Source organism: Ruditapes philippinarum, unplaced genomic scaffold, assembly GCF_026571515.1.
Source record: "Ruditapes philippinarum isolate M1 unplaced genomic scaffold, ASM2657151v2 ctg1858_1_1_1_1, whole genome shotgun sequence".
Lineage (NCBI taxonomy): Eukaryota > Metazoa > Mollusca > Bivalvia > Venerida > Veneridae > Ruditapes > Ruditapes philippinarum.
In genome coordinates, this window is record NW_026862098.1 from 35327 (window position 1) to 107415 (window position 72089).

Here is a 72089-nt window from a genome sequence, read left to right on the forward strand (position 1 = left end):
CTAAATATCTTAGCTTTAACTCTTTTGGTTCTTTAAAAGAAGATTTTTTAAGTTTTTACTATATGCATATAGGGAAAATCAATGACCCCCTGGGGCGGGGCCAATTTTGACCCCAGGGCTTTTATTTAAACAAACTTGGTAGACACCTATTAGAACATGTTTGATGCTAAATATCTTAGCCATAGCTCTTTGAGTTCTTTGAAAGTAGATTTTTTAAGTTTTTACTATATGCATATAGGGAAAATCAATGACCCCCCGGGGCGGGGCCAATTTTGACCCCAGGGCTTTTATTTGAACAAACTTGGTAGACACCCATTAGAACATGTTTCATGCTAAATATCTTAACCTAGCTCTTTTGGTTCTTTAAAAGAAGATTTTTTAAGTTTTTACTATATGCATATAGGGAAAATCAATGACCCCCTGGGGTGGGGCCAATTTTGACCCCAGTGCTTTTTATTTGAACAAACTTGGTAGACACCTATTAGAACATGTTTCATGCTAAATATCTTAGCTCATAGCTCTTTTGGTTCTTTAAAAGAAGATTTTTTAAGTTTTTACTATATGCATATAGGGAAATCAATGACCCCCCTGGGGCGGGGCCAATTTTGACCCCAGGGTTTTTATTTGAACAAACTTGGTAGACACTCATTAGAAGATGTTTCATGCTAAATATCTTAGCTTTAACTCTTTTGGTTCTTTAAAAGAAGATTTTTTTAAGTTTTTACTATATGCATATAGGGAAAATCAATGACCCCCTGGGGCGGGGCCAATTTTGACCCCAGGGCTTTTATTTGAACAAACTTGGTAGACACCTATTAGAACATGTTTGATGCTAAATATCTTAGCCATAGCTCTTTGAGTTCTTTAAAAGAAGATTTTTTAAGTTTTTACTATATGCATATAGGGAAAATCAATGACCCCCTGGGCGGGGCCAATTTTGACCCCAGGGCTTTTATTTGAACAAACTTGGTAGACACTCACTAGAACATGTTTCATGCCAAATATCTAAGCTCTAGCTCTTATGGTTTTTTAAAAGAAGATTTTTTAAGTTTTTACTATATGTATATAGGGAAAATCAATGACCCCCCGGGGCGGGGCCAATTTTGACCCAAGGGCTTTTATTTGAACAAACTTGGTAGACACTCACTAGAAGATGTTTCATGCCAAATATCTAAGCTCTAGCTCTTATGGTTTTTTAAAAGAAGATTTTTTAAGTTTTTACTATATGTATATAGGGAAAATCAATGACCCCCCGGGGCGGGGCCAATTTTGACCCAAGGGCTTTTATTTGAACAAACTTGGTAGACACTTATTAGAACATGTTTCATGCTAAATATCTTAGCTTTAACTCTTTTGGTTCTTTAAAAGAAGATTTTTTAAGTTTTTACTATATGCATATAGGGAAAATCAATGACCCCCCTGGGGCGGGGCCAATTTTGACCCCAGGGCTTTTATTTGAACAAACTTGGTAGACACCCATTAGAACATGTTTCATGCTAAATATCTTAGCTCTAGCTCTTTTGGTTCTTTAAAAGAAGATTTTTTAAGTTTTTACTATATGTATATAGGGAAAATCAATGACCCCCCGGGGCGGGGCCAATTTTGACCCCAGGGCTTTTATTTGAACAAACTTGGTAGACACTCACTAGAAGATGTTTCATGCCAAATATCTAAGCTCTAGCTCTTATGGTTTTTTAAAAGAAGATATTTAAAGTTTTTTCTTTCGGTTGCCATGGCAACCAGAGTTCTGCATGGAATTAAATTCTTTGAACAATTTTTAAAGGTGACCACCAAAGGAACATTCCTGTGAAGTTTGGATGAAATTGGCTTAGTGGTTTATGAGGAGATGTCATTTAAAGTAAAAGTTTACGGACGGACGGACGGACGGACGGACGGACGACGGACGGACGCCGGACGAGAAGTGATCACAAAAGCTCACCCTGTCACTTTGTGACAGGTGAGCTAAAAAGTCATTTTTTATTGATGCCCCTTTACTGTTAATCTAAAGAACTGATATGTGAGCGTTAATGTTGACTATTTCATAATATGATCAATATAGGAAATATGAACAGATCAATGCTATGGACTAGATGTCAAATTTGTGGAGAAACCCTTTCTCTTCATTATCTACTACAATTTTTCATCATTCATACAATTGCTTAACCAAAACCTAGCTGGTTTTTGTTAACGGGACTTGTCCTGCTTTTGGATTTGGACTGGTTAATTGTTATTTACAGAGAAATGAGCCTAAAAAACTTCAAAATCAGACAGCAAAGAATTAAGTAGGACTACATGTATGTGCAGGTTGTCCAGTTTCAACACAGTAGCCATTCACCTTTTGGTATTACCACTGGCACTCAATGGGTAAAATAAACCTACCAAAAATATGCACAGTTTTGCAACGTTTTACAATAAAACATATATATCCCTGCTGGAACACATTTTGTCAGACTAGCACCATTCCTTATGCAAACATGCATGCTTGCTACTTTTGCGAGTCTCATTTTGTCAGCTTTGACTATGAATTGCCATAAATTTAAATAAAATGTATCATGAACATAAAACAATATTGTTCAAAACTTTTTTTTGGTTCTTGAAATCAGGATCTAATTTCCCTTATATTTGATTTCAATTAACACCATTGGCTAAATGTTGTTTCTGAATGCCAAACAGTACTGCAACAAAACTATTAACATGTCTTCTTAACGAAGTCCCCCTCCAAGTACGGTCACCACTCCAGACTGTAATGGATTTCCACATGACTAGATGTCTGCTATTCAAGGAATACCGAAACACATCCGTACACCATCATCTCTCCGGCGACGCCCACCTCCCCCACCAAATCCCCCGCCTCCTCCACGACCAAAACGCCCTCTGCCTCCTCCCTCAGCCTCCCTCTTTTCTTTGTGAGAAGCAAATCTTGCAGCCATTTCTTCAAGCTCTTCTGGTACTTCCTAAAATACAACAATCAAAACCATATGAACAAACTCAGTACATTCTTTTTTGGCTATATCAAAATACAATATTTTTGGGTTTCATTTAAATTCAATGCTTTCAGTTTTTCAGATTACCAATTAACTGTTAAGATCACTTGGAAACTATCAAGCTTTACTGAACAAGCAAGAATTCATATGCCCCTCCATTCATTAATGCATTACTTTAGGCACGAGCATACACAATGGTAGAACTTCAATTTTCTGTAAGCTAAGGATGGTTTCCTCATATGTAATTAACATCTGATATATTATTATACCAAAATCTGGGAGACATCATTGGTAGCAACAGATTTATTAATCATTGACCTAAACAATTTAATTTCCTTGACATGGCACTCTTTGATTGGACGAAAATCAGTGCCACATATTTGATACAGGATTGATAAGTTGCAGGCCGTCAAGTACAACCCAATCATATTCAGTCAGGTTGTTTTTTTAACAGGTAAAAAAGTGGCCCTACCTTCAAATTGGGGGGGGGGGGGGGGGGAAATCACATGTTATATTTGCACAAGGGAGAGAAAACGCTGGTGTGAATTGAATTTTAGGTGGAAACTGCATAATTTTAAAAGAAAATTTCCATTGGGAAAGGCAGCCCTTCTACAGCTTCAGCTATGGAAAAAAGCCATGTCAGCAGATATTTTTGTACGCTTCTAAATGTTCTCTATAAACAGTAATTATATTAATTTCACCTTTCATTTAAAACAGCATATGCCTACAGCAAACAAGTTATACCCAGACTTAAGTTATTCCAAACAATGTGTTGACAAAAAAAACAACTTCTTAAAAACATTATTATGAAAGGCTGTATTACTGTATAGCGCATTATATCTGCGGTGTCAAATGTTGGCGTTTTTTAAAGTGTTTTGAATTGGCGGGGTCATAAATTGGCGCAAACGCTTTTAGACCGCCAAATTAAAACACTTGTTGGCATAAATATGGGGTCATGAATTGGCGATTACAAATAAAGAATAAAAAAATAAATAAAAATAACACCGGTCACGCAGTAGTTGACTGTCCTCGTTTATTTTACGGCATACGGTATACCTATGCTTGGTCACCTTTATCTTTACATCGTGCTAATTCTGAACGATTTTAATAAAAACATGAACTATTTTTGTTATTATTTGTATCGTGATTAGAGAGATGTTTCTCAAATGAATAGGAATAACATTAGCACGAGCAATTTGTTGAGCTGATATCACAAATATTTTGCTATTTATAGGTATATATAGGCGCCGCTAAACCATGTATCATTTATTTAGCTGTATTTTTTCAACTTGTAAGTTAGGCCACAAGCAAGAAGTTAAATATAACATAAAATCATAGTTAATACTAGTAATGGATAAATGGTTGAAACGGGGTAAATTGAACATCAAACAACCGCCGAGCGTTTTACTGCCAGATCCGACGCAAATCGAAGATACGGACAAAGCTTGTTCATTGAGTGCCGCAAATGATGCTGTTGCAGATTTGACGAGCGAATGTGAGCTACGTACCACACCAAGTCGAAAACGTAATAGATCTGGCCAATATAACTCGTATTCGCCTGAAGTTAGGTTACGAATTGCAAAAACATGCCTAGAAATTGGACCTGCAAAAACCGCAAGGCAGTTTACAAACGAACTCGGATTTTGTGTAAATGAGAGTACAGTTCGAAATATGAAAACTAGCCACAAAGCCCGACATCATTGCCGAGTCTTTCTCTAAGGCAGGACTATAAATTTCGTTAAGTAATTAAATGTACAAAGTGTAACATGATTCCATATCTGATTTTTATATGACATTTAGATTTGTTTCTCGTCGTGTGATCATCTTCATAATAAATACAGTATATAGATAGAGTTTCGTACCAAGACTTAAAAATAAACAAATTCTTTTCAGCTTACTTGTAATGTTTATTTTTATTACAAATAATCAAGGGAGATTACTTGGACAAACCAAAGCTATTTTATCATGAGTTGTCTACCTTTCAAAGAATAATGGCGATGATCTAAAATGGCGGTGCTTTAAATTTGCGGTGTTTTGAATTGGCGCTACTGACCCTGAACCGCCAATATAGCCAAATATAAACCCCCACCAAAATAAGTACTTATACAGTATTCACCTGGTTAGCTTCCACAAGAATTTTTATGAGATCTCCAACTTTACCCCAGTCACTCCTAGTCACAAGAGTTACTGATGTACCAGTCTTCCTAAAATAAGGAAAAAAAGACATTTATCACTCTAATATTCAAAGTGGTTTTTTAAAGGCACACAATGCCTGAGGAACAAATAAATTTTTACTTCTTTAAAACTGATAAACACAAGTTTTTATGCATTTAAATAATGGTTTTAGAGCATGTTCGATGCTTATCACCTGAAAATAGTGCAGAATGTGAAATTGTGTGTAGCAAAATTTTAACAGAGTAGTATTTTGACTTCCATAAATAGATTAAATCACTATAAGTGCACTTATTGCCAAAAAGCAATCAGTACCTTTTTGGAAACTACAATATGATTTTAATAATAAATGAGCCGCGCCAGGACAAAACCAACATAATGCGTTTGTGACCAGCATGGATCCAGACCAGCCGATCAGGATCCATGCTGTTCACTTGCAAACCCTATTACAAGTAGGGAAACTGATAGCAAACAGCATGGATCCTGATCAGACTGCGCAGATGTGCAGGCTGGTCGGGATCCTTGCTGGTCACAAACCCATTATGTTGGTTTTGTCGTGACGCAGCTCAAATTATTATAAAATAAAATTAAAGTTTTTTTGAGGCATACTGGGTCTTTAAGGTAACTTGAAATGTATTATTCCAGGCATAACATTTTCTTTTGCAACAGCTTACATCAATTAGACTGGAACAATTTAGCATGGTAAAAGGAATGACTTTAAATCAAAGTAATTGGACAGACAAAAATGTACAGGATTTGTAGTAGAATTCCTACCCTGCTCTCCCAGTTCGCCCAACTCTATGTACATACTCTTCGATGTTCCTTGGCATATCAAAGTTGAACACATATCTGTAATATTGAGATCAAACATTACTTAATAAATTTCAGACATGTGACCACATAAAGGTCAAAATAATCATGCAATCATGCAAAAAAATAATTCAGTTACTTTAAAGTTTTTATTAAGTTTATTATTACACTTTAACTAAATATGTGCAAATGTTTATGCTTGCATTATGTATGTACGAAGTTTCTGACGATGAAATGCATTTCTGCTAAATCAAATATAATTCACTGATTGTCTCATGTTTCAGCAACCTTCTACAAAACATGTAATAAATAAATAAAGACATTAAAATTGTTTTGAAGTTAAAAAATATTTAATCAATATTCATGTCTTCTATCAACTATTAAAATATTTTTTTCGTACGTGATATCTTTAACATCAAGACCACGTGAGGCTACATCTGTGGCTACAAGTATCCGGACATCTCCAGATTTGAAATCTTCTAAAGCTTGTTCACGATCACATTGTTCCCTGAAAAATAACCAACATAATGTGTGTGATTTTTTTTTTCAACAATCATGAATTTAAAACTAGAACTATCACTAAATGTGATTAATACCCCAACAAGACTGCTTCGGAAATGAGAATGTTACTAGTAACAGAATACCTTGTAAAAGAATTGAAATATAGAGTTATGGTTGTGGGCAATTAAAGATAGTTGTGGTTCTTATATGTTGCATTTCCTTTCAATGTGGTTGGCCATTGATGAAGTTTAATTGAATTACTCTGTAATAAGTCCAGAAAGACAAAGAAAAGGAACAAAGGGCAATAACTCTATAAATACTGAAGATAGAGTTATAGTTCTTGTGCACTGCACTTCCTCTTATTGTGCTTGACCATTGTATGAAGTTGTTTTGAATTCCAACCAGTACGTTTTAAGTTATGCTCCTGACAAGGAAAAGTATCAAAGGGCAGTAACTCTGTATTTTGTCAAAATGGTGTTATGGCTCTTGTGCACTGCACTTCCTTTTAATGTCCTTGACAACTGTATGAAGTTGTATTGAATTCCAAACAGTAGTTTCCAAGTTATGCTCTGGACAAGGAAAAGTAACAAAGGGCAATAACTCTGTAATTAGTCAAGATGGAGTTATGGTTCTTGTGCACTGCACTTTCTCTCAATGTGCTTGACCATTGTATGAAGTTATATTGAATTCCAACCATTAGTCTTCAAGTTATGGTCCGGACAAAAAAGGCAATGGAAAAGTAACAAAGGGCAATAACTCTGTAATTACTTTAGATAGAGTTATGGTTCTTGTGCAATGCACTTCCCCTTATTGTGTTTGACAATTGTATGAAATTGTTTTGAATTCCAACCAGTAGTTTTCAAGTTATTCCTCGGACAAGGAAAAGTAACAAAGGGCAATAACTCTGTAATTAGTCAAGATACAGTTATGGTTCTTATGCACTGCACTTCCTCTCAATGTGCTTGACCATTGTATGTAGTTATATTAAATTCCAACCATTAGTCTTCAAGTTATGGTCCGGACAAAAAAATCAATGGAAAAGTAACAAAGGGCAATAACTCTGTAATTACTTTAGATAGAGTTATGGTTCTTGTGCACTGCACTTCCCCTTATTGTGTTTGACAATTGTATGAAGTTGTTTTGAATTCCAACCAGTAGTTTTCAAGTTATGCCCCGGACAAGGAAAAGTAACAAAGGGCAATAACTCTGTAATTAGCCAAGACCATTGTATGTAGTTATATTGAATTCCAACCATAAGTCTTCAAGTTATGCTCCGGACAAGGAAAATGCAACGGACGTCTGGACAGACCGACCGCCCGACCGACCAACTGACCAGGCACATATCAACCACAACCTTAATATCATCAGCATTTTACCACAACCTTAATATCATCAGCATTTTACCACAAGCTTTATATCATCAGCATTTTACCACAATCTTTATATCATCAGCATTACCAAAACCTTAATATCATCACATATTAACCAAAAAACTTTATTCATCAGTATTTTACCACATTCTTTATATCATCAGCATTTTACCACAACCTTAATATCATCACATATTAACCACAAACATTAATCATCAGCATTTTACCACAATCTTTATATCATCAGCATTTTACCACAACCTTAATATCATCACATATTAACCACAAGCTTTATATCATCAGCATTTTACCACAATCTTTATATCATCAGCATTTTACCACAACCTTAATATCATCACATATCAACCACAAACTTTAATAATCAGCATTTTACCACAATCTTTATATCATCAGCATTTTACCACAACCTTAATATCATCACATATCAACCACAAACTTTAATAATCAGTATTTTACCACAATCTTTATATCATCAGCATTTTACCACAACCTTAATATCATCACATATTAACCACAAACTTTTATCATCAGTATTTTACCACAATCTTTATATCATCAGTATTTTACTACAACCTATATATCATTGCTTTGGTAAGAATCTTAAATTTGTACCTCAATTATAAAAGAAGATTGTGTACAAGATATGTTGATGCTTTCTTTCAATCAAGGATTCAACAAAAATATCTTTGTTTCACCTTTTTCCACCCATGCCAGTTTATTTAAGGCAAGTAGGTAGGTAAGATTATTTTATCCAAACTATATGTTTTTTATTGATCATTGTTATTTATAAAAACTGAATTATATGGATTGAGAATGCTTAGCATCTGTATAAAGGTTGCGGTTTTTTGTGTGAAGGTAGTGACTGTTAAACAAACAATATTTCATTTATTTAAGGCCTAGATTTAAACAAATGAAAATTAATATTTTATAATTTTTAATTTCTACTATTTATAAGGTTGTACTACAACCTTAATATCATCAGCATTTTACCACAACCTTAATATCATCAGCATTTTACCACAAACTTTTATCATCAGTATTTTACCACAATCTTTTATCATCACATATTAACCACAAACTTTTATCATCAGTATTTTACCACAACCTTAATATCATCAGCATTTTACCACAACCTTTATATCATCAGCATTTTACCACAAGCTTTATATCACAAGCATTTTACCACAATCTTTATATCATCAGCATTTTACCACAATCTTTATATCATCAGCATTTTACCACAACCTTAATATCATCACATATTAACCACAAACTTTTATCATCAGTATTTTACCACAATCTTTATATCATCAGTATTTTACTACAACCTATATATCATTGCTTTGGTAAGAATCTTAAATTTGTACCTCAATTATAAAAGAAGATTGTGTATAAGATATGTTGATGCTTTCTTGCTAACAAGGATTCAACAAAAATATCTTTGTTTCACCTTTTTCCACCCATGCCAGTTTATGTAAGGCAGGTAGGTAGGTTAGATTATTTTATCCAAACTATTTTTTTTTATTGATCATTGTTATTTATAACTAGAACTCCGCGAGTCGGATGTGTCGCCTTGTGAACAATGTAGTTTAGAAGAAATGGCCAGGACAAAAATGAAATATGAAAAATAACAAAGGGCAATAACTCAAAAAATAATAAGTGCAGAGCAGCCGTTTCTGTGCACTGCACTTCTTATCAATAAGATCTATAATTCTATGATGTTTCAAGTCCATTGCTTTCATATTTGAGGAGAAATGACCAGGACAAAAATAAAGTAAGAAAATCAACAAAGGGCAATTACTCAAAAAATAAGAAATGCAGAGTTCTTATGCACTGCACTTTATCTTAATGAGATCTATCATCCTATGAAGTTTCAAGTCCATAACCTTTGTACTTTCGGAGAAATGGCCTGGACAAAAATTAAGTATGAAAATTAACAAAGGGCCATAACTCAAAAATTAAGAAATGCAGAGTACCGATTCTTGTGCACTGCACTTCTTCTTAATGAAATCTATCATCCTATGAAGTTTCAAGTCCATAGCTTTTATACTTAAGGAGAAATGGCCCGGACAAAATTAAAGTATGAAAATAAACAAAGGGCAATAACTCAAAAAATAAGAAATGCAGAGTACCGGTCCTTGTGCACTGCACTTCTTCTTAATGAGACCTATCATCCTATGAAGTTTCAAGTCCATGGCTTTTATACATTAGGAGAAATGGCCCGGACAAAAATAAAGTATGAAAATTAACAAAGGGCAATAACTCAAAAATTAGGAAGTGCACAGTACTGGTTCTTCTGCACAGCACTTCTTCTTAATGACATCTCTCATCCTATGAAGTTTCAAGTCCATAGCTTTTTTAGTTGAGGAGAAATGGCCCGGACAAAATTAAAGTATGAGAATTAACAAAGGGCAATAACTCAAAAAATAAGAACTGCAGAGTACCGGTCCTTGTGCACTGCACTTCGGGTTATTGAAAGAAGCATGCATACCAAGTTTGAAGTCAATCAGACTTATAGTGACTGAGTTATGCTCCGGAAAAGCTTTAGGGGACGCCGACAACGCCGCCGACAACAACACAGACGCCGCCGACAAAAGTAACCCCTATATGTCACCTTTTCAAGGCGTACACAAAAACTGAATTATATGGATTGAGAATGCTTAGCATCTGTATAAAAGTTTGCGTTTTTTTTTGGGTGAAGGTAGTGACTGGCAAACAAACAATATTTTATTTATCTAAGGCCTAGATTTAAACAAATGAAAATTAATATTCTTAAATTTTTAATTTCTACTATTTATAAGGTTAAATAAATAAGAGTTACCAGGACATATAAAGAGTTACTAAGGACATATAACTATAGTAAGTAAGAATATATAAAACAAACCTGTCGCCATGGATACACTGGCATGAAATGTCACGTAAAGTAAAATCGCTAGATAGGTCATCAGCCCTGAAATGATAAGGCAGGAAATAAATTTCTGCTACATACTATAAAAAAAAAAAAAAAAAAAAAAAAAAAAAATCTCCTGTCAAAAATGCAATATGCAATATGTTGGCCAGACATCTCAACCGGTTTCACGTAGAATGAATAGTCATAAATTTGATATTACAAATTTCAAAGATCCAGCGTTTTCAACTCTTGTTGCGACGCATTTTAATTCAATTGATCATTCATTTAATGACTTTTCATTTTTACCGTTTGAGATTGTCAGCGACACAATGGAGCGTCTATGTTGAGAAACCTACTGGATTCATAAGCTTAAGACGTTTTCACCAGCTGGATTAAATGCAAAAATTATATACGACATTTAATTATTTCCGTAAGTTCTTTTGCGTAGACATTCCATTATAAATGGTTATATACTTTTTCCAATATAATATTTCATCTGTTTTATGCATGTATACACGTTACGTAACATTCACGTTGTTTCCTATTATTGTTTTTTATGTATTTTATATAGGAAATACTTGTATTTCATAATCCGTGAATGTTTATATACATATATATCGAAATCTTTATTAACTTTATTAATTTTTAATGAAATTTAATATAACGTAACGTAACAATGTATGTTTCCCGCCATCTCGGACGGTGACGTCATGTGACGTCTCTTCCTGTTTATTCACTTCCTGTTTATTCACTGACGAAGAACATATTTGTTCGAAATCGATTTGAATATTAAAAAAATAACTGAATGTACGCGTGTGGTTGTTCTTTTTGGATTCATATTCATGCTACATACTATCAAATAGTCCATGTTAAAAGCTTTCTAACTTTCCTACTCAATCCATAACATATATTTCATATACTGAAGTGACCTTGACAAATATTCTATAGTTCCTATAAAGACTGATTTACAGACCACAACCCTAATTGAGGTTTAAAGCTTTCTTTAAACTAATCTGCATAACAAATGCATAGTTAGTCGTAACATTACTTGTATTAATACTGAAATAAAACCTTACGTGACTTTTCGCCCAACAAAAACAATCACTTTGTCCTCTGGGGCCATCTCATGATGAATGAAGTCAACAATCTGCAACAAATACAAGAATATTCACAATAAAAAACATGGCAATAAAAAAGTACTATCGAAACACTCATGACTAATTTCTCTGTATTTAGTACTTACAAAATTTATTTTAGTTTGATTGTGTTGGAAGCTATAAGCTTATTGAAATACTCTTGAATCTGTTCCTGGAACCAACCAGTACTAAGCAATGAATGCAAAGTTTCTTGCTCAAGGAAACAACGCATTGCCCCTGATGGGGTTTGAACCCACATAGTCAGCAATCCTTGACTTACTAGTCAGACACGTTAACCACCCAGCCACACCGCCATCCGGCCAGTTTCAAATTATTTTGTTACATAAACATTGTAATTCATGAGATAATAATGAGATAATTATAATTATAATTTAATAAATTCTGAAATGTTGGGAGACCAATGATGACAATTGTAGTCAATAGAAAAATCTCAAGGGAGAGGTTGCCAATAAGTTAAAATGACTCCCTATCAACCTAGATAGAATTAAAACCATCAGTAAAGAACCTGGCCAAACTGTACAGATGTGCAGGCTTACTAGGCTCTATACTGGTGGCAAAGCTTATCACTGAAAGATTTGATACTTTAATTTTAGTTTTTGTGTCGCACCAACACATTATAGTTCATATGGTGACTTTACAGCTTTATTGGTTGCTCCTCTATAAATTATTTCCGACGCAAATGGGCATCTGAGTAGAACCATTGATGTTCCGTAAGCTATCTAAACTCAATTTGTCACATGGAGAATATTACGACGCTTGTGCGGCTTAAACCTACAGGGGTGACAGGCAAGTGGTTTGAAGAGAACAATCTTGACCACTCAGCAAGGATTAATATTAAGTACACTAGAGTGTATGAAACCTACTCTTTGTTTCTTGTCTTCTTCAGCAATAATTTCAACCCTCTGTGTAACACTATGTACAGCCTGTTGGTAAAGAAAACACATGATCGTATGATTACAAAAATATGTTATACTTTTCTAAATTCACTGTAATGAACAAAAATACCAAATTTTTCAATTATATTTGTTAATATAACTTAAGGTGACAACGGAGTCAATTATCACTGAAAATACCTAAAATGAGATTTTTTGCTTAGTATATTTATCAACCTTTTCTGAACACATTCGTGATTTAATTTTGGAAGCAGTAAGTCCAAAAAATGTGTTTTTAAACGTTTTAAAACGGTACCTGTACTATTTTTATCTGCTATCGCGTAACCTGTCAATTATCGATAACGCTCCGCCCCCTGTTGAGGCATCAATGAGGGAAATCGGTAGTTCCATATATGCGTGAATTACCGGTCCATACTACTCGTAATTCATGTATCGTACAAATACCGTACATCTTTTATGAAAATCGTCTACCTTTTATTTAGCCTTTTTTATAAAATAAGAAATTGTCGGCCAATGTACGTAACATAATGTATGAAACATAAATAATTAAGCATAGCGGCAAATCGCACGACCACGGGGTTGATTAAAAATATAGTTGCTAAAATATCCATAATGTGTGAAAATAATTTGTCTGTCCCGTTAATCTGATAGATATTACATTGAGTTTATGGACTTTTGTAAGGATTCAAGGGCTTGCTTTACATTCAACCTCGTTTTCTAACAATGTCAAGTAAAACAACAACAAAAACAGACAACATTTTTTATGTGAACGCCTATATGACTTGTGGTAAGGTGTCCCTGACAAATTTCTAAACCATTTTAGGTTGTCTAAGGATGATTATTTCTCTATGAATCAATAAAAAAAGATAATAAAATAAATTATCAGTGAATGCTTTGAATAAATTGTTCGCTAGTAAATCGAACACAGTACTAATAAACCTGGGAGAAAGTTTGGAATTTATTGTATATCCCAGTAGAAACTGGATCTCTATGCCGTGCATAGATGATTTTCATGATAATAGAAGTCAAGAAGGTCAGATCATAATGATCGAGTGATACCTTTTATTTCTATTAAAATATGTGAAGCATTTATATCAATTTGGATGAAAAAATATATAAAATCCCGTTCTTATTTGTACATCTACCATGGACTTTAAAATACTGTCAGAAGCTCAGTTTTTTTGTTATTTTAATTTATATTTTAACGGAATTTCACACACGAGTACACAGATAGAGTGACACTGGTATAATATAATAATAATGCTGATGATAATAATAATAAACTTCAAATGTGAAACAATTAAATACCCCGCTAGCGGTGCACAAATACGTCCCATTTCCCCCCACCGAGTGCCTCAAATTTTACCGAAAGTCACGTGACATGTGCAACCGATACCAGACTAACGGTAAATCACGTTAAGATGTGAAGAAATTTCTGTTTTAAACTGATATTAATCAGCAACTTTTTAATTGGTCAGATGTCACTGGGTCATAAAATGTTGTTAGTGTATGTTACCGCAACTTGTGACCCTCTCTGGTGCGATATTTGTGTATTATGTAATTATTTAGCGTGAAACGTAGGGGTCCGAGAGAGAACAGCCAATTTATGACACTTCGTTTGATGCGGATCGGACTAACTTTGAATCGGCATAACTTTTTTAATAATCAAGCAATTAACATGCGGTTTAAAGCACATGAAAGGGAATTCATTTACGGAGGGAACCGTGTCAGGGATTTTTGTTTGCTCAATCAGCGACTTAATTATCTTTAATTACGTAATATGTATGGTGAAAAAAGTCGCATAAAATGTTTGACGTTACGTAATATTTTTTTGAGAAAAGATAGACAAAATTTGAGACACGGTTCCCCAGATATTATAAGTATGTTTATTTTCCAAAAGTTTGATGACAAAAAAATAAAAAATGACTTTGATATGACGATTTAAAATTTTAGGATTTTTATTAAAAATCAATCATTTACAAAGACATTTTTTTAAAATATGTTATTTTTTATGATGATCAACGACATTTAATGCACAAAGATTAAATAAATAACAATTATTACTAAAATAAGTTGGTTTAAATGACATTTATGTGATTACCACGGAAAGTGTCTGTTGTCACCTTAATTCATGTTTCTTTTAATTTTTAATTGGATTTTTACATCGCACTAATATAATATAGGTCATATGGCGGCTTTCTAGTCTTACTGGTAGAGAAAGACCTAAAGTGCCCTTTCCTGCATTATTTCTGGCACAGACACCAGAGTAGAACCTTGAACCATAAGCTAGCACAGGAGTGTTCCTTTTATTGTTTACTATTACCCTACTGGCTTTGCATTATGCATTTTATCCATTTTGAATTTTGAACAGTCCATCATTATAAAGCATCTTATGGCATTTCAGTTTTAAAATACTTTTAAAATTGCAGTTAAACCAGAATTGAAATTGTTAGCATACAAAAATTGGTAATTATTACCAAAATTGGTAATTAAATGCTGAAAATGCTAAAATCCTTTGTTCTACTCAAATGCAGACAGTAAATGTTTTTTTTAACTTACAGCTAAATCTAGACTGCCGACAAACACTTGTATTGGATTGGTCAAATATCTCTCCCCTATTCTTTGTACATCCACTGGCCATGTTGCGCTAAAATATTGTCAAATATACTTACTGTTCGAACATATCTATCACAATACATTATATAAATTCAATAGGTTCAAAGAAAAAACTTTAAACTTGATAACAAGTAATAATTACAGATATTTTAGAATTGTTAATAATACTTAAGAAATTAGTCAAAAATGTTTCAGTAATAAACTGTTAAGTCTTTCAGAACAGGAAATTTATATCTTCAATATACACAAAATATTTAAACAACTCTACTTCTACCTACCTGGTCATGACTGTCTGTCGGTCAGGTCTAATATCCAGCAAAATCTTCTTGATTTCTGGTTCGAACCCCATATCCAACATACGATCAGCCTCGTCAAGAACGAGGTATGTTACACTCTTCACGTTGATTATATTGTTCATCACCAGGTCGTTCAATCGTCCCGGCGTGGCTACAATTATCTCTACACCTTTCGTAACCATGTTGATCTGTTCACGTCGGTTACCACCTCCGTACACACATATACTGAAATAACCCTTTATTATACATTGGTTTATCTTTACAAACATGGGAAAATTTTTACGCCGATACTTTCTGATTTCAGACTTTGCTATTGCATAACTCCCAATGAGACAAGCCTTTTACTCTCTTGATCAAAAAAATTACAACAGCAGTCTTTTGCTGATGTTCACAAGACTAGGCTTCATGCCAATTTATGTACATGCGTAGTTGCACAGAAGATTGAAATGTGTTTTCCCAATAAGTCTATTTTAAACTATTAAAGTGACCACCAGAACTGTTCAGGCTATGCTCCAAAACATCAATCTTTTTTTTCTCCTCTGTATTTCTATATACAATAGATGTAAGGTATGATTGGGGATGACCCTAACTCCTTCATACCTACTATTGGGGATGAATAAACGGGGTAAGCATGCTGGGGCCTCATTAAAAAAAGAAATCACCAATTTCACTAACACTTCTTTTATCTTGCAAATTAAAAACCTAAGAAAAGCTTCAACTATAGCTATCAATTGTTTTAAGAATTTCTACCTTCTGATACCCATATAACTGAATTTCTTCACTTCCTCCTCAATCTGTAGGGCTAGCTCTCTTGTTGGTGACAATACTAGAACATTTGGTCCATCTCTCTCCTCTCTCGGGCTAAAGATTAACATCAAAACATGGAGATTATTATCCATGTACATCCAGGTAAAAATTAAATTGAAGGCAGTTTGTATACTGTTTACACTTTATACAATATTATATATAATCAAGAAACTTTTTCTAATTGACTCAACTTTTCTTTAAAATAAAATGAGCTGTGTCAAGACAAAACCAACATAGTGGGTTTGCGACCAGCATGGATCCAGACCAGCCTGCGCATCCGCGCAATCTGATCAGGATCCATGCTGTTCGCTTTCAAACCCTATAACAAGTACAGAAACTGATAGTGAACAGCATGAACCCTGATCAGACTGCGTGGATGCGCAGGCTGATCTGGATCCGTGCTGGTCGCAAACCCATTATGTTGGTTTTGTCATGACGCGGCTCAAATATTACTAATTCTAAAAATTATTCAAGATCTGAGGAACAGAAAATTCTGTTCTGTTAATTGCTGGAAATCAACACTTCATGTCTGTTTTCATTTTAATTTTAACATTGAAATTACTGTATAAATTTAAGTGGTGTTATCAATAGTTGCTCCTTAATACATTGTTTTCCAAGTCTCAGAAACAGAATGTACTTTATTTTAAGCATTACTGACCTTGACCAAATCAACATCAAACCATATGCAAAGGTAGAGATCTATGTAAAATGCATTCACACCAACAAATATAAAAGATAAAACTTATTTAAAAGAGACTAAAAGAGAATCAGTCGTGTGACAGAATGATCAAATGCAAGATATATGGCAACTGTATGCATCCCTCTTTTTTATCAGAGAGGATCAAAAATTTATATGAATACACTTACACTGGTTGTCCATCTATATGTATAAAGGCAGGTAGGAGAAAAGCCAAAGTTTTTCCAGTACCAGTCTGAAAGGTAAAATACAAACAAATTCAGATCAGACTAAGAAATATTTAACAAGGTTATAAGCGCGCCCTTTAAACGTTTATCATTTTCGCTAACCGAGACACCCCTAATTTTAGCATACTCAATGAATAAATAGTAGCTTACATTGAAAAAAAAAATTCAACAGAATATGGTAACCAAATAATGTTTTATATGTAAACTTCTTTTTAAAATTTCAATCTCTATTGATTCCAAAAGTTAAAAACAAAAATCCGAACAAACGTGTGAAAATTTGTTCCTAGCAACTTTTTACCAATTGGTCATCAACACAACAATACTGTAGCATTTTGAAACAATTTACTCTACCTGTGCAATTCCTATCAAGTCCTTGCCTCTCAGTAGAACTGGCCACGCCTGGCTCTAAAAGGTAAACACAACATAGCACTGTAAATACATAACATAGAATGGTCAAAACATTTCTTATTATACTTTAGGTGTGAATCATGGATTAAACTTATCAACGCTAGACAATTTCAGTCATATATCAAAACTAGACGGAAGGTCTGGATTTAAATATTATTCAATATTATTCAATGTATTCATATTATTTCCAAGTGGATTTGAAAATTTTGAACAAAAAAAAAATTCTATTAATTTGAACCAACTACAAACAGAGGTTTACCTGCAAGTTGTTGTATTAAATTACAAAGGGAGGTTTTACAGGCATGTAGTTGTATTAAAATACAAAGTGAAATATCTGTACCAAATTAATGAGATTTTTACCACTATTTGGTATTACAAAAAGCATTGGCCTACAGGCTGCTTTTAAGCATAAACATTTATTAATTCTTAATTAGTTGAAAGTTACAAAATAAATTGCAATTATACCTGTATTGGGCTTGGTTTAGTGAATTTTTGTTTATAGATTGTGTCCAATATACCAGCTAAAATGTATAGAAACACAATATATGTCATCATAACATGAACCTGCATAAGTCATCTTCATAATATATAGGCTTTTTGAGAGATTGACAGACAATTAAAACAACAACAAAAATAGATTCTACATTAAAGGAACTCCACTAATGTCCAAAAGCCTAAAAACATAAAATTTGAATTCTTACATAGATCAACTTGAAGCACTTAAAACAGAAATGTATGCAAAAGATATGTAAGAAATATACTAAGAATAAACTGAGTCATATGTTTTTGGTATTTCAGACGGATTTCAGTTAAAACCTGTGCAACGTTTTTCAACTTTGGATAAATTTTTTTTTTACGGTAACAATAATCATTCTGGAAAAATGGTGTGAGCAAACAATATGAAATTTTGCACACAAGTCATTGGTCTACATGTACATCAAATGGAACATTAATCTTGAATAATTATTTTCAGTACCATCATGTCAAAAAACCTCAGTGGATTTCCTTTAAAAAAAAAAAATCCCTTAAAAATTCCCTTTAAAACATCTTTCATAGACCTAATAAAAATTCAATTTCAAGTGCCGTGGTGGCTGGCTGGTTAACATGTCAGGCCAGGAATCTAAACCTTGCTGAACAAGTGGATTCAATCCCTTATCAAGGGCAAGCCGTTGTTTTCTTGAGCAAGACACTTTACATTCATTGCTAAGTACTGGTTGGTTCCAGAAACCCATTTGAGTGTTTCAATAAGCTTATAGCTTCCTATACACTCAAACTAGGATAATTTCTGTATAAACTAAATCCAAATATATAAGCAATTTAAGTAAAGTGGCACACCTTATAACAAGAGGGCCATGATGGCCCTTGATCGCTCCCCTGACCCATCAACCACATCCAAGCAATGTCTTAGACAAGCATCCTGGCCAAGTTTGATGACAATTGAGTCAAAAATGTGACCTCTAGTGTATTAAAAAGGTTTTCCATATTTGGGCAATGTGACCTAATTTTTGACTGGAGACGACCCATATTAAAACTTGACCTAGAAATCATCAAAACAACCTTCCTGACAAATTTCCAGGATATCTGGATCAAAACTGCAGCCACTAGAGTGTTAACAAGATTTTTCTATTTTTATCTTCTGTGACCTAGTTTTTGACCGGAGATGACCCATCTTCGGACTTGACCTGAAAATTATCAAAACAACCTTCCTGAGAAATTTCAAGAATATTTCGATCAAAACTGCAGCCACTAGAGTGTAAACAAGCTTTTTCTATTTTTAGCTCCTGTGACCTAATTTTTGACAGGAGATGACCCATCTTCAAACTTGACCTAGAAATCATCAAAACAACCTTCCTGACAAATTTCAAGAATATTTCAATCAAAACTGCAGCCACTAGAGTGTAAACAAGCTTTTTCTATTTTTAGCTCCTGTGACCTAATCTTTGACCTGTGATAATCCATCTTCAAAATTGACCTAGAAATTATCAAAACAATCTTCCTGACAAATTTCCAGAATATTTGGATCAAAATTGCAGCCACTACAGTATTAACAAGCTTTTCCTATTTTTAGCTCCTGTGACCTAGTTTTTGACCTGCGAACTTGAATTAGAAATTATCAAAACAACCTTCCTGACAAATTTCCAGAATATTTGAAGCAAAACTACAGCCACTAGAGTGGTAATAAGCTTTTTCTATTTTTAGCTCCTGTGACCTAGTTTTGACCGGAGATGACCCATCTTCAAACTTGACCTAGAAATCATCAAAACAACCTTTCTGACAAACTTCCAGAATATCTGGATCAAAACTGCAGTTTTTGACCGGAGATAACCCATCTTTGAACTCTATCTGTATTTCATTGAGACAAACATTCTGACAAAGTTTGACAATGATCCAATCAAATCCAGACTGCTAGACTGTTAATAACCCAATTGTTGACGACACACGACATCGGACGCCGTACATAGCCCCATCACTTTACCTCACCTTGAACACTTCGTGGTCAGGTGAGCTAAAAATATAATAATTCAAAAGACAATCTCTCAGTAAACTAAAGTCATGTTCTATTAAGTGTAACTATTATAATTCCTAAAAAGATATTAAAATTGAAAAAGTTAGGTCTGATACTTTTAGAATACTATGAAACCCAATATACAGCAAACAATAAATAGGTAAATGTTATTATTTCTCATAAGAATGTTTTTTCAGTACATCTGTATGTAACAGAATTAAATAAGTACAAAATATGCTAAAATCTTACGATAATGGCTAAATGCGTCTTCGAAAGTCCTAACCGGATTTGGAACCTGAATTTCACCATTCTTATCTAGGTTGGTCACTGTTATATTAAAATTAAACTCCCTGAAAGATTAAAAAAAAAGTATTATCCCCTACCCTCCTTGATCTGAAAGCATTTAGTGTTTGCAAACAATATTCAGCCAGACCAGCTTACACATCAGTCTGACTGGACTCTATACCATTGGCTGACAAACTTCATGATATCCCCGAAATTGATAATGGGAAGTTCCAAAAATTGAAGCTGGACATTACCATTTAAGAATAATAGGGTTTCTTAGAACATAAGATGTCAATAACCTTGTGAGTAGTCTTTTTCAACAAGAAAATAATTCTCTCTGATTTGTTCAGCTTTCCTTCATGCATTTTACAAGAAGACATTTGGGAATACAACTTTACTCAATCAAATTCAGAAAATACAACCAATCATAAATGTACACTTGTGCAATATCCAAATATATCCACTCATAAAATACTATCACTACAATAACACACTCTGTCATCTTAGTGCAGTAAAGGTTTAAGTCCTTCTAAATTTAATATTAGTTATCCAGTTATTACTTGAAGGTGACTCAAGGGCATCCGTGGCCGAGTGGTTACAGTCATTGACTTCAAACCACTTGTCCCTCACCTCTGCTGGTTAGAATCCCGACAGGGACTTTGGATTCTTTTATGTGAGGAAGCTATCCAGCTAGCTTACAGATCGTCCGTGGTTCTATTTAGGTGCCCGTTTGTGCCTGAAATAATGCACGGAAGGGCACCTGGGGTCTTCCTCCACCAGTAAAGCTGAAATGTCACTATATGACCTATAATGCGTTGGCGTGAAGTAAAACCTTCAAGCTTCAATGGAAGACATTTACAAAATGTTTCACATACCTTATATACTCCACCTCCGAGGGAGACATATTTGCGACTTCAGGCGTTTCAATATAGAAATTTTTCTTTATAGGACGCAGGTCTGAAAATAATAAAAATCCATTTTATCAAATCCTTGAGTGAGACAAAAAAAAGTCTTGAAGCACCACACTAAAAACTGTATTGCAATACATACCATACAAGGTGCTTGAATGATATCATTTAAAAATCTTGTCTTCTGACCCAACAAAATAAACTTAAAAATGTCTAACTCATCTCTTCACACCAATTCATATTTGATAATGATTGAAAAATGGAAGAATCGCAGGAAAAAGCGATATTTTTCTACTTTGTGATCATTTTTTCTTCAAGTGTCTAGGTACTGCTCCAACACTGTAGTGAGTTAAATCCTGAATTCTTACCCCCTTGACTTTGTGTAATGGTCTTGTCAATCTTTGAATTCGGATTTTAAAGTTAAAAGTTAATTAAGTTAGTTAAATTAAAGTTTAAAGCCCATTTCAAAATACTAAACTGAAGAAGCCAACAATATTAAGTCTTGTCAAACAGCACTTACTGGTCTAGCCATCATTTCATTGGTTGAAATATCCAGTTATTATTTCCCTTAACTCCTTTGTAATAATAAAGCTAATAACAGTGATCTGTCTGTGGGTTAATTTTTTGGCCAAGTATCATAAACTTAGCATATTATCAGGTTTCTTATATACTCATGAACTACCTTTCTCGAAATATGTGAACTCGTCCAAAAGCTAGAGTGCTTGGAAGTTAATAAACTTACATTTAATGAGAACAATCAATCATATTACTATATGATCACAACAAAAGGTTGGAATTAAAAAAAATTTACTGTTTGATAATGTGGCGGCATGGTCATGTGGTTAACATGTGACTGTCAGACAAGAAATCTAAGGATTGCTGGACGTGGGCGTTGTTCAAACCTCATCAGGGACATGCTGTTGTTACGATTAGCAAGAAACTTTACACTAATTGCTTCGAACTGGTTTGTTCCAGGAACAGATTTGAGCGTGTTTTTATAAACTTCCAATGTAATCTAACTTAAATGAATTTGTATAAACTTAGCCAGGTTAAAGAACATTATATGTGCACTCATTCCAGCTTTACCTGCAAACTTTTTCGCATCATTTGCCTCCTTTTCTTTTAAAATCATCCCCCAGTTGATTTTTCTTGGTATCACACTTTCTTCAACACTCTCTGTGAACCCATTGCTATCTGAAACGATAAAATTACATTATTTTACCTCACATGCCCATACATGTATCTAACATCTGTGACCTGCTTGAATACCACAGCCATTAAGGACTAGCAATTTAAGTCAAAAACTTGACCAGTAAGTCAAAGAAGCCTCTGACAATAATGAATTTTTTAGAAGAAAAAAAAAACACAAAAGAAACAGTCAACTTTTATCATTACCTTTAAGATTTAAGGACTTCACAGTTCTAAAGGGGCATATGATGTCATTTTCAGACTCAAATCCCTTTATGTTTATTCATTTATTTATTTTTTCTTTTGAAAGGGAAATATTTGGGGGTTAAGGATGGGAGAAAATGGTACAGTTCAGAGTATGTAGAGCATCTCTCAATAAAGTAATACCATTTTTACAGCAAAACTATCAATTCTTCTCAAATGAAGACTTCACAATAAATTTAACCCTTTCAGAGTGACAATTTTTAGCAACAAATAAAAGCTTCGTATTTCCAAAGGATGATGCTCTGTAAAGGTTGTAATGTGTATCAAACAAAGGAAGTCTCGGCTACTTTCGAGTACTGAACTATTACTACATGGATCGTTATTTATCATTAAAACTGGCCAACCATATTTTAAAACATTACATATTTTACTTTCATTGCCATGGTAATAATTATTCCTGTAAAATTACAAGTTTATCATATTACTGTACAACTATTTCAAAAGTTTAAAGCTACACTCCCACAAACAGAGGTTTTAAAGTTTCTCAAGTGTCAGTAAAAGATCTAATTACACTGTAGATTCATATATTTACATGAAAATAGATGTCATTAAAAGATCTAATTACACTGTAGAAATGATAGATTATGGAAGCTAAGAAAGAGAACTTTAATATTTCTCCTCATCTCTTTGTGAATTTATCCTTCCAAAAACCTACCAAAAAATCCCTTTGAAAATCAAAAATTATCATTTTTACCTGATGACCTTGAACTTCCACCAAATGACCTTGACCCTCTGCCATCAGAGTCACTTAAAAGTTCGTTAATAAGATCCTTTGCCTTGCTGATAGCATCTGCTGATCCAGAGAGTTCAACTATAGTTTCTCCATAAGAATCACTGTCACGCTGCACCTATAAATAGAATGAATGCCAATGACTGATATACATTAACAAACAAGCTTAATCAATCTGGCCTTCACCTTTGAAGAACATCGTTTGAAAAACAATATAGCCATGATCAACCTGTCTTGGTCTCATGGACCTTTATCGGTCACATTGTACTTATGGACCTTTATTGGTCACATGGTATACATGGACTATTATTGGTCACATGGTATGTTGGCCCTCTATTAGTCATATGGTATTCAATCATGGACCTTATTTGGTCACATGGTATTCTTGAACATTTATTGGTTACATGTACCTTAATTAGTAAAATGGTATTCATGGACTTTTATTGGTCACATGATGGTATTCATGGATATTTTATGGTCACATGGTATTCATAGACCCTCATTGGTCACATGGTATTCATGGACCCTCATTGGTCACATGATATTCATGGACATTCAATGGTCACATGGTATTCATGGACCCTCATTGGTCACATGGTATTCATGGACCCTCATTTGTCACATGATATTCATGGACATTTAATGGTCACATGGTTATCATACAGCCTTCAAAACTCATACTCTCTTGACTTTATAATAATCAATTTTTCATCTTATATAAGCTTCAAAACAGCAAAACTATTTTGATTACAAATGCATGTATTTGTCATCAAATATAAGTAGAACTTATAAATAACCCCATATAAAATAACATTGAATATGATATAACTGACATATTGATTATAACAGAAAGTCATGTATCTTTAGTCTGTAAGTACTTTCACAGGAATAGCCTATTGTCTACAACAGCATTTTCCAATAACAGAAATGTGCAGCACTCCCAAACAGAAGGTAATGGTGCAGTCCATTTTATTGCAATACAGAATCTACACTCCTTTTTAAAAAAATAGATTCTTCTATTGTCAATCTATTATCATGTTATTTTTTATATATACATGTAAAGGTCAAACCATAAAGGTAATGTGCTCTTAGACAGCAGAACTATTTCAGTACATACTGAACTTTTCAACAACGAGCACTTACAAATAGGTGCATATAAACCAGGTACAATGACATTAAGTGCGTTTAAACTCATCTTAAGTTCCTAAGCACCCACTTGTTCTGAACTTATATATGTACTCTATGTATCTATGTAATGGTAGACAATCCTTTCAGCTGGAAGAATCCATTGTGGATTTATAAATATCAAACCTAAAGTTCAATGGACTAGTCAATAATATGCAATATTGACTGGTCTGAATTAAGGTGCAGTCTTTCCTAAGGAAATTAACACATTACCATTGCCGCGTGATTTGGACTTTTTTTTTTTCATTTAAGAAAACTAAGAAAAACTTATTAAAGGTGTTTGTTTTTTTTGTTGTTTATTTTTTAGCAGAAAAAATATAGAACTGCTATATTATTTTCAGAAGTTGTAAAACTAGATTTTATTTACAGTTTGTATTTTGTATAAAATCAATTCAAATAATTTCATTACACATAAAATTGTTGATAGAAAGAACTTAAATCTTATTTAATTATCAGTCTTCGACTTAACCCACTCGACCGACGACCGAGTCGAGTAAATTTGCGGGTGGTCGAGTGAAAATTTCAAGCTGGTAGCCCGTCTGGTCGAGGGCTTTTTTCATATCCAAATTAAGAAAATGTTCGAAATATGCAGAGCTCCAGATAGCAATGTTTTGGCTTTATGAAAATACAATATATTTCTGCTAAATTGGATGGAAAACTAAAAGTACTATTGTCAACACTGCTGTAAGTTGAAAACGAAAGTAGCAGGAAGTGACATCGAGTAAAAAGGGAAGGTAACTCTTGGGAGTTTCTGAAATGAAATTATTGATAAAGTTAAATTTGGTGTAATCATCGTAGGACTTAACCTAATATTCAATTTGTTTAGACATATATTATAATGTTTTTGCTACAAAATAAAGAAAAATGTTGTACTTGCCACTTTAGTTATTGGAAAACATATTTCTCCCTTGCCATCTGCAGTTTTGTACTCAATATTTTCGTACCAAGTTTACAGTTACGGACAATTTCCTCAAAGACTAATTCTTTGTGTATAAAAGTTTTAATTTTATTATATTTATTTTTCATTAATTCTAATTTCAATTATAAATAATCAAAACCAAAGAACGGCACTAAAATGTAGTCTGTAGAAATAGAGTATGAATAAAGCCTCATGCTGACCATGTAGCTGATTGTAAAAGAATGTGACACATTCAAACAACAACATGTCACCAACAAAAAATGAGTCTTGTCATTAATTTGCTGTGTAACCTAAACAAACCCTAGTCTAGGGAAGCCTGCCTTAACTGAGCAAGTTTTGTATTATTTCACATTGAATCAATATTTTATTAAATAAGTCAGTCTGATTTATGTAAAGAAAGGAACTTTTTAGAAGGCAATGAAATTTGATAACAAAACAATGCAAATTCTTTTTATAAATTTTACCCCAGAATTTTCATTTTACTCTAGATTTTGATGGGTAAACCACCTTGGCCCTAAAAATTATTTGCAGCTTTATTGAACTTAAAACGCTTATGAAATATGATTGATTGTTAGACATTTATTAGGCGTCATCTCATGCTTCACAATATGTCTTTTTTCTTGTATTTTGAAGGCACTAAGCCAAAAAGGAACACACCAAAAAAAATAAATAAAAGTAATACTAAAAGGAATATAAATATGTTGTCAATGCATGTATCAGCCGACATTATTACAGTAAACGAGGAGAAGAGTATTTTCAGTTTTTAAACAATTTTTTTCAGTGTCTGTGGACAATGCCACAGAAATATCAAAATATCTTCTTTTCATATGTAGTTTAAACTCTTCTTACTTAAATAATGAAAGGAAGAAAAGTTGATTAGTTGATATTTTAATAATGTTAAATGGTATATAAAACATATAGAAAGTGTTATTTTGTACAAAATGTATGCAAAAAATACCATTTTGGTTCGGGCTAGTTAAAATGTGTTCGGGCTAGTGAAATTTGTAAGCTGCTAGCCCAACTGGGCTAGTGCTGATAAAAAATTAAGGCGAAGACTGAATTATTATTTTATTTTAAGCCCAAAGCATTTATACATATACATGAATATATTTAGGAAAGAGGTCAATCAATTTTGAGTGCCTTGCTGTATTATATTGTATGGTTAAAGTTGAAATGCTCAGAAATGTAATCACAAAAGCCTATAGGCCTGGCTGTTTAATTACATAGCATTGGTATGATTAATTTCTATTCTTATAACAATATGCTAACAAAAGCCACTGCCTAGCTGGGCCACACTCTACTTCTTCTTATTTCTAAGGAAGAATAAATATAACTCTAGGAAAAATAATTTTCATCAAAAGAATAAAATTCAAATTTCATGTATAGAACTTGATGGCCAAGATCAATTAAGGGTCAAGGTCACAATTGAATTAATCATCATGTCAGTTTTGTCATAAGTGCTCTTTTGTAAATAACGAAGCTATGACAATGTAAGCAAATATAAAAAAATTGACCTTGACCATCAAGTTCATTTAACGGTCAAGGTCATATCAGAATAATTCACATGCTGGTTTTCTTATATTTTTTTTGTTAATCCAAGTACCGATCAAAATTTGTACTTAAATAACAAAGTTATGACAATTTAAAAAAAAAATTTGACCTTGACAATCAAGGTATAAAAAAGGTCAATGTAATATTGAATAAAGCAACATGTCAGTTTTGTCACATGTCAGTTTTGTCTAAGTATGAATCAACTCTGTAAATAAATACAAAGTTATGACAATTTTAGCAAATTAAAATAACTTGACCTTGATAATAAGGTCTTAAAGCAAATTTGAAAAATCTGACCTTGATGATCAAGGTTAAATATTGGTCAAGTTCATATTCTAATTATTCAATATATGTGATTTGTCATAAAGTTATAAAGTTTCTTTTGCTTAAGTATAAATCTGATTCATAAATATGTGTCGTGGTTAAATTAAGGTCAAGGTAAGAGGTTCAGTTAAATCTTCTTGAAATCTTGTGCACAAGTTTGAAGTATGACAACAATACAGTAATTACCTATGAAGTTACAGCCAAATATAGCAAAAATATGTTAAATCACGATAATTCAACCTTCAAGGCCAAGGTCATTTATAAGTAAAGGTCTAATTGAGTTGGATTTTCTTTGAGACATTGTCTTAGTGTAGTTGTGCTCAAGTATGAGACAATCCATTCATAAATAACAAACTTAGAGTCAATAATAGCAAAATTCAAGCAAAATTAATTTCACTTTCAAAGTCAAGGTCATTGATAAATGTATGTCATTATCAATTTGGTCTTCTTGAAGGTCTTTTCCACAGGATTATTTTGTTAAGCAAATTATAGCAAAAGTCAAGCAAAATTCAAACATTTGAACTTGAAGGTCATTTATGACTTAAGATTAAGTTCAGTCTGGTCTATTTGAAGGTCTTGTTTGTCAAAGTATGAACAAAAACCCAAAGTAATAAACAAGAGGGTCATGATGGCCCTGAGGTCGCTCACCTGTATATAGGCCCCTGGAGCTGGGCCAGTTTAAACCCCAGAGCTTTTATTTGAGCCAACTTGGAAGACACCCAATAGAAGATGTTTTATGCTAAATATCTTAGCTCTAGCTCTTTGGGTTCTTTAAAAGAAGATTTTTTAAGTTTTTACTATATGCATATAGGGAAAATCAATGACCCCCTGGGGCGGGGCCAATTTTGACCCCAGGGCTTTTATTTGAACAAACTTGGTAGACACGCACTAGAAGATGTTTCATGCTTAATATCTAAACTCTAGCTATTTGGGTTTTTTCATAGAAGATTTTTTAAGTTTTTGCTATACACATATAATGAAAATCAATGACCCCCGGGGCGGGGCCAATTTTGACCCCAGAGCTTTTATTTGAACAAACTTTGTAGACACCTATTAGAACATGTTTCATGCTAAATATCTTAGCTCTAGCTCTTTGGGTTCTTTAAAGAAGATTTTTTAAGTTTTTACTATATGCATATAAGGAAAATCAATGACCCCCGGGGCGGGGCCAATTTTGACACCAGGGCTTTTATTTGAACAAACTTTGTAGACACCCATTAGAATATGTTTCATGCTAAATATCTTAGCTCTAGCTCTTTGGGTTCTTTAAAACAAGATTTTTTAAGTTTTTACTATATGCATATAGGGAAAATCAATGACCCACTGGGGCGAGGCCAATTTTGACCCCAGGGCTTTTATTTGAACAAACTTGGTAGACACCCATTAGAAGATGTTTCATGCTAAATATCTTAGCTTTAGCTCTATGGGTTTTTTACTATATGCATATAGGGAAAATCAATGACCCCCTGGGGCGGGGCCAATTTTGACCCCAGGGCTTTTATTTGAACTTGGTAGACACTCACTAGAAGATGTTTCACGCCAAATATCTAAGCTCTAGCTATTTGGCTTTTTAAAAGAAGATATTTAAAGTTTTTTATTTTGGTTGCCATGGCAACCAGAGTTCTGCATGGAATTAAATTCTTTGAACAATTTTCAAAGGTGACTACCAAATGACAATTCCTGTGAAGTTTGGATGAAATTGGCTTAGTGGTTTATGAGGAGATGTCATTTAAAGTAAAAGTTTACGGACGGACGATGGGCGGACGGACGCCGGACGAAAAGCGATCACAAAAGCTCACCCTGCTCACCCTGTCACTAGAACTGTGTCCAAAGGACAAGATGCCCTCCTGTTTAAGAGGAGTTGCGCTCACAAAATTTCTACATAGTATATAGTGAAAAAATCAACAAAGGGCCATAATTCTGTTAAATTTAGTTGCAGCAAAAATTCCTTCCTTAACTACCATCTACACATTAAGGTTGTTCATCCCTGGAAGTTTAAGCAAAATCTGCCATCCGGTTTAAGAGGAGTTGCGTTCACAAGATTTTGGGATGTACGGAAGGACGTTCCAACATTTTGGGTTTAGGGGCTATTTTCTTTGTTATATTCTCTGTTTTCTTTAGGGCTACTAGCCCCTAACCCTTTGATCACAGAATGAACCAATTGTTCTCTTTACTGTTATATAGCCCCTAAACCCAAAATGTTTGCTCGGACAGACGTACGGACGGACAGACAAGTGCAACACTATATGCTCCCTACTTTGTGGGGACATAATTAATGACCAGCGTTAAAGTTTTTTGGACAGCATACTAACAGACGGTAGCAAAAGCAAAAAGTCAAGTCAACATGATTCCACGTTAAATCTGAGAAGCAATGAAAAGTTCAACATGAACATTGAATTTGAGTCACATAGAATGATTATGGATAAACCTACCTTAATATTTGCTCCAGCCTCATCCTGCAATTCTCTTATCTTTGAGCCACCTTTACCTATGTATAAAAAGTAAGCAATAATTCAATTGAAGACAAAAAATGTTGTCACTGAGGATTAATATCAGAATTCCTGTATAGATAGTAACCAAAACAAGGTTACCACAATTCAAATTGAGTACAAATTCTTCATTTAGATAGAAAATGAAGATTTATAGATTTAAAATAAACAAATCAGTTTTCTTTTGATTTTTTAACCGACTTGAAATTCTCATACTGTCCAAACCAAGGATCATACAATTCAAGCTTCAGAGGCAGGGGGAAAAATTTAACATAGAGAAAAGAAGGAAAAAGATCAACAAATGTAATCAAATTCTCACTTTTCGATAAAAATTCCCCCTGTTTTTCTTACCCTAGAATAGACACTGTCTCCTTACAATAACATACAAGGAAAATGACTCCCAAGTCTTTACCTATAATCTTTCCAACAGAGGTGCTAGGCACTTTCATCTCAGTAAATTCAGAGCCCCTTTCCTGCTGCCCTCTCCACGATCTTCGATCCCCTCCCTGCCGACCTCTCCCGAATCCTCGGTCCTCTTCCTGACCTGTCCCGAAACCTCGATTTGAGTCATTTCTACTGCTTCCGAATGACGACCCAGATTCACCAAATCCATTATATGAGGAACTACCTAAAAACATTTCAGATAAGTTAAGTTTTACATGTACTACCTTTACGATTTTATAACAGCACAACTAGCGTTGACACGTATATCAATTTAAACGGATATGGTTGCTTTTTAGCTAACAGGTTAGAAAATACAACAAGAGGGCCATCATGGCCCTGAGTCGTTCACAAGAAACAACTGCTTTTCAGTGTTGGAAATTACCCTTGTCAATATTTTCTAATGAAATGCCATGACCTGGGGCATTTAACAGTCTATGCGAAAGACTTCTGAGTTTTACTGGACAGTAGGTCCTGTAAACTGAAAATTTTTACTGGACCAAACATGATTTTACTGGACCGAAAAAAACCTGATTGGTATAGCATTTTGAGTCACTTGATAAGTGTAAGCAGTCAAAAAATTTGTGTACAAAAAGAAAATTATATTATCAACAAAGTGAAGTTATCTTTTTTCACCACAATCAAAATGTAAACATAAATATTGTTATACATGTATTCAATGGATTTTGCTATTTAAACTTTAATTCCATACAGACTATATACTAGCAAACTGAGAGGGTAAATTTCAGCAAAAGTCTGGCATATGTAAACAGAATTATATATATCGGTAATTTACTGAAGTTGACAGATTAATTGTTCAATGATTTTGGTACCTTCACAGTATAGTTTAATTTTTGTCAACATCTTGGACGATCTTTCATAGCTAAACACCAGTTGAGCACACGTGTAATTAAGCATTACTCTAAGTCTGTGGATTAAAGACGTAAATTGTTCCAATTAATACACTGATACTTTCATCTGTGTAAACAAACTAATGGGTGACCTTTCACATCTGGGCCGCTTATGTAATTTACGCGGCCGCTTATTGACTTTTAATTGTACTAGTTGTCGGATATTTTTATCTTACGAAGTTACATAAAAGTTTGCATTATGAGAATGCATAACAGTTGACAAGCATTGCACGAGCTTAAATTGTGTAATGACAACATTTTGATATGTTTTGAATTTAGGTAAATGATCGGCCTTTGCAAAATGTTGAATGTAAGGTTTTTATAAAACCTTAATTTTTTACCGGACCGTCGGGTCGTCAATACATATATTTTTATCGGACCTTCTGATTTTTTACCGGTCAGGGCCGATGGTCCGACGGTCTTTCGGAAAGACTGCATTTAAGCTTTAACTTAAACAGGGCCAATCAAATTAATATGAGCAAACCAGATAAAACACTACATGAAGAATGCTACAGTCAAAGTTTGGTGATCATCTATCAATTTTTTCAGTAGGAAATGATGTTCAAAGGTTATTCTATTTTTATCTTTAGTTGATCAAATCAATATGAGTAAACTTGATAAAAGAGTACCCAAGAATGCTACAAACAAAGTTTGGTGATCATCCAACAATTAGTTCTGTAGTAGAAGATGTTTGAATTTTAGTTTTAGCCGCGCCTTAAGGGGTCCGATCAAATTAATATGAGCAAACTTGATAAAAGAGTACCCAAGAATGCTACAGACATAGTTTGGTGATCATCAAACAATTAGTTCTGTAGAAATAGACATTTAAAGGTATTTCTATTTTTAGCTTAAGAGGCCCTAAACAGGGCCAATCAAATTAATAGAGCAAACTTGATAAAAGACTACCTAAGAATGCTACAAACAAAGTTTGGTGATCATCCATCAATTAGTTCTGTAGAAATAGATGTTTAAAGGTATTTCTATTTTTAGCTTTAGCAGCCCTTTAAAGGGGCCGATCAAATTAATATGAGCAAATTTGATAAAAGAGTACCCAAGAATGCTACAGACAAAGTTTGGTGATCATCCATCCATTAGTTCTATAGAAGAAGAAGTTTAAAGGTTTTTTCTACTTTTAGCCCTAGAGACCCCTTAAAGTGGCCAATCAAATAAATATGAGCAAACTTGATAGAAGACTACCCATCAATTAGTTCTGTAGTAGAAGATGTTAAAAGGTTTTTCTATTTTTAGCTCTGTTGAAGCCAATTGAAATGACATTCAAATTCATGAGCAAATTGAATTGAAGTGTGACTGTCACAAGGATGCTACAGACCAAATTTGAAGTAAATCTGCCCAGCAGTTTCAAAGAAGATGAAGATACAATGTAGTTGACTCATGACGCCGGACGCCGGAGCATCCCCCTTTGATACTTCGGTTCTGGTGAGCTAATAACTGGTAACCAAGGTACAAATGTATTTGACAAAGAGGTAAAAAGTTTTAAATTGATTCTAAACATTACCTTCGTTTCATATCACAAAATATGACAATTTGTTGGTATTATAGTTGTATTCAACAATGTATTTTTTTCCAATCTGATTGATAATGGAACGACCCTAACGGCAAATAGTTACTCCATATTCAGATATGTATTGAAATCAATTTGAAAATAAAACAATGCGAACATATCTTGTCATAAAGAAACAAAGTTAATGTTGAAAATCTAAGGATTTTATTAGTTTGATCGGTTAAACATATAACACAGTTATCTGGTCTCCGTTTAAATGATTAGTATTCTTTTCTAACCGTGACACCCTGAAGAACAACAGTACATTTGAACCATCCATTAATCAGAATTAACCATAATCTATATGCATTATCATAAAAATACTCAATGGACCAAATGAACAAGATTCAATCCTATTAAGCTTCATTAACACCATCCATTATAATTCCAGACTTTTATCTTAGCACTTTGCAAAGTTGGCATGACCCCAGAATTGGGAATCTTTATGTTTTAGACAATGGGAACAACTTGCAACACACATGTATTTAATATTCACACAAAAAAAAAGACAAAAGAAATCAAATATCTGGTATATTAGGATCCTTTTTAAATTTCACTCGAAAGGACGGATTACAATTTGGAAAGTAAAATAACTATTTTCTATCGCACAGTGCAGTTAAATGTAACAAAATAACAAAAAAAAAATTTTTTTGTTCCTTGAATTGGGAATTTTCTTCTTGAAATAGGGGGGAGGGGGGATGCTTTTTAGCATTGAGATATTGAGATCATGACCACATATCAGGTATCAAAATGTGCCAGAAAAACATGCCTCCTTTCCTTTCGTGACATATGATTCTAAATGCTATCAAATAAGAACTCTCCAAATTCAATTTAAGGAAAATTTTAAGTTCAAGGGGAGATAACTCCAGAAATATTGTGCTAGAGTTACGAACCTTATCACATATCACATGTAAATGATGATAAGGATCATATTTTTGAAGTTTGAATTACATCCTTTTTGAAATAAAGATGTTATTTTAAAAAAATGCTTTACACCACAAAAAAGTTAACTCAGATCTATGCTAGTGTGACTAGGACATCTCTCCATTTGACAAGTTAAAAATAGCTACAAAGGTGCTGTCATTCATAAAACTTGCTTAATAAATAACATTACCTCCAAATGACCTTGAACCCCTGTCATCATTCACTAAATCATTTATAAGCTGACTTGCTTTGCTGACAGCATCAGGTGACCCTGATATCTCTACTTCAGTTGTGTCCCCTTGATTTTCACGCCTAACCTGAAGATAGAATGTATCAATAGGAGATTTTCTGTACCTCTATGAATATATTTGTTTGGGGAATAACAAGTAAAAAACTGGAGACACTAGAATATTTATACATGTATCATTCATTTAAATAAACATAATTTGTAGATAACATAATTATATGTGTTTAACAAAATAAACAGCAAAGTCCTTGATAAAAAGTGGTTAAACCCCTCAAAATATTGGTGGTTGATTGCTGATAAACTCTATGCAATACCATCATTTATTTTAAGTTTGTTACATAATTATCTGACAGTCCAAAATTTGAGTAAACATTCCTTAATATAAATATTATAGAAACACATCTTTTTCATACATTCTTAAGGATCATAAAATAGACTTTCCCATATTATCCCCATGCAAACAGGCCGAGACATTAACTTTTGAATCAGGTTGTCCTGTTGGGCAAGTAGTTTTTAAAAGTACTTGCCCTGACCTAAGACTTACTTGTCCTGACCTAAAAATGGTAAAAATGTATCAATCAGAAAAGACAAACAAGCTCATACAATATTACTTCTTGTATAAGGTCATTTTAACATAAGGCAATAAACTAGACATATTGTTTATGAAATTGATTGTTAGTTAGACACAAATATATTGTATTCAGTAGTTAATCTAAAACATCAGTTCATCAATCATCATCCAGGCTAATAACGACGACGTTTATAATGTCGTTATATGAGATAAAACAATAAATCATTTTTCAATACGAATCGAAAGATCAATACGATTATTTACGTATTTTCAATATCATCTTTACATGCACACATCAAAATTAAAACGACAGCATGGCCCGGAAATTACCTTGTACAAAATTAAATATAGTCTATTATTAGAACGGGGAATTACCTTACAGCAGCGCATGCTCATATTTTGGCTTCCGTTTTCTATATCAACAAATGTACATGTATGACAGTAGTGTATTTACATTATTGATAATTGTTCATGGTGTATTTATGTTTTACAGATGTTTATAAATGAAAAGGTGTTTTTTCTATTTATTTTGAACATGCATTTTGTTAATGTGCTTTTCAAAATAACTTGCCCGAACCAAACTTTTAGTTGTCCCGGGCAGTCGGACAACCGTTAATGTCGAGCCCTGGCAAAATAACTACTCCCTTCATACAAGGCCATGCCCCCTTTTCATCTTTAAATGATAAGAGAACTTATTTGCTTCATATAAATAATTCAACTTACATCAATCCTTGCCTGACTTTCATCCTGAAGCTCTCTTATTTTAGAACCACCTTTCCCTGAAAATGATATAAACACCAGCTGTCAAAGTACACACAATAACTAATCTTTTTAGCGTGATACAGGTATCAAAACAATTTAATGAATGCAAATTCAATGCAGGTTTAAAGTGATAGGATATCACATACATGTACAGTGGAACTTAACCAACTTCCCCGTTCATAGGCTAAAGTTGCCTAATTTCATACTGAGAGATTAATAATATAAGTTGCAAGAACTTATTTTGCAATCGAGCTTACTGCTTAAATAAATATGTTTAAACACGGATTTATATTACAAGGATCGGACACTTTCGTTTAGCTTAAAGTCCCGTCGCGCGCATGCGCGGAATCGGATAAAGGTGGACAGAACGAGATGGCGGAACGCGCGGAGTACGAAATATGACAGATTTTCACCGGAGTATGTGGTGTTATTGCAGCTTTGTGAAAAATTATACACATATGAATGTATTGATGCAGTATTATATTGTGTCGCTAAAGTATTAATATATGAAAATATGCTGATAGAACGCTGCAACGCCTAGTTAAAAAGTACCTAATTTAAAAAATATTTGCCTATTGTTTAGGCATACTCTCTACACTTCGCCGCCCTTTTACTTCAAGCACGAATTATTACCGCGATTCAGAATAAGATAATAATTTTTTACATGGTTTAATGATGGCATTGCAAAAAAATGTTTCTTGATTGCTAAAAAACTTTTAAAGAAATTCATGTTTGAAATGTGTCTTTATTTGTGTGAATTATTTCCAAATGATTTGTACATTTTTTATTTGATTACCTGTATATTAGTATAAATATAGTAAATATTCTACTAATAAGTGTATTAAATATATTTTCAGACCATTCTAGACAAGCATTCCTATAGATGAATTCATTAGATTGGCAAGGAAGAAACTTTTATTGGCATAGAGAACAGCTGTTTTATAATATTATTTTTTATTTTGAAACATAATTTTTTCATGGTTATCCTTAACAAATCACGTAAAATGATTTATTTATCACATGTTTATTTTCATTATTTTTCAGAGAAAGGACTATACAAATTTAGTTGTATATTTTCAATTTCATTTATAAATGTTAATAAAGAAAATAGATTTACATTGTATTTATATATATCCTCTTCAGAATCATTTTCTTAACACATATATGCCATGGACTGTAGTTAAAGACCGCGCATATACAAAATATACATTCAAATTCTTATTGTTTTTGAAGATTGAGTGTTGCAATTATCACATGTAACCTGGTAATGAAAGTTTGGAAATAAAGTTTTTTAATTATCACTTACCCCCCTTCAAAAGTAATTAAACTTGAAAGAAATTTAAGCGATGTGTAAAAAATAATCAACAGTTACTTTTAATTCGCAAAATACTGACTCAAACTGTAAAGATTTTTATTGTTTTTCTAGCGTTACATTAAAAAGTATCATAAATATCTTTCTACAGGCATTCAAATAAAAAGAATAATTAAAATATACTGATTAAAATATACGAGTGACATTAAAAAGGCCGGAATCGAGACAGCCACACGAGAGAACTTTACTGTTACGATGATCTGCACCGACATTTGAAAACAGATTTACAAAAAATAATAATGATATAAATGATGAATGAAATTTAAATATTCTATGAATATGGCAATATTGACAATCTCGGCAATATTTTGTACTAAAAATAAATAAATTTTCTTCACGTGTAAAGGCCGCAATACAATACCCGTAAAACAATTGTGCGTTAATAAATTTGACTACATAACCCAATAAATCTTAAATATTGCATCTTTGATCATCTGTGAATAACTTACATCGGCTTCTTTTTTATTTTGAATCTGAAAGTATTATGGTACCGTAATAATAAATTTCAAATACCTATTTTTTATATAAAAAATGTAAATTTACCGCGGATTTCGTCAAGTTAATTTTTTAACCGTCGTTGCGGACAGATAAACTGTATCTTTAAAAAATAAATTAGATATTTGAATTAAACAAGTATTTTTCTTCAAAATAAACTTTAAATTTCCAAAATCGGATAATAAATGCAAAAGTTATATGGTATTTTGTAAAGTAGGTATCCGTTGCGAACGGACATTTACGCTTAGCGCCGGTAAATTATCGATCGATGTACCTTTATCGGGCGCACGACAAGATATTAAAGCATTTATATAGGGTTAACTGGGAGTGTCCGATCCCTGTAATATAAATCCGTGGTTTAAACAAATTATGATCAGATTTTACCAAAGGGACTCGGCACAGTGTTACTTAGGATAGTGTAAAAAAGTAATTCTAGAAAAAATATGTATTTAACATTTTCTACATAAATAATTGTTAAACACAAAAATAAAAAAAATGAGGGGTGAACTGGTGAAGTGTCTCAATCAAATTTCTTAAAATGAGGTGTGAAGTGTCTTTAAGCCATAGGGGTAGCACCTAATTTCATATTTATAATCGTCAAGTGTTCTGAGTGAAAACGGAAGCAGTGTTTGTATACCGAATGACGCTTTTAAAATGGAAAAAATAAAAGGAATTTTTTAATGACTTCCCTGCCTAATAATTTTCATATTATTTTATACCGAATCCGGGTCAGCTCGGCCCTAAAACGTACTCGGCCCCCGAGTCAGCTCGGCCCTATTCCAACTCGGCACGGGTCAACTCGGCCCACTTTTCAATTATTAATATTTAGGTTTGTGTTATCACTATTTATTGTAATTATTGCAACTATTTATTCTTTTTTTATGATAATCTTAATTATAAGCTTTTGACAATTACAAACAAATTAAATGAAATTGGTAAAATAAATTAAAGGGACTCCTATTGTCACGGGCTATTATTATCAATCAGTGAACACGTATGTTAAGGATACCGATTAATTAGGTGATAATTATGATTGACGCATTCATTTAAATTTGATTAGTGACCACGTGCAATTAATTTGAAGCTTATGATATTAAGTAAACACGTTTTTGTTTCATATTTTTTTGAATATTACTTTACAAACAAAATGCATCTAAGGAAACACATTTTTATTAGATCTTTATTAATTTTATAGAATCTGAAAGACAAATAAATAACAATTTTTATGTAAATATACTTTATTTCGGCAAAAGTACAATGCATAATTATATGATAATAAGAAATTTCTTATCATTCATTTACCTTAACAACATGCAAAGCAAAGTTAATACGTTATATATATTTTTTGTAAAGTGGGCCGAGTTGACCCGTGCCGAGTTGACCCGTGCCGAGTTGGTATAGGGCCGAGTTGACTCTTTTCCTTTTATACCTATGATTCTCCCAACTTTATTTGAGGGAACTGACAAAGTTCTCGTATCTCCATCCCCACCAACATCATTTTGACTTCTGTTAAAATTGCTTCTGTTTGATCTATCATCTCTATCAAGTCCTCGAGGTTTAAAATTTGTCTCGGAAAAACCATCCCTGTTATTCATTTTCAGAACACCTCGACCAAAACCTCTGCTTCCGCGAGAATCGTTTCTTTCATTATTCCACTGATTACCGCTATCTCTACTAGCACCATTCTGTTGTGTAGCAATTCCAAATCTGTTCTGATTATCAGAATATTGGTGTCCGTTACTTATCTCATCATCCCAGTCTTCTTCCATATTTTTTTTTCGAAAATCAGAAAAATAAAATTTCCCTCACATGGAAGACTTTAAAAGCTAGTAGTTACCGTAGTTTCGAATCCATTTTTGGTATGTTTATTATAATACAATACATTCAAAATATGTTAAAAGTCAAAATTATTTATTTGCAGTGATAAATCAATTAAATAAAATCAAATTCAAACTGAAATCTAAATATTCATAAATGCGAAAATACTTTATAAACAACTAGCATAACTATATTCCGTTGCAAAATTATAGTACTAAATGCCGTACCAGTACGGTATCCAACAGGAAAGCACGAGAAACGTGATTTTGGTGGGAAGCAACTTTGAGACGATTTATTATATGCTTGAAACTGGAGATGTTGATAAAGCTATAAAGCATGCATGCTCATAAAGTGGTTCTTAAATGTTACTTATCTTGAGATAGAAGGTGTGATATGGGACATGGTATGAACGGAACAGCAACTGAGGAAAAGCGTCGCAATAATTGAGCCGCGTCACGACAAAACCAACATAATGGGTTTGCGTCCAGCATGGGTCGAGACCAGCCTGCGCATCCGCGCAGTCTGATCAGGAGCCATGCTGTTCGCTATCAGTTTCTCTACTTGTATTAGGGTTGGTAAGCGAACAGCATGGATCCATGTATGTTTTTTATTAACTCGAAATTTCGAGTTACTAAGTCGTAATTTCGAGAGATAAGTAAGTCGAAATTTCGAGTTAGTAACTCGAAATTTCGAGTTAATAAAAAACATACACCTGGCACTAATGCTCTTCCGTAGTAACGGGGTAGATGATATCTGTTTTTTTTTTCTATCAAGAGGAATACAGTTTCTGGTTGGCAACAGTAGACCAGTTCAAAATGCCTTATCAGAAACACTGACAAGTGGCAGTCTACGCACAAGGGTTAGCAGATGTACTGTTTGCCTTGAATAATAAGATGTATAAGATGAATAATAAGATCTAGTTCTTGAATAATTATTTATCTGCTGTACATAGAAATGTAAAATCGGACACCAACACCATTTATATATACATGTAATTCTTTCGTGGTTTTAATTGAAAAATATACAAAAAGTAAAAAACAAAAAATAAAAAAATAACGATGATTCATAATAGATTATACTTATTTCAAGTAACCATACTCCATGCCCCACTTTGTCGTTATTCATCGACTAAGGTTTTTTAAAATCATTAATAAAGAAATAAGTAAAACCGGTTAACAAATAATGAAACTTTGACCTGATTCAAATATTTTTATTCTTTCTTTTCGAAATCAAGTCCACAACATTATAAACTTGAAACATTGTTAAAAAAACAAAACCCAAAAAAAAACTAACAAACAAACAAACAAAAAAACAAAAACAAAAAAAAACTGAAACATAACCATTAAAAAATTATGACAATGACCCCTTGTTTCCGATGAAATAAAAAGTTTCCCAAGCAAGCATAATGCAGCACCATATCTCGCCGTCTCAGGGCACCGCCCGTTGTGCTGTTTCAGGGTTTATGCTCGGTATCTTCCTGGGTACATTTGCAGCAAGGTTTTGTGTGGCTGTATTTCGTTATGCTGCGATCGTCTTTGAACGACGCTTTGTCTCCCTGTGTGTAGAGTCTAAAACAAAACATAATCTTCTCTGAGTGTACTCACATAATGTTCACTTTACATTTCAAAAGAGTCTGTACAGCAATTATCAGTACTAGTATTTCAAACCTTTAAATAATTTCAGCATAATATATCTTTAAACTTAATCCAGTTATGCGTAAACCTTTCGTTTTGCTGGACAAAGAATCGGCACATTTCCTGGACACAAGTTTTGATATGGTGCTGTAACCATTAAACCATCAGAACAAATTTGCATAACTTTAGTATCATAATTATGCAAGCACTGTGAAATAATATTAATCGTCTTACTGAATGTGCTATATTTAATATTTCTATCGTGTGTGCTGAAACGATAATTTAACCCATTACGTTATAAACACGCCTTTTAACGCCTTTTCACCCCCCTTTTTGTTGTCTCAAATGGTGAAAAAATGCCTGTTTGGGGGGGGGTTTGTGGGGGGGGGGGCGGGGTCCCCCTCATCGCCAAGAAAATTTTGGACTTGTGAGAGGCTATAAATGACCCCAGATTGATCATAAGGTAACGTGTAACCAACGCTGAAAAGCATTTGACTCTATCTCAATCCATTGAGAAGTTGCAGCACTTTGAAATCAATTTTGATGGAAAAAATCAACGCAAAATAGTGATTTTTGGCAATTTTAGATGTCCCCTCGTTGCCATGGTAACAGAAAATTTAAGCCTGAGCATGTTGTTGCAAGGGCAATGGTCCAGTCAACATTTGTGCCAAGTTTGATTAGTATTGAAGCAGTTTTGATAGTATCATAGCAATTTGAACTTGTAACGGGAGACTTTTCAATGAAAACAGCCATTTTTCACAAAATGCTCATGAAGTAATGGGTTAAAAGTTCCATGATCGTCAATAAAATTATAACACTGTAGACTTTGGATTCTTTCATGTGAGGAAGTAATCCATCTCGCTTACAGAATATTGGTGATCCAACTCGGGTGCTTGTTCGTGCCTGAAATAATGCATAGAGGGACACCTGGGGGTCTTCCGGCATCAGTAAAATTGGAAAGTCACCATAGGATATCTACTGTGTCGGTGCGACGTAAAACCCGACCAAAAACTTACATCAAAATGCAGAGAAAGTAAAGAAAATTGACGATTTAACTCAAAGAATTGAGTAGGATTTTTGTCTACTGGTTACAAGGCTATAATTGGTATTTTGCGGAACAAAAACGGAACAAGGTTTGTGGCACACTAGCTAGCTATGGGGTATAACTGCAATTTTACAAAATACGGTTTGAAAATTTTGAATCTTCAGTAATGAATAAAAGGTTATTAAGCAAAATACCAATAGGCGGTTATAAATTAAGAGACATTGTCCTGCATGGTAATAATTAATGACTGGCCATGCTTAACATTTGTCGTTTTTAGCTCACCTGTCACAAAGTGACAGGGTGAGCTTTTGTGATCGCTTTTCGTCCGGCGTCCGTCCGTCCGTAAACTTTTACTTTAAATGACATCTGCTCATAAACCATGAAGCCAATTTCATTCAAACTTCACAGGAATGTTCCTTTGGTGGTCACCTTTAAAAATTGTTCAAAATTGTTAAATTCCATGCAGAACTCTGGTTTGCCATGGCAACCGATAGAAAAAACTTAAAATATCTTCTTTTAAAAAACCCAAAGAGGAAGAGCTTAGATATTTGGCATGAAACATCTTCTAGTGAGTGTCTATCAAGTTTGTTAAAAATAAAAGCCCTGGGGTCAAAACTGGCCCCGCCCCAGGGGGTCATTGATTTTCCCTATATGCATATAGTAAAACCTTAAAAAATTTTCTTTTAAAGAACCCAAAGAGCTAGAGCTAACATAATTAGCATGAAACATATTCTAATGGGTGTCTACCAAGCTTGTTCAAATAAAAGCCCTGGGGTCAAAATTGGCCCCGCCCCAGGGGGTCATTGATTTTCCCTATATGCATATAGTAAGAACTTAAAAAATCTTGTTGTAAAGAACCCAAAGAGCTAGAGCTAAGATATTTAGGATGAAACATGTTCTAATGGCTGTCTACCAAATTTGTTCAAATAAGAGCCCTGGTATCATTGATTTTCCTTATATATATGTGTATAGCAAAAACTTAAAAATTCTTCTTTGAAAAAACCCTTAGAGCCAGAGCTACGATATTTAGCATAAAACATGTTCTAATGGGTGTTTACCAAATTTGTTCAAAAAAGAGCGCTGGGGTCAAAATTGGCCCCGCCTCGGGGGCATTGATTTTCCTTATATGTGTATAGCAAAACATAAAAGTTCTTCTTTGAAAAAATCCAAATAGCTAGAGTTTAGATCTTCAGCATGAAACATCTTCTAGTGAGTGTCTACAAAGTTTGTTCAAATAAAAGCTGTTCTGAAAGTCAAATGGAGAAATGATTTACAGAATGGTATACGGCATGATGTATTTACCTATTTTCTTAGGGGCTAAATGTTAATCAAAATGTCAAGATTTAAGAAAAAAGTACCAGGAAATGTACTATAGGCGCTTTTGTCCGAGTGGATGACATTAATTAAGTTTATAATATAAATAGTTGTTCATTACAAATGTATTATTGAACCTTCGAAAAAAGAAAGAACTTGTTTTTTTTAATTGGGTAGTATTTGATGTTTATTTGTTTTAGTCGGACATGGAAGTGGGTGTGGTCTACTGATACACACTGGCTGTTAAAATAGCAATGCGCTGGCCAACGTGTAGGAGATTATTGATCGTGCTTAATCAAGCTATCCATTGATAATTTTACAACATCAAAAATCAAAATTCGCAGAAGGGAAAAAAATGTTTCTGGACTACATCTAGGCACTTAGGATCCATGCCAAGGTTAGCAATTTACTGCATTTTAACTAATATCTGATATGTGGCGACATGATCGAGTGGTTTTACGTGCCGAAATAGTGATCTAGGGATTGCGGGTCGCGTGGGTTAAAAACCCCGTAAAAAACAAGCAATTGTTTCATAACTTAGTATTGGCTGGTTCCAGGAACGGATTCGAGAGTGTTTCAATAAGCTTCCGACACAATCGAACTGAAATAAATTCGTAAGAAACTAACTGATATCGATCTACCTGTTGCCAATGATTAAAATGAATAATACCCCGGTATGTTTATATGCAAAAAAAGAAGAAAAAAAGAACATTTCATACTTTTTCCAATTTATCATTCAAAAATAAAATAAATATTATTAAATATACCTGTCTTATCTATCATTAAAATTCATTTCTAATTCAATATTTCAATTACTTCAATACCGCCTAAAATGCTGACAGTTCTATTTTACAAAGGCTTTTTATTTTAAGTGTCCAGTGACTCATTTGCTCCGTATACCCGAGCCATCTTTGCTACACCAGTACGTTCATTCATATTGTTTATGGAAGTCAAATTATAACTTGGTTTACATTTTGCAGTCTTCATCACAAATTATTTCACCTTCACCTCCTGGTCATTTGCATCTCACATGTCGTAAATCCATTATAAAATATAACAAAACATCTCTTTACCCTTTCTATATAAGGAACAAATATTCATTTCTATGTGCTTCGAAGCATGTATTTTTAAGTTCAAATGATGCACCGTTTTCTTTCATCAAGAAGTATTTTTGCTGTGTCAAGTTTCACAAATATTTCTTATGATTTAGAATTTACACACACTTTTACTTGTACAACTTTCGAAAATACAAATGTTTCTGCAGCATTCAAATATTATATGAATTCCTTTAAAAAACTAGAAAAAAAAAAGAATAAAAAAAAGAAAAAAAAAGAAAATAACAACAACAGAAACACCAGTGCTCCTTCAACACCGAGATAGAAATCGCCGGCAAAACTTTTACAAGTTAAGTTCGAGTTGTTGACAAATGCACATTTTGCCTTTCTTCACGTTATGTCTATTATATGGCGCATCTGGTAAGAAATCAAAGTCGTCTGCCAGCATAGAAAAACTTTGCGACAAATGCCTTTCAATCAACAAATCTGCATACATCTAAAATATAACCATATTTCATTATTATTATTTTTATTATTATCATTATTACTATTATTATTATTTATTTATTCTTATTATACGTCTGTAAAAGACAAAAATGAAAGAAGAAATATAAAAGCAAGTTTGTATTATAAAAGCTGCCATGATAAGAAGTGGACAGAACATGTTTAAGGTAGAAACACTTACAATATCCCTAAATTGTGATGGAACCTTATTATACAATTATAGTGTCCGTAACTTTGAATTATCCATTAGTTACTTTTTCATTTGAGATTCATATGGTCATGACCTTTTCTCTATGTTTAATAGGGCTCGAAGTCTCGATTCCTGTGTTGTTAACACTGGGTAGCCACTCAACCTTATTCCCTAAATTTAAATAACTTACATTTCTTGTAACTATAATAATAATGTTTCATAATGTAAAATTCTGTTGTTAAGCCGTATAATTAGAGTGTATAAATACGGTTGTCGGATGTGTTTAACAGAAATGTTTATGATTACAAAATAAATAACCGGATCTCTATATGTTCATCATAACCAAGATATATGTTAGCTACCGTATTCCTAGAAATTTTCGCGGATACAATATTTCGCATTATTCATACGGATGACAATTTTTCACGCAATTAAAGAAACCGCGAATTATGTCACGTAGTAAACAATATCATCATGACTTCACGTAAACTAGAAATATATACGGTCTGTTTTCGCAGCATGAACATGGTGTGATTAAAAACCATTTTACCTCGGGCGTTAATGTCCGATCAACTGGAGTAATGTTCCTTCTCCTGATGATTCCAACGAAGTACTCCTGAAAGAGGGATGACAAAAAGTCAAAAGCCAAATCTCAAAATTAGTAAAGTACACGAGCAAAATAGAAATATGAAAATTAATATAAGTAGATTTATCCCAAATAAAAATAATAAGCTATAAATAAGTAAATATTCTTCCAGAAATAAGAGACATATTGCTTCAAAGGCGCATTATACCCCCAGAACATATAACGAATGTTATAACACTCGTTTCTATGCTCTAGAAAAAGAAAAGGGTTATTTTCAAAGGTTTAAATAATGGTTTAGAGCATGCAAGATGATTGTAACGTGAAGAAATAAGCGATAAATTAGAAATAATTTGTCATAAAAGTAGCAACCTGCAAACAAAGTAGTATTTTGACTTCTGTACAAAATACTAAATCACTGCAACTGTACTTATTGTAAAAAAATAACTAGAGATAAAAAAAGATGGTTAAGCAATTGAATAATGAGTAACGTTTATGAAACTACTTCAAAAATACACTGAAAATAACAAGCTCTTGAGAAAATAAAAGCATTGCCGCGACAAAAGTCTCCTGTAAAGAACAATATCTTTGTAATTGTATTTCACACTACAGATTTTGAATGACGGATATTATAACACTCGTTCCTATGTAAAACAAAAAAATAATGTTGTCCTCACAAATTGTTTTTTTCCCTTACCTTTCATATAAAAGTCTGATATTTGGCATAATAAAAAAGCACAACAATAAGAGTTATCATTAATAATATGGTAAACGAGCTCCAGAGAGTGAAAAAAGCCTAAAAACCTTACATTTGAAATAATGTTTGATTTTTAACATAACAGAAAAATAACGTTTGATTTTTGACATAACAGAAAAAAGCAAAACAATAATAGTTCTCATTAATAATATGGTAAACGAGCGCCACAGAGCGAAAAAAGCCTAAAAACCTTACATTTGAAATAATGTTTGATTTTTAACATAACAGAAAAATAACGTTTGATTTTTGACATAACAGAAAAAAGCAAAACAATAATAGTTCTCATTAATAATATGCATGGTAAACGAGCGCCACAGAGCGAAAAAAGCCTAAAAACCTTACATTTGAAATAATGTTTGATTTTTAACATAACAGAAAAATAACGTTTGATTTTTGACATAACAGAAAAAAGCAAAACAATAATAGTTCTCATTAATAATATGCATGGTAAACGAGCGCCACAGAGCGAAAAAAGCCTAAAAACCTTACATTTGAAATAATGTTTGATTTTTAACATAACAGAAAAATAACGTTTGATTTTTGACATAACAGAAAAAAGCAAAACAATAATAGTTCTCATTAATAATATGCATGGTAAACGAGCGCCACAGAGCGAAAAAAGCCTAAAAACCTTACATTTAAAATTGTTATACAGGGATTAAGAGTGGCACTTAAAATGCAAAATTCTGCAAACGATAATAAAAAAATAATCGAAATTGAACTGGAAATCTATATTTGCGAACCTTAATAAAGATGTCAATAAAGGCATTTCATTGCTGTTCAATTTAGGGTCATTTTACACAATAAAATAATTAATTATTCTGGAAAAAATGAGTGCGGGAATTATCTGAAAGGTTGCAAAAAAGTTATCGTTCCACACCTATATCAAATACAATTCTCGTAAAATATTTCCAGTCCCGACATTTCAAAAAAACCTAAATTGAGTCCATTTAAATGAATATTTGTTAATCGAATTAAACGTCAATAAACAAAATAATCTCACCTTACACCGTGCAACATTATATCTCATTACAAGGAGATGAATACAGTCAAGGAATACAAGTAATTTCTTACAGTTAAATAAAAAATGTGCTTTTTTTACTAAATGTTGCTGGCTATATAATTTGAAAGTTGTTTAAGATATCACATTCCGGTACTTATCACACAATTAGTTTAAAGGTTTGTCAGGGGAAATATAAAATTCGTTTATTGTTATTTATTGTTTTCAAAGGATACAGATGGTTTGCTCTTTCGTCTTCCGGTAAATAATAGTAGAACATTATTTTCAATACATTCTGCACCAACTTTACGCCACAATTTTGCTTGTACAGACAGGTCCCGCTGAAATAATCACCTTCAATCATGAAATATTAATCATATTTTAGTTAAAATTTGAATCTAAAAACTGGAAAAAGTAGGTATTTTTATTTTAGTGATATACATTCACATATTTAATCAAAGAAAGAACACTGCTGACTGTTGTTGTTTTTTTTTACCACCTTTTTCTCAAACTCACCCACTTTATGCGTCAAAATGGATAAATGTTTACTTATTTACAAAGGGCAAAGAAGAGTTTAATGTTTGAGTATGTAAGATGCTTGTTTCATGCAGAAAAAATAAGCGCTAAATGTGAAATTTTCAATACAAAATGCTAAATTACTATAACTGTATTAATGGCCGAATAGATGGTTAAGGTGACTTGCCAATGATTTTTTTTAATGATTAAAGGTACACCAGAAAGAAAAGGATTTTGAAAAATAGAAATAAAAGCATTTTGGTGAAAGACACAACAGATTCATAATTCCATAACGTACAGTAACGTGTTTCATGTGTGTAAATGAAACCTAAAATAAATGTTGCAAGTTTTGTTTTATGAGCCTGTTCCTAGACGGTAATAGTAATTGCAACATACAGTCCACGCCCCCTAGCACCGGCTTACGCAGAATTCAACATAAGCATGAGAATAATTAAATTTTGAATTTAGAAACACCTGCAGATATGTTCAAACGGCGGTTATCACAAAATTAAAAAGCAGGCCCCATAATCTAAGGGTGATTTGATACAATTAAAACTCACCCACCTTCTTGCTACGACAACACGTTGGTAAGCAGCATACAACGATTTGTATGACAATAAATGTGCTTATCATGATTGAGATCACCATTGAATAAAAATTGGCAGACACGAGTTTCGCGTTCCTTCCTCTTGTCGCTGTATTTAGAATCCATGAACTGTGAGCGGTCAGAAATATCAAGACATAAAGTGGTACCAGAAAATACGTCCAGCAACAGTTTTTCCATCGGCTAAAGTAATCGTAAGAGCACATAATCAGATCTTTGTTTATGATGTCGACTGTCGTTTTCAACAGCTGTTCTGGTACCTGAAATAGGGCTTAAATCTTTATTTGAGCCGTGTCACGACAAAACCAACATAATGGGTTTGTGACCAGTATATGGATCCAGACCCGCCTGCGCATCCGCGCAGTCTGATCAGGATCCATGCTGTTCGCTTACCAACCCTATTACAAGTAGAGAAACTGATAGCGAACAGCATGGATCCTGATCAGGCTGCGCGGATGCGCAGGCTTGTCTGGATCCATGCTGGTCGCAAACGCATTACGTTGGTTTTGTCGTGACACGGCTCATTTATGTATGTTTTCCTGAAACGATTTGCCACAATAAATTTCATGTTTTATAAAAGTACTTAATAAGATTATCAGAAAGAAATATGACAAAACTAAATTAAGTTGTTGCATTTGTTTTCTGCAGACCAAGGGCCAGTTCCTCAACTACATTGAGCGTAAAAGTATTTTTTTCCTGACGATATTTGTTTTATTGACATTGTATCTGATGTCATAAGGCGTGAAAGCATTCATTTATTATCCCGTGCATATATCGCCCTCTCTGTTATATGCGATAATAACGTGATATGTGTCAGACTTTGATTTTACCAATTCCTCAAGTTTTGTTAAATTTGAAATTTGTTGATCTTATTCTTTCAACATGATTGTTTTGAGACAAGATATTTGACTCAGACACCATTTTGCAAACTACCGAATGAGGATTTATGAAATTGGATGAATCTTTTTAAAAGCTGGTTAAAATAAAACAGGAGTGATAAGTTACACCCGGTTAGCTATCTTAACAAACGGTTAAATGTAACAAGAGCTTTGAGCAACTGGTCCCTGTACTGAAAATGATATGCATTTATTGGAATCATGTCTATTGTCTTTTATTGCTCTATAATTCAGGAATTTCTTCAGGAACAGCTCTTTGGATTGGACCATTTACATTAACATTGGAAGTGTTCATTATCAATTGTTTGGATATCAGCTTAGTTGAACTGTTCGAATGTATAGCGGTGCCAAAGCCTAATTTTTTTTTCGGCTTCAGCAGAAGGAGTGTAAAATGCATGCGAATATTGTAAGCTATATAGATAACGTACCCCAACCTTGTTTTCTTTCAGTTTTTGTATGAGATTACTATCAATTGAAAATCGGTATTTGGCAGGTCTGATGACTGTAAGCTTATCACGTTTAGCCGGAATGATAAAACAATATCCATTCTCGTCTGAAATGAAACGATTATTTATTCTTAAGCATATGTTTTGCCTTAAAGTTGCATAGACATGCCAACTTCTATTTAAGGTGTCCCTTTAACTTGTTTGTACGTTGTGGACTTTAATCAATTTTGTCATCCTTCACAATTTAAACCCCAAACAGTTAAAGAACACTCTCATTCCTGTAGCTTTTATTCTCAGAACTATCTTTACGCTTTTTATTTATAAAGGCAATACTATCCCTTACACTTTACCTTAGAGCTAGTCCTTTAACATTATATTTTAGAATAGTGAAAGATATGCTTTACATTTTACTTTAGAACGGTAGAACTAACTTTACATTATTATTTTAGACACTGGCGGATGATCACGTGACCCAAAATAGTAACAATGGCTCATAAAATGCGGTCGCTAAATGTCTCGTAACAGCAGTGAAATTGAGGTTAGCATACAGTTAACGTACAAATTATATTGTTAAAACTGGTCGGCCGCACGGAATCCCTGTATAAAAAGCCGACGTATTGTTTCTGATTATGGTTCTTTGTAGCCTCTCTGTATAGGCCTGAAAGTCGAAAAAAGTTGTTTGGGTGATGAGTACAATAGCCCGAATCAGGTACTAAAATACGTTGTTTTCAGTAGAGGAAACGCATTTAGAGCAAAATTAGCAATGACATCTTGTGCACAATCGGAAGTTTGTCCGTCAAGAACAATTAGCTATGGTCGGGAGTTACTGAGACACAGTTACAGCCGCTTATTAAACTACATAATTAATGTATAAAACGCATTCAGTCAATACCAGTAAATACAAGGACGGATATAGCCTGAGCTGTATCAGTATACAACCAATGGCCAATTTGATAGATAAACGAAAACTGTTATTATTTGGGCCAGCTCTGCCAGTTAGACACTAAAATTTCGAATAAAAGAAGTTTTTGTACATAGGTTATCGTCATTTATGCTCTTCCCAAGGAAAACAAAGGGATTCTTACCAGATATTTACATGATCCTAGGTAAATACAACCTTACAAGCTTCCTATATAACCTTTTATAATACAGGGGTATTCCCAAATCTTAGTTCCTGGAAAAGAATGGTCAAATCGACAATAAATAGTTCTATAGAGTTTGATTGGAAAAACCGTGTACTATGCGATCAAAGTTTGAAACATTCCTCCTTGTTCATCCCTGTTTTTGAACCATGTATTCTTTGGCACTTCAGTCGCAGTTATAGAAACCTACAGGCAGAGTGTACATCAACGTTTATTCTAATGTGCCGATATTTTTTCTAGGAAATATGATATGAGATGCAAAAGTTGTAACCTAATGACAAATGATATATGTAAACATATTCTATTGTTTTGCCCCTCAAATGAGTCAAAGAGGGCAAAGTTATGGGTTACATTATCAAAAATTATGGGCATAGAAACTTTTCAAAACCTAATTGCACTTTCCCCTGACCTGCAGATCATTGAAATGTTTCGTGGTTTTACATCTTTTTATCTAAGCGACGAGACTAGAGTGTATAGTTTCAAAGCTTTCATCAAATGTGTATATTCGATGAACTGGCTGTGAATGTGAAATATATATGTATTTGTTTAATTTCGTTATAAGTACATGTATTAACCATTGTTACAGGTACCTCTATATTGTACATCCTCCCAAGATACTTTTGTTTCGTTTCGATAAGGATCTTTAACAAGAGGATATATTGCTGAATACAATATTTCAAAATTTTCGTTTGCTTCCTCATATGTATATATTGTTTCTATGTTAAATAATTATTTACCTTATTTATATTATTAATCAATTGTGTGTTTATTCAATATTTGTTACATTAACCATTGTTACAGGCACATCTATATTGTATATCCTCCAAAGATACTTTTGTTTCGCTCCAATAAGAATCTTTAGCAAGAGGATACATTGCTGAAAACAATATTTCAAAATTTTCGTTTGCTTCCTCATATGTATATATTGTTTCTATGTTAAATAATTATTTACCTTATTTATATTATTTATCAATTGTGTGTTTATTCAATATTTGTTACATTTATATAATTATACATGTATTTATATGTTTGTCAGTCATACATTTATGTACATGTAATGATTTATGTACTTTTTTGTAAGAAATGTATTGTATATGTATGTACTCTTCAAAACTGGAGGAAATAAAGAAATAAAATTATTTTGGAAATAAAGTCAGGTTGTTTTTTGTTTTTGTATTTGTTGTTGTTGTATTTTTTGTATTTCAGACGCAGAAAAAGTGGTTCCTTTAAATGAAAAGCATGTTTACGTATATCTATGGAATATATACATGTAATGTATATATATGATTTTAAAAGTGTGCTTATATTACCGTTAAATACTTCATCACACCATATTAAGTAATTCAATATCTTTACAGGAATTGGAAATTTCTTATGTGTTTATTTGCCGGCATTATGGCAAATCGTATCGAAGACGATAGGCTTCATGTCGTCACGAGCAGTACACAAGGGGAAGGTATCCCATACATGCTGTGGGACATGGTTCCTAAGTTTCGGCAAATTGCAAAGACATTGGTTTGTAAATTGCATTTTGTACATGACGTTCATAGCTGTCTGATATTTCTACATACGGCTTGAGTGTCTAAGATTGAAATAACACAAAGAAATGGTTACATGTAAATAAAGAAAAACTATTAAGAAAAAAGAAATTAGATAAACCTGGAGCAATATATTGCCCCAATATCTGCTATAAGCAGCGACATACAATGTACCCTTTGTGTTGAGAAATGAACGCATTATATATGTTCCTAAATAGGTACAATTAAAGTACAAAATTTCTTATGAGGACAAATATTATGAAACCCGGTTATAATAGCTCCAACACCGTTAAACACAACATGGAAGCTATATTTACATCAATAAACTGATAGTATTTCTAAATTCTAATTTGTTTCAGTTGTTTCAGTGCAAAAACAAATAGGACCGAAACTGCATCAGTGGGAAGAATGTGGCAGTTCGTTTGCGACAAAATCTAAACTTGAGCAACACAAGTTATTCCATGCTAACCCACTCTAACTTGCAGCATCTGCCCAAAGCTTTTCGAACTAGGGCAATGCTGATTGATCTCCTTTCTTCCCATTCCGGTAAATAGAAACACAAATGTACATATGGAAGAGCCTACGTATATAGTCAGGGTTTGAGTAATCACTGATCAAAGTGTGTAATATCAAAGCAAACTCAGTGAAACTTTGTTTGTTCTAGTCATTGTCACAAAAGTGCCTCTTATTAGGTCATCAGACTTTGTTTTGGCCATATCATGATATTTTTGTCACGTGCAGAAACGTCAATAAAGTTTATTGAGTGAATAACTTGTGTTGCTTAATCAGATTTTGTCGCGAACTGACTGCCTGAAACGGTGTTGATCCGCCATGGTTGTTTGCTCTGAAACAACTGAAACACATTAGAATTTTAGAAATGCTATCAGATTACTGATGTAAATATGGCTTCCATGTTATGTTTAACGGTGTTGGAGCTATTATAAGAAATTTTGTACTTCAACTGAATCCTTTTAGGAACATATGTAATGCGTTCATTTCTCAACACACAAGGTACATTGTACACCGCTGCAAATAATGGGGCAATATATTGCTCCAGGATTACCTTATTTCGTTTTCTTAATACTTTTTTATGTAACCATTCATTTGTGTTCTTTCCATCTTTGCCACACAAAGATGTAGAGATATCAGACAGCTATGTACTTCTTGTATGATATGTAATTTACAGACCTATGTTTTTGCAATTTGCCGAAACTTAGAAACAATGTCCCACAATGTGCCTTCCCCTTGTGAACCTGCTCGTGACGACATGAAGCTGATCGTCTTCTATACGATTTGTCATAATGCCGATAAATAAACACATAAGAAATTTCCAATACCTGTAAAGATATTGAATTACTTAATATGGTGTGATGAACGATAATATATAAGCACAATTTTAAAATCTAATATATACATTACATGTATATTCCATAGGTATACGTAAACATGCTTTTCATTTAAAGGAACGCTTTTTCTGCGTCTGAAATACAAAAAAAAAAAAAAAAAACAACAAAAAAAAACCAAACAAAAAACAAAAAAACCTGACTTTATTTCCAAGACATATGTAATTGAAACATATATTTTGCTGGTGAAATAAATTCTATATAATGTTTGTATTTTATTTTTGTATTTTAAATATTCTTTACGCTGATGTACACGTGTGTTATCAAAGCAAAATACTATTAAGATGAGAATTTATAGTAAGCAAACTCAATTCATTTAATTAAATACTTCCTCCTACTTTTAACTTTCAAATATCATATTTGTCAAATTTCAAAGACAGGAAGCGAGAAACAAGCATAATTCAATGAAAAATTTGACAAAATAGGATAGGCAATAAAATTGTTCGGCCATTGTACTCATTAAATTTGGTTCGGCCATTGTACTCGTTTTTAAAAAGATGCACAACTTCGTTATGCAACTTTATAAACGATGGGAATTGTTCTGGACGGACAAACTTCCGATTGTGCACAAGATGTCATTGCTAACTTTGCTCAAAATGTGTTTCTTTTACCGAAAACAACGTATTTTAGTACCTGTTCGGCCATTGTACTCATCATCCAAAACAAATTTTCGATTTTCAGGCCTAAACAGAGAGAGCTACAAAGTAACCAATAACTGAACAATACGTGGTTTTTATACAGGGATTCCGTGCGGCCTAGTTTTACTAGTGTTAGAATGACCAAAGAGATTCACTGATTTTAATTTCTAATTTTAAAATGGCCAATGAAAATTCTTCTCATTCAGTCAAGAATGAATACCATCAGTCAAAGAAAAATAAGAACGTGCATGTTCTATAAGTAAAAGCATGGTGTTCGAATTAAATTAAAATTCTTGTTTTTGGTTATCATTCCATAAGACTTTTTATCAAACTATGGAATATGATGTAAATGATATGTTTATCGAAGTCAAATGGACGATTAATCCACCATTGTGTATCAATGCGCTATTCATGTAAAATGTATACATTGGCACAAATATGGAATATTTTTTTACTTACATTGTCGGGTTAACGTCCTGATGTTGAACATGGAAAATAGTCCATCATCTGTAGCTGAAAATGTACAAAATTAGTATCATAACATTTCTATAATGAAATGTACCCTTCTTAAAATAAATACGAAATAGGTTGCTCAAATTTAAAAGAACAGACGGTCAAATTGTGTTGCGTCAAAAATACAAAATAATACTCGCACGTGTTCATAACAACTTCTGTAGACAAACATATTCTGAAAGACAGAAATTTTGATTGTTGCGTATAATTGTTGCTCTGGAGAAACTAAGTTTTTTTGCGCCAAGTCTTACTTTTGGATAAATAAATACTGTTGTTGAAATGGGATAATTGCTGCATAGAAAGGCTGCTTCGCACAAGTTGCACTGTATGTCTTTGTCAAATTGCTCACAGTAATTATCTCCCTTGCCAGATTGAGATCACAGCACAGGAGATTGTGTCCTTGCGTGAAATGTACTTTTTATTCGGTTTATAGAGAATGGGTAATGAATGACATGTTTCCGGAGGGCGAAAGTGAATTCGGAAGTAGACTATTACATATAAAATGAAATTATAAGTAAGCATACTTATACATAATTGTCATTATACATTATTTATACTAGTTATTACTTGAATGCATGTATTAGATACATAGCCGGGTTCCAAAATGATTTAACAATTGAACAAATGGGCGTTGTGTTGTTTGCACTTTAAGATAATGACTTCATGTGACAAAAACATAATTGTCTCTACAAATAATATAAACTTTAAAATTCATACTTGTGTGCTTTTCTATAAAAACAATACATTGAATATATATATTATATATACCATGTAAATAAGTATTATTTACATGAGAGTATTTCTTTGGAAATGGAAGCGTTACTCTACTTTATATCGAGTAAAGTAGTTTTGACGTTCGAGAAAATGAATATAGTATACGTTTATAATTATAAATTATTTATGACATTCATGTTGAAATTTCGAATAGTTTATAGCTTATACATGTATATGATATAGTATCGTACGTTGTTATATCGAGAAAATAAGCATCCCTAAAGAATGTTAAAAAAACGGCAAAATTAAAAATGTTGCAGGCTCGGTTTAATTGAGCCTATTCATGGACGGTACTACTGTCCGCGCCCCTAGCACCGGGCCGGCTCAAGCAGATTCCAACATTTAAACATGAAATGGTAAGCCAATTCCTAACTAGACAAAACAGATATATTTATGACACTTAAAACTTGTTGAAACGCTTTGAAGCCGGTAAAGAACGAGCTAGATGTCTGATCAAAGTTCATGATATCCCTCAAATATTCAATGGACTGTTCTAAATTAAGATACACTATGCTTAAATTTGATATTAGTAAATATTGATAATTGCTACACAGTCTTTTTTGTAAATATTAAATAAGCATGTTCTGACTTCACAAAAAGTAGATATGTTATGTTTAAAATGCTACAAACTTTAGATGATCACAATATAAATATACAGTGTCATTCAAAAACTGGCATTTTTAAAGAAAGGACCAACTTTTCTTGACCTGTAATTTGGAACGCAGCTTCCCCTACATAGTTTATTCATTCTTTTATTCAAATTAGACATATTCTGTAAGAATTTCATAGATTTCAATAAATTTCTGTGATTAAAAGATTTTACACAAAGATGAGCATAGTACATCTTTAAGGTATTTGCAAATTTAAAACACAGCATGTGAAAGGTTTAATGAAATCAATATTATATTACAAGTTCATACCACGGCGTAGGAGAGACGCTGCAATTTTTGCTGGCACATCTAATCCCGGTATTGTTGCATCAATGTAAGTGAGCGTAACAAGTGTTGGTGGTATGTTACATTCATCCAGTAGTACAGGCACTAAACAACTATATCCACAGCCCATAGAACTTATAAATGCCGCATCGGTTTCATACTTACACCAGCCACTCTGCAGAAAGTTTGGTGTCAGGAAAATCAACACCTTCAATGATGACATCATTCCTTCACGTATATTAACAGTAATATCCTTACCGCCCTGAAAGTCCCGTTCATCAAATACACATTTCAGACCAAATCTCTTTTCCACCTCTTCAATCACTGAATAAACCCGTTCTTTGTCGGAACTGGAATAAGACACAAAGAAGTGCTTTGTCTTTCCTGCAGAGAGAGGTGGAATCTTTGCTATTAATTCCTGATCCTGAAAATGGTTCGAAGAATTCACTAAACTATTTTCCGTACTAGTATCCATCACTGAAAATTAACGATTGATGCTAAAAATAGATATTTAAAATCCCAGCATGCTTTTCATAAAGACTTACAATAATGGCGTGTTTGTTATATTTACTGTACGTTAGTTATTTAACAGGATATTTCCCCACTGTAACTGGCGTAAGTTAATGTTTTATCTAGAAAATTTATCTATTATATAATAATAATATTAAGCATTCATGAGATATTTAGAACTATAATTCATATCATTATATATTTATATTTTTAATTTTTTGTGGAATGTAAACTACGAGATATGTCAAGTAAATGTAATATAAAACATTAGTTGTTTGATCTAACTAGGGAATGAAAGTCTCAAAAGTCTCTTTGTTATCACACTGACACTCTTTGTTGTCATAGTTTTGCATTGAAAACATATCCTTTTAATCTGCTGGTTCAAAGTTGGACTAGTAATATAAATATTGCTGACCGCGTGTGATCAAACGCCGTCAGAAGCAAACCGTTGTTTCCTTCATCAAGAAACTTAATAATTAATTGCTTAGTACTGGTTGGTTCCAGAAACGGAGTGTTTCTATATATAATAAGCTTATACATGTAGCTTGCACATAATCAAACTAAAATAAATTCGTATTACTTAAATTTGATTCAATTATGCCATATATGTTTCTTGATTAAAGCTCTTTAATGATTTTAAAGCAGTTTTGGTGATCAAAACAATAGTAAGAATGTCCAGAACGGATACGGCATTTCGGTCCAACCTACGCTAAGAAACTGAACACGTAAAGAAATAGTAATTTAATGTTAGGAGTTGAAGATTAAATTCATACCGATATAATGGGTAAAAGCCCACCTAAATTAAGTAAATTTACAGATATAATAGTAAACAGTTAACCCTTAAAAATCCGACGCGCTGAAAATAAGTACGGAAACATTACCAAGTGCAATTTTGCTTAATATCAGGGACGTTTTAGAATCGAAATGATATATCCAAATCGGTGCCCTCGTGATATAATTCCTCGCATCCGAACTCCAAACAGTGATGTTATTGAGCGATAAAATCACTGTTTGGGATATATTATTTCTTAATTACACCCTGAGCTTTTGTTGAAGTGGTAGAATTTCTTTCAATCCATATTAAGTCCGAGGTTATTATTGATAATAGCCGAGATGTTCCGATTGAATCTGTGCCTCTTTAAAAAGCGGTAATCTTAACACATTACGATAATAATATAAACCATCCAGATTACATAAGAATGCAAACGTTCATTTATGTCTTCCATCATGACATAATTGAAAAAACATGGTCCTTCAGAATGTCATCTTGTGGGGTTTTAACCTGTAGGGGAATTTATGTATTGATTGCAAAACTTCGATAATTATTACTTGTTATTTCTTTTTTAGATACCGCGCACATTCAACGAAGTAGCTACAATTTTCTCATATCAAAACAAGACATGTCCAGCTGAAAAGCCTTTTATATTGAAAAACGGCACCCAGTCTATTTGTGTGTCATCATGTGGACCTACATTGGTGATAGATGGCAGAAATTGTATAAACGTTGGAGATTGTAAAAAGCCTGTTCTGTCTGATGGTAAATGCATGGAAATGTGCGACGAAGGATATCTTTATGTCACCAATAACTTTGAACTTGCCGATGACTGTAGCCGTTTTGGTAGTTGCTTTTATTCACAAAACAATATCGGACAGAAATTGTGTGAAAAGAGAAGTGATATTATTTTGAAAACAATCTGTTACGCTATAGGAACTGTACTGTATATTTTATTTCTTTTGATGTTCTTTTCGACTAGACAATGTCCATGCACAAAACTGGTGAGTAAATGGCTTTTTTCTCTCCAGGATTTCATTTCCACCCAGTTTTATCAACCATAACTTCATATTCGTTTCATGTTTGTACCCACTGCTCTCAAATAAGCTACCCTTTTGAAATATTTGAAATTTGTGAATTCATTAATGTGTTTCATCAACTGTTTTGGTCAGATGTGGACGCCTGAAATATCAGAATACTGTCTGAAAGATGATAAATCAAAATAGAGCAAGACTGCACTAACAGAAAATAATAAGTTGATAGCTTGATAAGCCGTATACAGCATAAGATTGTTATGAAATGACCATAGAAACAAGTGCATTCAATTATATTGTGTTTAACAGCACTTAAGCAAATGAAGATCAAACACCCCAGAAACTGATAAGTTTTATCATAGTCATAAGATTATTGATTATATTTACTGTTTTCTTCTGATTATTTTTCTAAAATGATACAGAAACAATTGTAACAATACAGTTATTCCAGCCCCTCATAATTGCGGGAACATCTGGATTGTCAAGGCCCCATTTTTCGAAGATAGTTAGGTGAAATACCGCTATTAACCACTGCAATTTGAACATATCTTCTACAACTTTGATGCCATTACAAAACCAAAACATAACCCTGTCAGTGCGGGAACAGACGAAAAATGAAAACACTGCTCGCCCTCCCTCCCGCTATACACTGTCTTTCCCCGCGATGGGTTGTTCATGTTTTTACTGACTGCTGCATTGCGCTTATTCGAATGTTCTAAAGGCACATAAATTTTATAAATAATTAACTTGCTGTGAAGCTTTGTGCTTATGATTATAAAAATCACCAAAATATATATGTGTCATTTTCTGTTCCAGATAACATGGATTAAAAGACAAGAATAACATGAAGAAGACCTCGTCACGTGAATTTTAGTATGCAATGGAGAACGTCGTAGATTACGGACTTTGTGAGGGTTAAGTTAAACAGATATGCTGCGCATAAATTTGTCAATTCATATTAAATTTATTGCATAAGATTATAGCGTGAATATGAAATATCAGTACAACTGTAATGAAATACATCATTAACAATAGATCTACTCGTTAATTCAAACAGATCTGTATGAAAAAAAATATCAAAGTTTGCCCGTCATTTTGGGAATATATATTCAGAAAAGTAATGTTCAATAACCGTTTCCAATCAGCGTTAAATGTCAATTTAAGATGTTGAAACTATCATGTGTAGACTATAATAAATAAATTAATTTCTAATTTTCTCATTTATTCCTTTATGTGTATGAAAGTTTGCGATAAAATAGAGAGAAACAGAAGCCTCCAAATAACATACAAAATAACAAAATTGAAAATAGCGAAAAAAAAATGCTCGTGTTTATAATCCGAATTAAATTTTTGAACAGTGCATATTTATTGTTCAAATATCACTTAATATTTTGTTTGTAATGTACCTTACAATTATGTAAAAAAAGGATATATATTTCTCAAAAACGTTTAGCAATCGTAACAGTCGCCAAATAAGAGCACAGCTGGTACTCCTGAAAGACTGGAATTTCTTGGTAAAATTGGCGTCAAATTAAAATATCAAACTCAATATGCGTTAAATGAAGATAGTATGTAATGATTGCTGCTCATATACTGCCTCTTCCATGTAAAAAACTGCATGTTTTACTAGAGTTTGACTTTTCTGCAAAATCTACTACAATGTCCTTGTAAATAAAAAATCGTCATTTTTGCTTAACGAATAATTATATATATGCATATCATAATGGTAACTTGTAGTAAAACTTCTAGAATTACTCGCATATACTCAATGTCACAAAACTCGCGTCATCTCGTATCGTAGCGACTTCTAAAATGTACTTCATTCTACGATTTAACTCTTACATATTTTCAATAGAAAGGTCTTCAAACTATGTACAAATTTATCTTGTATCATAGTTTGTAGACCTTTCTATTGAAAATGGGTCAGAGTTAAATCGTTTACCCACACATGCACAGTGCGTTAACTTGAGTGCATGTATTAGTTACCCGCACTCCAGTTAATTAACGCACTGTCGGGGATAATATGGAACATGCTCGTTGATTGCCTCAATTTCTCTGGGGTTTACTTACAGTGATGACAGGGAAAGGGATAACGATAGAAAGGCCATGTATTTAGATGCTCGTACATTGGTTACTTTTTTCTGGGGCTTCATACTGCGACGACAGAATACGTGTTTTATTTTTGCCTATGATACAAAAGAGAACGAACAACAAAACACCCGGCAATCTGATCGTACAAATCTCTTTCTATTACATAGGGAACGCATAAGGTATACAATCATTTGCAGACAGTCGCATAAAGTATTTAAAATTGTATGTTGTAAGAACGCCACACTTAGTCATTTATTTCATATATAAAATGGATTGTAACATTTAAATATAATAATAGGCCCATTATGTCCCAAAATACTTTTACTTTTATTTCTCAAAAGCTTTTTTGTTTACTTTCAAAGTTTCAAAAAATGTTACTCATTAGCAAATTACTTGGACCATATCTTTTACTTCCGTTGCTTATTGTCAATTAGTATAATCAGTTATTTAGTATTTATTATAGTTATAAAAATACTATTTTTGTTTACATTTTGCTACTTTCATGACAAAGAATTTTACATTAAGAGCTAGTTTCTTCAAGTAACAGGCTCCTAACATGCTCTTAACCTTTTACCTCATATATACGCGAAACAACGCACTTTCGACCCCCCATCTTTTATGCCTCAAATAGTGAAGAAAACGTACTTTTTGTGCCCCAAACACATATTTTCGTTTGAGAAATGTTGATAAAAAAGTGAGCATTTTTTCGGCGCCGCTCCCATCCAGAATATACATCAGGGGATTGCCAGAAGGGGGATTTGAAGGGAGCGGAGTCCCCCTCATCGCAAAGAAAAATTTGGACTTGTGAGAGGCTAAAAATGACTCCAGGTCGATCATAAGGTAACGTGTAACCTACGCTGAAAAGCCTTTGACTCTATCTGAATCAATTGAAAAGTTGCAGCACTTTGAAATCAATTTTAATGGAAAAAATCAATGCAAAATATTGCTTTTTGGCAATTTTGAGATGTCTCCTCGTTGCCATGGTAACAGGAAATTTAAGACTGAGCATGTTGTTACAAAGGCGATCCAGTCAACATTTGTGTCAAGTTTGATTAGTATTGAAGAAGTTTTTATAGTTTGATAGCAATTTGAACTTGTATCGGGAGACATTTAATGAAAACAGCCATTTTCACAAAATGCTCATGAAGTAATGGGTTAAACCTTTATAAACTTCTAAAGATGAGAAAGTCCATTCATTTCTGAGGCTTAGACATCATTTTCATTTTGGATTAATAAGTTTGGATAAACTAATAGTAGTTTTTTAAACAAAATAACATTGTCATTAGGCTAAGCCCTGTTGTAGTAGATAATTGAATTTGTGTACTTTCACATATTTATTGTTATTTTCGTCTTCCCAAAGAAATAAAGGTTCCAACGGCTTTGACAGTAGAAGAAAATACAACGTGAAAATGTCGTCTGTACAAGTAGTTTATTGAGTTATTTAACCAGCTATGTAACCAGCATATCTATTACATAACAAAGCATAACATAAATAATATTATCATCACTGTCTTAACCCATTACGTTATATACACGCCTTTCAACGCCTTTTTCTCCCCCCCCCCCACCTTTTTGTTGTCTCAAATGGGCAAAAAATGGCTTATTTAGGCCCCCAACACTTGTTTTTGTTTGAGAAATGTTGTTAAAAAGTGACTTCTTTTTCGGCGCGGCCCCAACCAAAAGATACATCAGGGGTTGCCAGAAGGGGGATGTGTGGATTGATAAGTTTTTGATAAACTAATAGTAGTTTTTAAACAAAATAACATTGTCATTAGCCTAAGCCCTGTTGTAGTAGATAATTTAATTTGTGTACTTTCACATATTTATTGTTATTTTCGTCTTCCAAAAGAAATAAAGGTTCCAACGACTTTGACAGAAGAAATTACAACGTGGAAATGTCGTCTGTACAAGTAGTTTATTGAGTTATTTAACCAGCTATATAACCAGCATATATATCACATAACAAAGCATAACATACATAATATTATCATCACTGTCTTAACCCATTACGTTATATACACGCCTTTCAACGCCTTTTTCTCCCCCCCCACCTTTTTGTTGTCTCAAATGGGCAAAAAATGGCTTATTTAGGCCCCCAACACTTGTTTTTGTTTGAGAAATGTTGTTAAAAAAGTGACCTCTTTTTCGGCGCGGCCCCCAACCAAAAGATACATCAGGGGGTTGCCAGAAGGGGGATGTGTGGCTTAATAAGTTTTTGATAAACTAATAGTAGTTTTTTTTAAACAAAATAACATTGTCATTAGGCTAAGCCCTGTTGTAGTAGATAATTGAATTTGTGTACTTTCACATATTTATTGTTATTTTCGTCTTCCCAAAGAAATAAAGGTTCTAACGGCTTTGACAGAAGAAGAAAATACAACGTGAAAATGTCGTCTGTACAAGTAGTTTATTGAGTTATTTAACACGCTATATAACCAGCATATATATCACATAACAAAGCATAACATACATAATATTATCATCACTGTCTTAACCAATTACGTTATATACACGCCTTTCAACGCCTTTTTCTCCCCCCCCCCACCTTTTTGTTGTCTCAAATGGGCAAAAAATGGCTTATTTAGGCCCCCAACACTTGTTTTTGTTTGAGAAATGTTGTTAAAAAAGTGACCTCTTTTTCGGCGCGGCCCCAACCAAAAGATACATCAGGGGGTTGCCAGAAGGGGGATGTGCCGTCTTCTGTTTGAGGGGTTTGAAGGGGGGCTGAGTCCCCCTCATCGCCAAGAAAATTTTGGACTTTTGAGAGGCTATAAATGACCCCAGATTGATCATAAGATAACGTGTAAGCAACGCTGAAAAGCATTTGACTCTATCTCAATCCATTGAGAAATTGCAGCACTTTGAAACCAATTTTGATGGAAAAAGTCAACGCAAAATATTGATTTTTGGCAATTTTAAGATGTCCCCTCGTTGCCATGGTAACAGAAAATTTAAGCCTGAGCATGTTGCTGCAAGGGCAATAGTCCAGTCAACATTTGTGCCAAGTCTGGTTACTGTTGAAGCACTTTTTATAGTTTTATAGCAATTTGAACTTGTAACGGGAGACTTTTCAATGAAAACAGCCATTTTTCACAAAATGCTCATGAAGTAATGGGTTAAGCTTATAACAGGCCCATTATGTCCCAGAAATGCTATCAGTTTTATTTCTCAAAAAACTTTCTTTTTTGATTTCTTGTTACAGTTTCGAAAAAATATCTATTTGCCATAATTTATAAATTCATAATCTTTGCTTCTTTTTCTCTCTGAGCAATTGTATATAGTCATAGTGAATTAGTATTTAGCTATAAGTCATGGTGAATTAGTATTTTGCTATATTTACGACTAATTACTGCACATTTAACGTTACTGTTTTCAGCTGTTAAACATCTAAAATATTTAAAAAGTAAAAATAATTTACAAAATTAACACAGTCAAAAACTTAAAACTAACACAGACACCCATTATTAAAAACATAACTATTGAAGCATTATTTAACCCATGTTTAACATTTCTAAAGAATTTAATAAAGTTCCATGTTTCGCATAGCGTTACTGTTTACATTTTAAATTGAAAAATATAAAAAACAAATATAATCAGGTGGTTTTCATATTCTTTCAATCATATCTGAAATGAGTTAACACAAAAAAGTGTTCACTATGCTATTATAAACACATAAATTATAAAAAAGAACATAATAAAAGATCCCGCTGTGATTTTTTAAATAGGTTTAACATGCATTTTCTAATACCCATTCAGAAATTTACAAGTAGAATTTCTTTCAGTTTAAACACTTTGGGATCTTTTTATCAAGATACAAACAAAATATGTTGCAAATTAGTGACAGTCTAATATACAAATAATGTAGCTTTATACCCTTTACGGTAAACTATTATAATTCGGTGTATCATCATCTGTATTGATATTTAGCAGTCTTTCACGTTCTCCAGTTTGTGTTTTACAGCAGACGAAGGTTTTCTGTAAGACAAAAACATGTACATTTACTAGACAACAGACGATAGTTAAAACACTGACCAAAGTCGCATTTATATACATTTTATAAGTATTGGAAATTAACTTAAAACAATGCATTATTTTCTGGTGAGATAATACTTCGTTTTTATGAAAGTACAAATATATCACATTGTAACGTTAAATTAAGTTAAGCAACCCAATTTAACGCAACGACGAATGTATGTCAATTAATCTAGATTTCATCATTAAATAGGATAAAAAGAAATCATAATTATAAATGACCAACTTAATTGCTTTTTTCAGCACAGGAATAAACATAGCAGCGAGATTTCCATGGTAACAAAAAAAAATACAATCACATCGTATCTGATTTTGCATGTAAATGAAAGCTCTTTTGCATCTACATATCCTACCACACGCAATAATTTTTCACATTTATAAATAAGTTAATAGAAAGGAAGTTAGGCAAATGTTACGCTTGTTTTCCAATCCATATGTATATTGTGATGAAAAATGATACATGCTTGTAAATTTGCAAAATATGTTTTAACTAAATAGGTTAGTGTTTAGATTTGTTGATTAAATATGTAGCACACAATCTTTTAATGGTTTTCGGTCTAGAGTTATACAAAGAAAGAATTATTACTGAAAAGAAACCATAAAATGTCATACCAGTTTTTCCATAGAATACTTGTTTGTATATTTGCTGAATAAATATGTTTAAACTAAAAATGTTAGTGTCTAGATTTGTTGCATACAATCGTTTGTGTGAGTTTTTTTGTGTAGTGTAACAAAGAAATGTTATTAAAATATTTAAAATGTCATACCAATTTTTCCAAAGAATACTTGTTTGTTGATAGAAACATCTTTACGAACACAATGTAAACACAATTCAAGATAGCAATCAAACCTATGAGAACATAAAACGTATTTTTATTGTAACACGGATTTTGATCAATATCTGCTAATGTATAATGGTAACCTTGGTAGTCATCAAAGTCATCATTCATCGTAAAATAGATGTAGCCAACAGGACTTCGCTGCATACATCGTCTATTTGACAGAACCGGAAATCTACATTCAGTAATATTTATACAATCTGACCCGTTTAAAACCTGTCCAGATTTACAAGGTGTTACGTCCGTTCCAGTATGTAGCATGGAACTTTCATTTTTGTTTATATCAGCACATAATACCTGAAAAACAGATAAGTATCATAATAAAAATTCCTTGCAAATATTAAATTCTAAAACACGAGTTATTGTCAATATCAAACAGAATGCACTTACTTTTTGTCATAAATTACCATATAACTTGTAGAATAATTTGTTAATATTAACTATATCAAAGGTTAGCTTTGATACTGTATTATTATTTATAAAGATAACAATATCAAACATAATTTCGATTATGAATATACTTACTTGTACTTGATTTATCGCAAATGAATAAATAATGCACAGAGAGTAGTATTTGATTTCCATTTCGATATAAAAAATAATCGAAAGTCAAAGGTGCGTTTTCCAACTTTTGTTTACATTTATAAACTGAATGGCATGGGTTACAAGGTAAATAACACTCGATATTTAATTATTGAAACTCGTATTGTTTAATGTTTAGTTTAGATAAACACGTTCTATAGACATAATCTATTGTTTGAAGATATATGAATTATTGAATAACAATTAAAAAACAATGGCGGATTTGAATAACGAAATGAATCGGAATTTGAGACACAAGTGCTTGAATTTACCAACAGGAAAGAAGTATTATTTTTATATCGTAGCTGCCGAGGACGATCGTGAACAAGTTGAGGAAATTATCATCTTACTAAAAGAACGTTTCCACTTGAAATGTTTATATGATGTAGTTAGTTGATTGTTACCCTGGTGTGGACAAGTTTAATTTCATGAAAGCGGGAATGAAAGAGTCAGTAAAAATTGTATTATTTCTGTCATAGCGCTTTACAAACGACGAATGGTGTAGTTATCAACAAAAGATTGCTTTAGCCGCATCATTCGATGAGAAAATTCCATGTATAGTTCCAGTTATTCTTGAAGATGTTGGCGAAGAAACATTCTCTCTTCTTTCATTTCTGACGTTTATTAATGCAAGATGTGTCGATGCAGCTGGGGTAGCCAGTAAAATAGCAGAATCCGTAGAGAGTTTGGGTAAGTATCTATTAAATATACCTGGTAAAATAGTTCCGTAGCAATAATAAGGTTGTATTTTAACAATCTGTATTTGTTATAAATTGATCATCGATTTTTATATTTTATCTTGAATGTTTTTTACATTGTTAAAACAATTTATGACTATCTGAAAATAAAGGTTCTATGATCACTAAAATGATCATTATAAAATGCATCTTCTGAAGTTTTGAAATTCAAATACATGTATACACCACTTTCGATTGAACCGCTGAATCATTAATATCTGATTAACTGGTTGAAGGGGCGTAGGGGCGTAGACTTGGCCTGTTTACAATTGATATGTTATCTTGTTTATAATGCACGTGGGTTTTTATTTGAATTTCAGATTTGAGTAAGAGCATGTTTCCACTAGAATTCACGAACGTTATAGCCAGATGTAAGTTTGAATATTGATTTCTTATATAAATAAATACTACATGTATTCACATATTACTCACATGATACTGTCTATTTAATTGATATATCCATACCAAAGCCCTTTTCGATAGTGTTCGCTTTTATTTTACGACCTGGATCATCGTGTTATAATAATCATAGGCAACTGTTACTTGTATACTTGGACGAGCTTTATAAATAATCAGCAACCTCAGTTTCAAAACTTTTTTCTTCTATGTCATTAATTCATTTTGATATGTTATATTTTTAGTAATGAGAAATATTATTTGATAATGGTAGTTAACAAATGAAAATTATAGTATGAAAAGCTAAACAAGGGATAGCTCCGTCAACTGAACATGACTTTTGACTAAAAAAAGACCAGTAAGTCACCCAGCTGGATACCGGACACAATAATTGTTCAAAAAAGCATTTCAGATCTAACAAATTACACGGATGTTCTGATTCCGTAATTTGTTTCTTGTATTCAAAATATGCATTGTAACATAAATAAAACATATTTTTATCACTTGAATAATGGTAAATCACAATTAGTTTGTGTAACAGGGAATTTCATTGACTAACTAAAATGTCAGTTCAGAAATAATTCGTTCTCGTATCATTAGACAGGCAGTTCATAATTTGTTCTTGATTAAAATTTGTTATTGTTTTCCGATTTTCATCTGTATGTGATACCATTCCAAATTTTTTAAACAAATTTTAAATGTACAATAAAACTTGTCAGCAATATATTTTCTTTCGATTTACAAAATGTCCGGAAGCTGAAAAGAGAAATACAAAAACTGAATTGTACAATATATATACTAGTATATCAAACGATGACAAATTTTATACATTACATGTATACTTACAAGGTTGAACTATTCGTCATCTCCACACTCAGCCTATTTGTCCGTCCCGTGTTTGGTCCGTGTCTACCTGTGCTCTACAAGGTATACCTTAATGGCGGTACTATGGTTCTTTCTGGCTGTATGGTGTCGAAACTACTATGACCCCACTAACATTGGTATTTAAACTTTTTTCTTTTCATATTTTAGTATTTTTTGTCATTTCTATATCTAATATTTAAGTTGAAAATGGGTACAGTGTTGAAATTCCTGTCGAGAAAGACAAACTTCGATTTAACAGACCTGCAAAGCGTAAGTTTCGCGTAAACAGAAAGTTACTTACAGAGCTAACAAATAGTCAAATGAAGGTAAGAAAAACCTATCAAATATTTACATTTTCTCTCCAAACATTAATTACTTTTCTTTTATATTACTATCATTTATCATATTTTTAACAGCTCATAACATGTGTTAAAAGAGGATATCCCTTGAAAGCAATTAATAAAAAAGAGAACAAATATACACCTGGAAATATGTTAAGCACACCCCAAAAATTTAAAATTGGTTGTGATTGAAAGCACTGTCATGCGATGAAGACTTAACTGAACTAAGAAATAGTAATGTGATAATTAGCGATACCAATTTAGTTATCATGAACCAGTAAATTAGTTCATTCTTATCCAAATTATTGAAGCATAAGCAAATGTGTTACTTTTTACCAAAACTGTAGGTGTTTATATAAGTATGGTGTTGGGGCGTTTACAAAACATCTACTGGTGGATATTTTTGGTAAATGTTGACGATTACGTAACATAAAATAGCATAATGTAGCCAAATTTTTATAACATGTATAACCGCCACGGGCCGGATGATACCCTCTAAAATTTGGCTACCTAATATCATTTTAGGTTACGTAATCGTCAACATTTACCAAAATTATCCACCAATAAATGTTTTGTAAACGCGCCAACACCATACGTCTAAACATTTACATTTCTTTGGTACAAAACAACACAGTCATTAGCTTATGTTTCAATAATTTAGTTAAGAATAAACTAAGCTCATAAATTTTATGGTTAATGATTCTCAATTGGTATTTTAAATTTAAATACCCCCGCATTAACATAAATCAGGCAATTATATAGCAAATTTTTCAAATGATAACCCTCCACAGCCGAATTGATACTCTTAAAAAAAATTTGTGCTACTTAATATAATTTCAGGTATAAGTAATCGTCAACATTCCAGAAATACTTTAGTAAACGCCAAAACACATTTTCTTCTACATTTCATTTCAAAAGAAAAAACACAACAGTCAATAGCTTATGTTTTCATTTAATTCATTTGGCTTAAGGAATAAATAATGCTCATAATTCGATGTGTTAACACACGCTTACTCACACACACAAACACACGCACGCACGCACGCGAATATGAGATTTTCAACTTTTTGTTTCCAATGCTGTAGCGGGATCCCACTTTTCAAAGTTTTATTCTTTTATATTTCATTAAAATGTCAGATAAAGATTAAACACCAGAATGACCAATGGTCGTTTAAGATGATATACTTTGACATATGCTTTTTTATTGTTACATAATGTATACAAATATCATGTCCGGAATTGAAACTAATGCATTACACACACGTACATCTAATTATAGGTTTCTGAAGGGCTTTTGCGCGATGTTGTACAATTAGTAAATAGTGATCCTGTGATGAAGACCTACGACTTCTTGAAGAAAAGAAATATAGCTTGGTGGGGAAGTGTTTTACTTATACCATTGTTTTTATTATTGGCCACACTGGTTGCGTTAATTGTACTAGTAGCCACTTCAACTAGAGACCGGCGGCTAGATACCGTTGACTTTCCTTTCGTATATGTGCTGATTATGTTAGTGGGGACTGCTTTTGAATTCAATTCAACAATAGCGGTCATAATGGTTTTGGCTGTTCCAAGATATTACCACCGAGAAAAGGTAAAATAATAACATGTATTTCAGATTGGGTTCAAAGGCATATTGATACAAAAAACATCTTTGGTTACATTCTTTACCTCCAGATTTTATGGCGAACCATAGCTTCCTGATTTTATGATAGAAGTAGAAAAATGTTGTCATTATTATTTCATTCTCTGGCGGATTTCTGTGTTGAAATATCTTCAATTGCTGACTCAATATCGTCTTTGCATTGAGGCATCTGAGGTTCTGACCATGAAAAAATCAAAGTGGTGAGGGGCAAGTGATTTGAAATTTCCAACCTGAACCACTCGGACCTACATTTTTCAAATTAAATATGAGGATCACATTTTATTTACTTAAAATTTAATTCAGTTCAGTGTTGTCTTTATGATTGGTATATCATAATTATTTCATTTTAGAAGACTTATTTATTTGTTGTTTGAATCGAATCTCAAATGCAAAATTCACAAAGTCATTGTTAAAAGAAAAAAAGAGTTTTGCACTGCTTTTCATATATATTAATAAATGCATCTAATAAGTCAAAAGGAATCTTATTATCTTTAAAAAGTGTTATGTAATACACCCTTTTAACAGATAGACATAGACCTCCAGATGAAAATATGCAGCCAGTTTTTAAGAAGATGCATCAGTAATGACGTCATCATTGTTTTCTCGGGACGAAAGAATCGCGAACCAAGCGTATCCTTAAAAATCATATTTTGAAATGTGATCTTAGATTGTTAGATTTAATCAATATTTCTTTTTTAAGAACAAATGATTTTTATAATGAGATGATCTTGCATGACAGAAATGTATTTCGTTTTCATACTCAACGATTTGAAGTTAGAAAATTTGTGCTCTATCATTAACAAGTCATGAACAAATATTTGTAGAAATTCACAATTGTACCTCATTAGATGTAACTCCAAACACTATTTATCTGTTAAACTTTTATTCCAGTTATACAAACGTACAACCATCATGTATCTATGTCCACCAATATAATTACATTTAAATACATGTGAAATATAAGTGTATAAAGATATTAAGTAACGATTAACCATTGATTCAATAGTTGGTCTCCTTGCAGCTGAAATTTTAATGAAATCAAAAACTCCCAAAATACACCCAGCCACACTGTATGCTTTAAAAAAATCCTAGGATAATTTCTGAAGGATTTTTGTATCAGTAAGCAATATTTTTTATCTGGAATGTTAAGAATATGACCCTATTATATCCTTTTGTGTTTATTATTCAAAAGTTTATGTCATAAATTTCTTGAAGCAAGTAAAAATGGATGACAATCTCAATTATAAGTTTAAACAGTATTTATGTTGATGTAACAGACCTGTACGTAACAGTTTTCATATGTCATGTATGCGATGGTGTGTATAAACAAATGATTGTAATGATTTGCTGTATGCTGTGAAAACAACTCTTTACAGATCAAGGCTTATATAAGTTCATCTTTTATGTTTTAATGACTGTTAGACTCTTGGCTCGTTTTGAGTTTTTATGTACATGTACC

At 32.9% G+C, this 72089-nt stretch overlaps 5 protein-coding genes across 6 annotated transcripts in view; 2 read left to right on the forward strand and 3 right to left on the reverse strand.

Moving 5' to 3' along the window:
* Positions 1-2626: 2626 nt before the first annotated feature.
* On the reverse strand, positions 2627-39325 carry LOC132717907 (probable ATP-dependent RNA helicase DDX43). The gene is made up of 22 exons (XM_060701490.1): positions 38912-39325; positions 35577-35632; positions 34226-34352; positions 30611-30826; positions 30142-30197; positions 23695-23848; positions 22635-22742; positions 21516-21597; positions 20605-20705; positions 18315-18370; positions 17793-17846; positions 17385-17449; positions 16461-16571; positions 15693-15935; positions 15358-15445; positions 12769-12828; positions 11825-11895; positions 10743-10808; positions 6367-6474; positions 5931-6005; positions 5101-5188; positions 2627-2954 (listed from the first exon to the last, which is right to left on the reverse strand). The coding sequence occupies exons 1-22, from the start codon at positions 39249-39251 to the stop codon at positions 2778-2780; spliced, it is 2502 nt and encodes an 833-aa protein (XP_060557473.1). The 5' UTR covers positions 39252-39325; the 3' UTR covers positions 2627-2777.
* Positions 39326-44010: 4685 nt separating this feature from the next.
* On the reverse strand, positions 44011-57343 carry LOC132717908 (uncharacterized). Its single transcript, XM_060701491.1, has 8 exons — positions 56773-57343; positions 55025-55078; positions 49827-49951; positions 48463-48762; positions 47619-47723; positions 47386-47421; positions 45593-45658; positions 44011-44844 (listed from the first exon to the last, which is right to left on the reverse strand). The coding sequence occupies exons 1-8, from the start codon at positions 57260-57262 to the stop codon at positions 44692-44694; spliced, it is 1329 nt and encodes a 442-aa protein (XP_060557474.1). The 5' UTR covers positions 57263-57343; the 3' UTR covers positions 44011-44691.
* Positions 57260-60319, forward strand: LOC132717909 (uncharacterized). The gene is made up of 3 exons (XM_060701492.1): positions 57260-57402; positions 58645-59073; positions 59920-60319. The coding sequence occupies exons 1-3, from the start codon at positions 57337-57339 to the stop codon at positions 59944-59946; spliced, it is 522 nt and encodes a 173-aa protein (XP_060557475.1). The 5' UTR covers positions 57260-57336; the 3' UTR covers positions 59947-60319.
* A 2773-nt stretch (positions 60320-63092) lies between these two features.
* Positions 63093-66699, reverse strand: LOC132717911 (uncharacterized). The gene is made up of 3 exons (XM_060701495.1): positions 66591-66699; positions 65994-66362; positions 63093-65169 (listed from the first exon to the last, which is right to left on the reverse strand). The coding sequence occupies exons 1-3, from the start codon at positions 66648-66650 to the stop codon at positions 65071-65073; spliced, it is 528 nt and encodes a 175-aa protein (XP_060557478.1). The 5' UTR covers positions 66651-66699; the 3' UTR covers positions 63093-65070.
* A 73-nt stretch (positions 66700-66772) lies between these two features.
* LOC132717910 (uncharacterized) overlaps positions 66773-72089 on the forward strand; it is an 8116-nt gene continuing 2799 nt past the window's right edge. Inside the window, exons 1-5 of one of the 2 annotated variants that reach the window (XM_060701493.1) lie at positions 66773-67337; positions 67705-67755; positions 68846-68970; positions 70265-70579; positions 71156-71260. In XM_060701493.1, coding sequence (XP_060557476.1) covers positions 67719-67755; positions 68846-68970; positions 70265-70579; positions 71156-71260 — 582 coding nt within the window. In that variant the 5' untranslated portion in view covers positions 66773-67337; positions 67705-67718. The remainder of the gene's footprint in view (positions 67338-67704; positions 67756-68845; positions 68971-70264; positions 70580-71155; positions 71261-72089) is intronic. The other variant, XM_060701494.1, reaches the window with a different exon arrangement.

Coding starts and splice junctions, on each gene's coding strand:
- LOC132717907 (XM_060701490.1), bottom strand. CDS start 39,251: ATGGAAGAAGACTGGGATGATGAGATAAGTAACGGACACCAATATTCT. Junction 23,849..30,141: donor AGGCTGGAGCAAATATTAAG/GTAGGTTTATCC, acceptor TTCTATTTATAG/GTGCAGCGTGACAGTGATTC. Junction 6,475..10,742: donor CAGTGTATCCATGGCGACAG/GTTTGTTTTATA, acceptor GTTATTTTTCAG/GGAACAATGTGATCGTGAAC.
- LOC132717908 (XM_060701491.1), bottom strand. CDS start 57,262: ATGGATACTAGTACGGAAAATAGTTTAGTGAATTCTTCGAACCATTTT. Junction 48,763..49,826: donor TGAAAGAAAACAAGGTTGGG/GTACGTTATCTA, acceptor GCCCTATTTCAG/GTACCAGAACAGCTGTTGAA. Junction 44,845..45,592: donor ATCGGACATTAACGCCCGAG/GTAAAATGGTTT, acceptor GTTATATTTTAG/ATGTATGCAGATTTGTTGAT.
- LOC132717909 (XM_060701492.1), top strand. CDS start 57,337: ATGGCGTGTTTGTTATATTTACTGTACGTTAGTTATTTAACAGGATAT. Junction 57,403..58,644: donor ATTTCCCCACTGTAACTGGC/GTAAGTTAATGT, acceptor TTTCTTTTTTAG/ATACCGCGCACATTCAACGA. Junction 59,074..59,919: donor AATGTCCATGCACAAAACTG/GTGAGTAAATGG, acceptor TTTCTGTTCCAG/ATAACATGGATTAAAAGACA.
- LOC132717911 (XM_060701495.1), bottom strand. CDS start 66,650: ATGGAAATCAAATACTACTCTCTGTGCATTATTTATTCATTTGCGATA. Junction 66,363..66,590: donor TTGCGATAAATCAAGTACAA/GTAAGTATATTC, acceptor TCTGTTTTTCAG/GTATTATGTGCTGATATAAA. Junction 65,170..65,993: donor AGTATTCTTTGGAAAAATTG/GTATGACATTTT, acceptor TTTGTCTTACAG/AAAACCTTCGTCTGCTGTAA.